The following is a 72089-nucleotide window of genomic DNA, read 5'->3' as shown; positions in this document are numbered from 1 at the left end:
TCCATGCAGTTTGTTTTTGGGTAGCTGTGACTTCCCCTACCCTTTTACTGTAACTCTAATTAGTTTTAGGGAATTTTATTAACTCTGGGAACTTTTTTTTTTAAAAAAAGATTTTTTTTTATGTATGGCTTTTCTGACTCATGTCTGAAATGGGCTTAAAAATGTAACCCTGTAAATCTCACTAGATAAAAAAAAAATGACAGATCATTCAAATATATAAAAAAGATTCAAATCATTTTTTGAATGTGGATGAAAATCCACAAAAATCACATCAAATTTTCTATATACATTTATAGGTAGTATCGATTATGATACATTGGGTTACTTTTTAAGTTTTTTTTAGTTTAAAAAGCAAAAATATTGACAAAAGTGTTCAGGACAAAAAGCTCCTTAATTAGCCACCATCATAAACTTGCTCCACCCATTTTAACATGGTGTAGCTGTTATGATTAAATAATCGACAAATGTAGCATTATTTCAATGCAGCAAGTAGTCATTTAAATATACAAAGAACTATAGATGAATTATTCTCAGCACAAAAATTAACAAAACCTTTTTCCGCCAAAAGTGTTTTTGAGTTTACAGAGAAGCAGCCATTTTCAAATGAGCAGGAAAAAAAACCTTCTACTGCCCCTAGTGGAAGGATGATCCTCTGCATGGCAGAAAACATGGACAAAGTTCTATACAATGTGTTTTATGGGAAGTTTGGATCATGCCAAAAAGGTTAGGTTCTCAGAGATGCCCATATAAAAATGTTTTAGTCTTTCTATACTTGTTGATTTGAACGCAAAGAACCAAGTCCTTGTGATATCAAAACAAGTTGTAAGAAGAAGAAAATATTATAGTTTAGATATTTAAAGTGAAATGAACCAAAATTAATACTCATTAAAAACACAAACATAATTTTGTTTTTACCTGAAATGATCTACATCAGTGACATATTCACCAGTGGAAGTCTAACTGCTATGAACATGATTGCATGTTGCATTGGGGAACACAGTAAAGGTAGGGAGAATGCCACCATTTCTATACATAAATGAACATGTATGTATAGAAAATAATGCGTGTTTTGAGTGCTGCTTTTTTGTGTGCAGTAACTATGCAGCAATACAGCGCCAGACAGCTAAGAGACATGGTGTCCGTAGAATGTCTTAAGTATACCAGAGCAGTGCTGCTCGCATTGCTCTGTGATTACGCCTCAAGAAGAAGACACCAATCTTCTTCATTTGATCTTGGAAGTCAGATTTTCCAAGTTATAGGAAGAAACACCAGCGAAAGTCAAGTTTCCAACATGGAAAGTAGAACAAAAACCACCAGAAGCATTTGAAGAAATCTACAGTAGATTACTGGTGTTTGCAGCAACAGCTGACAAATTGCTGTGATGTTTTTGAAGCTGTTCTCCCTTATTTCTTTTATGTCTGACAAACATAATGATACTGTTGACTTGTTCCCTAGTCTTTGAAGAATGCCAGCATATTCACATTCAATGTGGAAGCAACACAAATGACCCTGGTTGAATTATTACAGTTCTGCCAAAGCAAACCTCAACAAGCACATCGCAGAAAAAAAAATGGAAGTTTTGTCATTTTCAATGTCGTGCATTGTTGCTATTTCAAAGTATGCCTGCCCGTTATTACCAGGAAAAGTGCTGGCATGCACTTAGAGTGTGTTTGTGTTTGTGTTGTAGGAGGGGGGGGGGCAACACAGGTACAGAGTCTGAGGTAAATCTGTCTGCCAGACTTCTGCGGCTAAATACATTAGCCCTGCTATAGTCACAGATGGAGATTCCAATGAGGATGGGGGCTCAGACTCACTGAACATTCCAGGAATAAAACAAGCAACCAATGAGCGAAACTCTTCTGTGTTCAGACCCACCAGCCCTCTGTGGAAATGCAGTATCTTGTGTCTTCAGTCAGTGTTTATGCACTTGTTTGCAATTACAATAGTACTCCCAGTGTCTACGCATGGCTGTACAGGTGTATTCTGAGCGGGGGGCATTGTCGATGCGGGGAGATGATTATATCTGGAATGGGAATTTGGAAATAGTTTGCCATAGATTCGCATGGATTTCAGTGTCGTGCTGTGCATGTTTTTCAAAAAGATGATTAAGGTTTATTTGTTTGGGACTGTACAGGCCTAGTGCATGATTGTTAGATGTTGCAGCGGCTGTTCCATGAAATTCATTGATTTTATAAGGAGGGCGTGCAGGGCTTTGGCCAGCAGGGGGGCACTGACAGCTTTGTAAATGGTCGGTAGATAATAAGCTGCGAGTGTGTACTTGTGTGTCTGTCTGTGCAGAAATCTCCGTCTGGATGAAGCTAAAGAAGTTTTGATAAAGTGGCACTGAGGTGTTTGACCTTGTTTGACAAATTAAGGAGCAAATAAATAAATCGGCTTGGACTGAATCGCCACAGGGGAGCCATGCATAAATGCACAAACACACACACAAACAGCGGAAGACCAACACTCAGACAGGGCTTTTAGGAGCAAGGAACAAAAATATCACAGAACAGAAAATAAGCAATATCAGAAATTTATTATTGGTTCAGATAAACACGTTGGCAAGTACCTGGGTTTGTGAAAGGGCCACGGTATTACCAAGTATTGTGTTTGGTGTCCTGCTGGAATTTTGTCATTTGTCACTCACAAACCAACCGTGTTTTCATCAACCATAACAGTGCTTTGTGTTGAAAGGACAAAAACATCATGATGCAGTAAAACCCATGTTTGTTTTTTTTTGTTGGATTTTATATATTTATTTCTATTCAAAGTGATATTTAGGAACTCCAACTGACAGTACTTTTCCATATTTCTCCCTTATTTTCATTTTTTTAACTTATCCTGTCCAACAGCTGAGCAGACAGATGAGAGCTGAAAGCCTCTTGTGTTTGACATATTTTACTGTTACAGTAGAGGTTATGAATCTTCTGACACACCAGCTGTATATTTGTGTAAACCCCTTTTGTAATTTAGACAAAACTTTATTCACCTTAATTATATTTGTAACATTTTTTTGTTGGACTGGACGGAAAAGTAAAGGAGGGGGATGTTGGGGGGGTTGGAGGGTGATTTTAAAAGGGGGTGTAAAACCATGTAGCACCATAAAGCAACAAGTTGCTGGATGTTTATAATCATTACTGTCAGGTTCAGATGTAATACAAATCTAAAAGGGGCGGAGCCTGTCCACAAACACACTCAAATGTTACAAACATACCAACATGTACAAAATGCAACTAATCTTCACACACGCATACTTATGCATTTAGAACAACACGTGTGAAACATTTAATTCAGTCACGCAAACTGTTAGTGCAAAGGTGAGTATCACCTGTGCTCGAGTGGTTCTTTATGTTCTTGTGAGGTGGAGGATGGAATGTTAAAGGACGGAGGGAGAGTGCCCAGCCATCCCCACAGCGGCCCCCTTATTCTCACTGGATGAACAGCTGGGGAAACTTGCTGACACTCGTGTGCCCGTGAATAGTAGGTATAAAAAAAAATGCATCACTGCTTTTTCTTAAGAACTGACAGTAAAGCTGAGAATCCAATTCCAGGTCATTTAACCTTATTTAGAGTAAAATCGTGAAAGCTTTTTTTTTTTTTTTTTAAACTACTAATAGGAAACAAAGCACCGTCTTCAAAGCAATGTATCATCATAATTTCAGCAGCTAAAGTAGTTCATAACTGTAACAAGAACACCTTTTTTGATTTATCAGCTGGTTGTTGAAAAGTGAAGTATGGCTTTCCAACAGCATTTGTGTTGATGTATTGTTAGACGGATGGAAATTCATAAAGTGAAGGTAATCAGGACCAGCGCTCAAAATCTGAGCACTTTGCAAATGTGCTGTAATAGTTCAGGAAAAGTGTTTTATGTGAGCAATTACAAAATGGAAGCATCAAAATAAATGCAATAGCAACCAAAATGAACTTTACCACTAATTCCTATTTCTTGTTGTGTAACAAAGTATCAGCTAAGAAACAAAATACCAAACTGTTCGACTCTTTCTGCAACATGAATTTGAATCTCTCTTGTAACATTTGGAGCACTACAGTAAATCTCATAAAAGGCGGTGCAAAAGAAAGAAAAATCATTAAATTAACCAAAATACAAATAAACATGGGTGAGGTGGGAGAAGCACTCTAGCATTGGAGATCATAGGGGCAGCATTGGTATTTATTTAACTATTGACTCAAAAGGATGAAGGGAAAACATTCTGGAGTTTATTCACCTTCCCAAATCTGATTATGCAGGTTCTTCTGAATCAACAAGCGGAAGTGTTGGACTGACTAAAACCAGAGTTCTTATCTCCTGTTTGAAGTGTTTGAGCTGTAGCAATGAAAAAAGCGGTGAGGTGTTTTTAAGCTAATGTGGCACTTTGATTTTAACAATATAATATGTGAATAATTTGAATAATTATTTGCCGGACGTATGCATATGGTTTATGTGCAGATGTAGTTGAGTTTTTCTTGTTTATTTCTTTTTACAATTTATTTCCATTTCAGCATTTCAGGGCAGAGTTCGTGTTACTTATTGCTTAGCCACCAGTGGGGGGGGGGGGGGGGGGGGGGGGGGGGGGGCATGAGGCCTGACAGGTTTTTCATGTAACGCTCCCAATGTTACATTATATTATGTTCAAAGTTCCACTTTAATCATCTTTTGATCCAATTTGAAAGTGGTCTTTTGTTATGATAATGCTATTTTGGCCAAAATCAAAGAGTCATTTCCTAGAAGAAAGTTTCTGCAGCGTGGCAGTGGGCAGGACTGTTGGGCGTGGAACAAGCCTGCCCTCATTTCTCATCTTCCCTTTATTTACACTCACTCCCACTAGCTTACAGCCCCTCACACCCTAAACCGAACATTACCGCTGCAATAAAAATGGCGAGCAATATCCAGCCATACAGTTTTGAGCCAGCTTAGATGAAGAAAACAACAACCTACATGGATCTATTTGTCTGCAAGTGGATGATCAGAGTGAAGCTGAACAGGGAGTTTGTGCCCTGCCGACTGCAGCACCTACGTCACTGCTTCAGGATTTTTTTAGTGGCAGTTTTTTGTCTGCTCCTGATTCAGAACCATTTGAACAAAGACATGCTCGGAAATTCAATTGTAAGCTTAATTTTCTTTATATATCCTCTCTATTATGAGATAAGTGTCAAAGGAATTGTCATGGTGCCTCTGTCAGATCTCAGCTGTGGATCCTCAACTCATCAACCTCCAGCTCTTCTTAAGGAGATCCAGTGCCAGCATTCATTGCCAGTTCGTTGCTCCTCTATGGTGCTAAGTCTGGTTGCTCTTGTACTTTGCTTATGAAAGTTTGCCTCATGCTAATCTCATGTTTACGCCTCGCCTGCAGGAATTACCTACCACAAGGATCCACCTGGTTTCCATTATCAGAGCTACTTCCACGCCACGGCTTCATAGTGACCGTTCATCTCGCCAAGTCCTTCAAGCAAGTTCTCTGCCGATACCCTCCAGCCATGCCACAGCCCAACACTTCAATCCTCATCGTACCACACTTCCACGGGACTCCAAATCTAAAGCCATCATCAGATCTACGTCCAGAAAAATAAATCTCTTTGAATTTACCTGCTCATTCTCCTGTGATCCTTCCGGGTTCCAGCGTCTGGGTCTGTCTCGGTTTTCTAAATCCTGACAGGAATGTCTTTAAAAACACAAAAATTGAATTTTCATTGGAGTGGGTCTTAAAGTTGCCTCTAGTTATGGTGGTTCTACCCTCACTTGTGTCTCCACAACAGGCTTTAAGTTAAACACAACAGGTGTGCTCTTCTAATTTGACACTTTTTTTTTCTGGCATTAATGTCTTGTATTTTCTTAAGTTTATAGATGTCTAATACCCCACATACCTTGCAATGCAAAGATAGTCCTCTGTGTGCTGAGCAACAGATCTCCACAAATCCATCCTTGAGTCTCAGTCTGCTCAACAGAAAATCGCCAAGTAAACTTGATACTGACCAAAATGGCCACCCTCCATTTTGTTGGGTTTGCTCAGACTCAGCAAGAGCTCATCAAATTTACTTTCCATTGAGTGAAAGTTGGCTTGAAAGAGTAAAGGAACATCTGATGTGGTGGCGTTCACCTTCAGTTAATTGAGCAGTCTGGCCTGTTTGCATTCCTTCTTCTGCTGTGCGTTCAGTCCTTCTGTCTCTGTGCAGCCACAGCTTGTTTTACCCGTTCTAGACTGCAGGGCTTTACGCCCTCAGAAGCCATAATCTGCTAAGCTTCGCTGAGAGCATCCTTGGCAACCTGTCCTTGGCAAAGCCTTTCTCCAGGGAGATCGTACCCCCTCTTCCAAGTTTCATACCACCAGAACAGACTCCAAAGTGTGGGAGGGGGAATTAAAAGGATGTTATTAACCCGGTTTCCAAGGAGCAAGCTACCAAAATTTTGTTTGAGGCTGAAATTTCATGATTGAATTAGCAGGTTTTTGTTATTTCATTTTTATTCATATGTATTATCATTAGGGGTGTAATGATTTATTTTAACAATTTGAATCCAAATCATAATTTGCGGTTGCCACTACGATTGATAGTGAATGTTGGTTTATTTTGAACTATCCGATTCACTGACCTTAAAATGGATCCAGGACATCTATATCAAAAACTTTAACCAAAGTGACTCAGAGAGAAATAACTGGTACTGACCAGTACAGGTGAAGTTTTCCAGAGTCCTTGTTTTTTTCCCTAAATAATCATGTGTATATAAATATGTGTACAAACAAATATGTACATAAGAATGAATGTCAAATCCATTCACATTTTAGTTTCCTAAAGTTCAGTCCACTGTTGATTTTCCAAATCCAAAGAATCCAAAGGGAACATTATTATAGCATTCTAGCACACTCGATGGTGACATGTCTTTGTTAAATTCAAAGTCTTTCCAGACATTGGGCTGGAATGATGGACTCGTCGTTTTTACGCTGTAGTGCCTCAATCCAAAATGGTATATTCCAATATCAAGTTTAATGGCATTGGTCGATTTGATTTGATTAACAATTTGCCACAGACTGAAGAATTTGATTCGATCATTGTAATCTATATATCGATTAATTGTTACACTAATAGTTTTCTTCTGTAATGTATATTTGTGAAGGATATTTGACTTAAAAAAGTTATGATGTTGTAGTCTTTGTAATAATTAAATTCAGAAAAAAAGGGTTTTAAAGTTACTTAAAGACCTCAAGTCATTAAAAATTGCTCATTTTAGCAGTGATGCTAAGGCATTTCATATGAATGAAAAATAAACTTTTCTGCATTTTATTTTATATGTATTATTGTTTAGAATTTGCTTCTTCTATCCAATGAATAAGCAAATATAAGCTATTTTCCCCCCAGAAGGTTCACAGAACTTTAGAAGGACTGCAACACTTTACTGACCGATGTGAAAGGTTTGGGCTTTTAGCTTTTAGATACATGTACCGCATCAATTATTTTTGAATAATAATAGGATTTGTCAATCTAATGTTCTTTTAAAAACAACTTAAAACAGATTTTGTAAAATGGGATTCTCTTTAGAATGTTTTCTCTTTTAAGTTGAGCTTAATTAAAACCAACCATGCATGTCACTTTATCTGAAGGGTTTTAAGTTAGTACTATGAAATTCTTGCGCGTCGACCTGACTGTGAACCCTTAAGCTTTTTTTCTTTTCCCCAAATAAAAAAAGAAAACCCTCCAGTAATCAGCGTTTTTGAAGTCGCTTTTCTGCCCCACAGTGTTAGCTTGCTTGTTTAACCTTTGACACTCTTTAAAAAACTTTTTTTTTTCTTTCCCAGATCTTTTCAAAAGATATACATTTTCTTCACTCAACTGGGAATACACAAGCAAACAAAGAAAAAGTCCTAAATCTAAATTTCCACTAAAAAAATCAATTGAAACACACATATGTAATTTGAAAACTCAAAAATGATTCTGTTTTGGGATGAAATACAAATAATATGAATCAAAACCACAATTCAACTTAACATGTTTGCTATTAATGATTTTGGTTAGTAATGTTTCCCTTTTTTACAAAGTAAAGTTGTAATTTTCTAGGTAAAGTGGAACTATCCCCACTTCAACCCCATCAGCACTACCTATTACCTTCTAATGCTTAGCTACTACAATCTAAAGATAAATATTCATCTCCAACCCAGATTTAGTGCATTTAAACAACTCTGGGGTCCACTTGCAAAAACATTGTGTACTTACATAAACATGCATCCTTTTTGCCTCACATGAACAGAGAAGGGTCCGAGTCACTCTGACTCATCGTACCTATGGTAATGGCGACAGTAGTTGCCTTAGATACAATGAATCAGAGTGACTCGGATCAATCGCTGTAGAATGGTTTCAACATGGCGGTGCCCGTATCAGGAAGTTATGGGACTTCCTATTTGGGAACACGAGAAGGGAGGGGATGAGCTGTCCATTGTTTTACAGTCTATACAGTCAGCTATAATTTAGCCACTTTGCAAAGCAAAAGTGGAAAACAGCTTGAGTCCTGTGAAAGGAAAGCATCTTCTTACTATTATGTGAACAGCTTTATGCCTTTGACTAAAAGGAAGAACAGATCATGTCAGTTATGCTTTCAGAATCAATAAGATGGGAAGTTTGAATTTGCTTATGTTTTAAAACATACTCTGGAATATTCCACTGGTCAGTGATATTTATTGCATTTGGCTATTTGAAATATTATTTGAGGTCTTTGGAAGGAAAATGCGCAGTAAACTGTGACCACTTCCATTTGTACTTGGGGCATTTGTTTTATTATTTTAGACAGCATATCTGTTTGAATGTTTTTTGTGTAAAATGATTTGAAAAGCTCTTGTGATATTTCAAAGAATATGTTTAAACAAATGCTAAACTAGTCAGTAAGGATATGCTTTATTTACCAAAGTCTTAAATATGTGTAAATTCTTTTTGTTTTTTATCCCTCCACAGAGCAGCCTGAGCCCGGCGGAAGTCGGTTCATGGTGTTCTCTCTCCATGATGATGAGTTCAGAAAGGCATGCTCGTGTGTCAAATGATCAAGTACAGAGAACACTGTACCCACACAGTGCTTTCTTTGTGTCAACTTTTCACCCTGTGACCAGCTCGATTCACAAAAATCTGATGATGAGAAGTTGCACATGATGTTTGACTCTGTCAGGAGTCGATATAAAATTCCATTAAATGCAGTTATTGGAAAATGACATGAGTGCTGTCTGAGTCAAGACAGGATTTTGCGACCAAGCTAAGAACCAGACTTATTTGCAAAGTTAACTAAGCCACGAATAATTTGCTGACATCAAACGGGCGGCTAACTGCCAAATCCGAAAATTAGTTTAAGATTGATTGGATGCTATAATTACCTCAGGTTGAGCACTTTAGAGAGACTTCAGAGGCTCGAGCACAACTGAGAAGAGAAGCACATCAACCATAATTTGGGCCATCTGTGGAAAAGCGGCCTCTTTGAAAACAGTGGTGTCAATTATGCGCCATCTTCTGCTCACCTTTCAAAGTCCGGGAAGAAACGTGCTCACAGAAACACAAACACTCACACATGCAGACCTTCCCAGAGCTTCTTTTCCTTTATCTAATCTGTGTTTTATTGAATATGGTAATTATAATGAAAGGCCTATCTTGCTCTTGGTTTAATTTGTTTTTGTGGCATTCTGTGAGTGTGCATGATGGAGACGCAGCAGAGTGCTAATGGTTGCATGTGTGTTTGCACAGGAGACAGTCCCCCCTGCTCTGACACACTGTGTTACCCTGGGACCTTGGTAACTGGGAAATAAGACATGGCTACTTGTGTCACTCGGGTTTAACTAAAACTCGGGAGAAGACACTGCGCACGCTCGCACACAGATGCAGCACAGACAGCCGAACACATCAACAAAATTCTTCCACCTTTAGGCCTATGGGAGGCAGGGGTGGTGAGAGCATTAGACACTACTTGTAACCTCGTAGACCTGCCTGTGCTGGGCTAAAAAAGCTTCACTGATGGTTCACCCCTGGGCGTATTGGTTGTTTGTGCTCTTGGGTCTTGTTGATGAGGTTTAGAATGTATTAAATATGCCTTAAAAAGGCTGCTCTGTATTGGTCCGGATCTACCATCCAATCCAATTTAACTGTTCCACATTAAATTCACTTTCAATGAATCCAAATGTTATTTACATGTTAAGTCCTTCAGGGTTGAACAAAGCTAAACAAATAGAAGCGAATGCTTCTTTTCTCTAAAAAATTGTATAAAACTGTTAAAACAGAATTAGTCAGTTCCTTACAACTTTAGAAGAAATCAAGAATTCCTTCTTTCTTTGCAATTTTGTTTTTTAATAACATTTTGAAATCATTCATGCACTTCAAAAAAGTCTTGATACCTTCTCGTGACTTTTTTTTCATTTTAAGTGCACTGATACAAAGTTATCGAAGAAGTATAGTATGATTTTTGTAAGTGAAAGCCTAATGATATGCAATTAAGGACCCACTACAATCATCTTTAAGCTATTTTCAAAGTATTCCCAGTGGAGATTTTTCCAAAAATCTCATTTTCTTGAAGACAATTTTTGCAGAGCGACAGTAGTTCATTAAAAGTTTACCTCTGAGTTCTGGGGGGACTGCTGGCGTGGAGCAACCCCGCCCCTTTCCCCTCCCTGTTGCTTAGACCTCAGAGCAGGGAACTTGCATATTTTCTGTATCACAAATAAGCTCTTTTGCAAACACCATCTTTTCATCTGCTCCTGATTCACAACTTGAACGAAGAAATACTGAGAAATGCAACTTTGAGCTTCATTTTTTTTCAATATATGTCCTCCATCATGCAAAAAACGTTCGCCACAAGAACATGTTAAACATATGTTTTTTATTGGAGAGGGTCTTTAAAGAATTCCAGAGATTGTTGAAAAGCATATGTATATTCATATATTGCTGAAATGCATCCATCTTTCTTCTTTCTCTTTCGGCTTTTCCCATCAGGGGTCGCCACAGCGAAACAACCTCTCTTTCGATGATGAGCCGCATGGTTAGCTTGGCAATGTTTTACGCCGGATGCCCTTCCTGATGCAACCTTCTCAATTCATCTGGGCTTAGGACCGGCACAGAAGCAGAGAAGGGAATAGGGAGCAGCCCGGACTCGAACCCTGGTTTTCATGGACGCAAACCAGCAGGAGCTAAACTGGCTCCCAAGAACTGCATCCATCTTTAAAAAAGAAAAAAAGAACTGTGATTCTTCTCGGTGATCACACTTGCTGTCAGCTCCCTCTAAATAGCTGTGAATGTGACAAAGGTGAAATTTGTGACCTTTTGTGAAGAGACAATAAATGGCTTTAATAGTTTTTTTTTTTTTTTTATATTAAAGCCACTGTAAGTGAAATATAGCACCACTTCACTGCATGGTGAGATCAAAGCAGCTGAAGGAGCATTAGCATGTCAATATAAATGCTCACCTTGTCACACTGGATATCACTGCCAGTCTAGGCCTGATGAGACTCGAGAAACATGAAAACTGTTTTGTTTGCTTGAGTTTTTTTCTTTCATATTTGTTTATCAACTTCTTAGTAAAAGACATCTTAAGATTTATATCTGTAAAACAGTAGATATTCTCAGATGCAGAGTTAATGATCAATTGTTTTCTATTTTGAACAATTAAAAAAAAACTACAGCCTACAGTGATGTTCTTACTAAAGCTTTCATTTTCCTAGTCTGAGCTGTGAAAGTTACTCAGATCCTGAAACATATCCCTTTTTCTTGCTTTTAACACATCAGCTTCAAGAATTGACTGTCCTCTTGCTGCCAAATCCATCTCCATCCTTGACAGGTGCCACTGCTGACAATTGGTGTTATTGATGTCCTGTGTTGGTGGTTTTAATTGTGTCTTTGATAAGTGAAGGCTTCAATATACCATGGCCTGCGAACAATGTGTTTGTGTGAATATGTGTGTGTGTGTACTGTTTATGTTTTCTTCAACAATTTGCTTCTGTTGAGCTGTTTGTTTCTGGCGTCCGTTTCTGTTCACACATGCAACATCACTTCAGCTGCCATGCCACACTGTTTGTTCTCAGAGGATGGAAGTGACTTGTTTCCTCTTGCTGTCCCTTGCGATGTGGGAGTGAAGAGCCACTGGGGTGTCACATGTGAGACTTTTCATTTCCTTCCATCACTACTTTTTGGAATCTTTTCATGCAAGAGTGCATGGTCAGAGAGTGCACCAAATGCAAAACTTCTGTACGGTCAAGACTATGTATGTGTTTTTTCTTTTCTTTTTTATATGATAATTGGTAAGTAAACAAAAGCATAAAAAACCCACATTAGACTTTAACAAGAGTTTTACTGAACAAAGTCGTGTTGATCTCCCATCGGCACATGTTAACTTTACAATTCTCTGTGGTAATAAAAGCATAACTGTGCATTTACTCGCTCCACTATTCCACTGCGCTTTTTAATCAAAGGCCTGTTGAAAAACCCTGAAAAGGAAAGAAAGAGCCCTGAGCTAAAAGCCTGGAAGCCCAAGAGGAATTATACATAATTGTGGAAGAAATGTCTCTAGATGATACAATCACATTTCAAGAGCTTTTCAGAAGGTGATGCAAAAACCAGCAAAAATAGGTACTGTCTTCGTAACACAATCAACTATGTATCATAGTAGTAATGATAATAGTAATCTTCTTCTTTCTCTTTCTCTTTCGGCTTCTCCCATCAGGGGTTGCCACAGCGAACAAGTTGCATGGTAAATTTGGCAATGTTTTATGCTTGATGCCCTTCCTGATGCAACCTTCTCAAAGCAACCGGGCTTGGGACCAGCTCAGAGATAGAGAAGGGAACAGGGAGCAGCCCGGATTCGAACCCTGGTTTCACGGACGGAAGGCGCCGCAAACCAGCACGAACTAATGACATGGCCCAATTAATGATAAGAGTAATAATAATCAAGAGTAATAATCAATTTTATTTTAAAGTGCCTTGCAAGAAACTCAAGGACACTGTATATGACCAAAAGTCAAAAAAATCACAAGAAAATAAACAAAAAAATTTTTTTAACGTGATGGTTGGTAGAGAGTCTATGTAACTTAGGTAAGGAGGGAGAGTTTGGGTGTTCATACTTCAACCTATTCCAGACCTTAGACAACTGTTTTTTTTTTATTAAGGTTTCATGGCTCTGAATACACCAAGGGTGCAAGAAAATGTAGGAGTTGTTGTTTTTGAACTGTTTACGACTGATCAGTAGGAATAACTGAAGGAAGAGTTAGACACAAGTCCCTCACCATCACCAACATCACGGGTCAGAAGAATGTTGCATTTGTGGGACAGCCTTTTGATACCATGTCTATTTAAAGCCAAGATGGAAACTTGATGTGACTCTACTAAAAGAAATGACTCAAATTTCAAAATGTTAGACAGCATGCCAATGAAACCAAGAGCCGATACATAAAAGTGAAAAAAGTTGGTTCTTTTCATTCCTTTTATCATAATGTCAATGAAGCAGCTTCACTGATGTTGTATAGCGTGTTTGTGGAGCAAATGAAGACTTTGATCAACAGAGAGGCTTATATCTTAGGCTTTGGGTTATATGAGTTTTGATTGGGCCATGTCATTAGCCGCACAGTTGTGAGTTCTTGATGATGGAGTAACAGATCAGTCTTCTGGCTAATGTACGCATACTCTTAACTTTGAATTCTCAAAGTGTAAAAAGTAGTTTAATGTCAGTTTGACTCTCTTTTGATCTTGTCAGCATGTGTGCTGCGCTGATTTCGAAATGGTCGTAACCACACTGATGAAATTTCTCAATATAAACCTGCTCTATGAAGCTTTTAGCACTAAAATGCAGGTTTTAAATCTCTTCAGCTGCAGAATCAACAATGTAAAAACTTTTGCCTGGTCTACCAAGATCTTCTGTTTTGTGTGTGTTGGTGTTTTTGAGGTACAGTGGTCCCTTGTTTATATCCTGAGAGATATGCTCTAAAAATGATAGATGAAACCCATGATGTAGTCAACTTTATTTTTTACAATTGTTCTAGATATTTTGAGGCTGTAAAACCCCTCACTATACAATGTATTGCCTTTCCTGTGACAGAAATGAAAATTATCACACTTTTCTCTCTTCTTTAAACTCACAAAGTTCGAATGTTTAATTCAGTGTGATGGAATGAAAACAATGATCTGCACACGTTTGAAGAATTTATGTTAATTTAACAAGCTGAATGTATTCTGTGCAACAGACATGGAGAAGATTGATTGACAATGGTCCAGAGCCAATCAGGACGCAGAAAACAGCGTGCTGTAAAACAAACAAAGAAAACATGCAAGACCGCAAAAAGTGAACAACGATACAGCAATGTTTTATTGATGAAGACTTTGTGATCCAGAGATAGATAATTGAATTAAATATCCGTGTTTTTTGCTGCGGTTTTGTAGAAAATTCCAAATCTGGTTGAAAGAAATCAAAATGCAAAATTAGTATTCTATCCCAGAAACAGACTTTCAGCCAGTGAGCTCTTCAGAATGGTTAATCTTTAAGCGTTTATGGAGACTGTATGGGTCAGTGCCTTTTGGTTTCATTTTTTTTTTACCAAGGAAATGCTGAATCTGTAATTTTCATAGCTTGGCTTACTATGTTGAATGTGTGTTTTTCGCCTTTGTATAATTATAGCCGTGTGATGATTTTTCACTGTCATGCATTTAGTCCCTGAGCAGATAAAATCCGACTTTAACCAACAACAAACAATTTGATCAACTGATAAGTTTAATTGCAAAGTGACGGGTATCCAAAAGTGCATTGATCTGTTTACATCTTTAAATATGCACGTCAAAATATGGAGCAGTTACACAACGCAAACTTTTATGCAGGTTGGCAGGTGCAGACATGGTACACACACTTATCTGTGCGTGTGTGTGTGTGTGTGTCTGACAAAGGCTGTGTCTGGAGGCTTCCGTCCTCTCTTTCACATCTCCCAAGGCAGAACACCCCTGTCTTGCCTGCCATTTCTCAGGCTGACAGCCGAGAGTTGGATGGCAGAGTGGAGCGGGGTGGACTGGGGGGGGGTAGGTGCTGAATTACCCTCATGTTCACTTGGCATCTCTACACCTGCGTCTGCAGGGCTGACCGGTGGGGAGGAAGCAGAGACAAGGCATCAGATAAGGTTGGCCTCTGGAGGCTTCTTGCTTTGTTGTTGCACCACCCTACAGCAGACCTCAGTGCCCTCACGAACCCTCTCCCCTCCTACTTGACACATCTCAGAGCAACGAATGCTTAGAGTCAGCAACTCATGCATTTCTCTTTTCCTCAAACTGACCTTTCTGTCTTTTATTTCAAGCGGATCAGGTGTTTTCTGCTGAGCCTGAAGTGTTATAGGTTTTAGCAATTTTATTGGCAGCTGGGAGTCTTTCATTCTCTTCCTGCAGGAAGCCTACATGCATGGCTGCACTATGACATACTAAACCATATTGCATTTATTTACTTCTGTGTCCAGAACAGTTTTTCACATGAACCGTCTTTTGTTAAGTCTGTTGGCGCTCCTTTATTCTTTTTTTGTCTTTGTTTCTGAGGTTTGTTGTTTTTTTTGACCAGGCTACGTTAGGGTGTAAGGGGCGGGGGTCCATACTGAATTACTGTCCCCTTTAGGTCAAGATGTGAGTCACAGGCCTTATTCAGTCACCACAGGTTACCAGCTCAGCAACATACTGTCCAAAATATGGTTTGAGAGGATGGTCGAGGGCTAAAATATATATTTCAAGATCTCAATTCGTCTATTTATATCTAGCTTTTTGTTTTTAAATCATGATGCATCCCAGCCCAGAGGACTGGAACTGTCCAATTACATTTGTTCAAAAGTTAATTGTTTCCATCCCCAGATGTTTTTAAAGATTAAGAATAAAAACAAAAAATCCACTGGGATGTAGTTCAACACCAGCCAGAAACACTGACTTAAGATGACAAATAATACACTTAAACACACACACTAGTTGGTTTAATAATAATAAAAAAAAGCTTTTTTCCCTTGTCAGCCATGCAAGTTGAGAAAATACCAAATTGTACCAAGAAGTGCCAACGCCTGTTGTTTGACATGAAAAGACTGAGATATTGATAAACCTCCTTACATGAGCAACACTATAGAATAATTCCAAAGAGACCTTCTTTTTCTTGGCTGAACTGAAATGGAATTTTCCTCAACATTCATTTAGGAGTGACGGGCCACCGTCCTTAATTCCAAGGCAGTGTTAACTGAAGTGTCGTGCTTTTCATGCATCTGAAATACACCTCGGCTCCATGTCTCCACATTTATAGCAGAGTCCTGCACCACATTGGGAACTCATAATACTGAGGTGAATCTTAAACAACTGTCTTGTTCTGTTGGTGCTTTTTTGGGTGGGGGGTGGAGGGGTTAATGTGACGTTACTTTAGGTGCCATGGAAGTAATGTCAGGCACCAGGTGTTCTCTTGGGAAGTACGGGGTGACTTACTTAACCAGAGAAAAGTTAGATTTAGTTAGACTTGTTAGTTTAAGATAATTACCGTAATTTCCGGATTATAAGCCGCTACTATTGTCACACGCTTTCAACCCTGCGGCTTATTCAAGGATGCTTATGCATTTTTTCTAATGGCCGCTAGGGGCGCTCAAGCAGAAAAGCTAAGCGTGAGACAGGGGGAATACGGAATATTTGTCGAGGAAGATCCAAATTTCATGTACATTGACGCTTTGAGAATGAATAGCAGGAACAGAAACTTATGGAACATGCAAAATGAAAAGCAGATGGTTTGAGCTGTCATTCATCTGAGTTGTCAATCAAAAAACTGGCTGTAATGGAAAACTATCTGTGATCCATACATCTGTTGACTCTGAACAGCCCCAGAAGGAGGCTATGAGATCCGGCACTAAGTCCATTTGACACACCCAAAAGCAGCCAAACAGCAAGGAGGTCACTTCTGCTCTTAGACCCCTCAGTCATGGTGCAACAAAAAGAAACACCCATGCTCAGCCCTATTTTGGCCACATCCCACAATCCCTTGCTGCCTTTAGACCCAAGGTGAACGTGACCACCACTACAATATGACGCAGCTTTCAAGTTAAAAGAAATTGTAAAAAGCAGTGGAAAAAAATCCACCATCACCAACGGGTTTTGAAAAGCTGGTCTGCTACGTGACGGAGAGGACAGCGTGACACTGACAACGACAATGAAGGAGAGACAGAGAGAGAGTGTGGCGAAGAATATCTGACGCTATTCCAATCCGACATCAAGGAGTGTGTTCAAATAGACTATAATGCTGGAAAGCAGAATATGCAATCTGTGTTTGTGCTTGCTTCTCCATCTCTAAGACTGTTTGGAGACGGGGCAGGGACAGCTCAACCGCGGCTAATAAACGGGTGTGGCTTATGTGTGTATAAAATGGTTTATTCTTTAAAATTGTAATGGGTCCGGCTTCTAATCAGGTGCGTTCTATAGCCCGGAATTTACGGTAATCACAGACTTGACAAATTGTAGCACAATTGTTTTGTGGGATGAAAGGAAAACAGGTAAAAGATTTAAGCTGTTGCTCATTTATTTTCTACGACCAGATATTTCAGCCTGGTGTCTCACACACGGTCATTACCAATCCCACCTGAGGGGAATAGACTAAAATGAGCAGTTGCATGATAGAATGATAGTAAGCACTTTGTTAAATGAGTACAGAATCTGCCCAGGTCAACAGGGCAGACAGGCGTCACCTAAGGGGTAAATAGATGTTGGTTTGCACTTTGTAACACCTGTCTGTCTGAGAAATTAATTGGAGAAAAAGAATGTTTGGATGTTACTGTGTGTTGATTTGACTGAGAAGAAGAGGTAGGGAGCAAAGAGGGGACAGCGTGTGAATGAACTGGGAGTTTTGACCACTGAAGAATATGTCTTAAAAATGAGAGGGGAGTGCCAGCACTAAAAACCCAGAACAGGAATAATTTAAAAAACTTGCGTTTGTTGCCTCCTATAAAAAAATAAAATAAAATGCATAGTGCAAAGAAAGTTGTCATTTAAGCATTTCATTACAAATGGAGCTTTGCAGGCTAACCAAGCAACCCTGGTCTTCTACAAACAAGATTCCGTCTGTTCACTTCAGTCTACAGCTCAAAATATATTTTGTCAAATCTACTATCAATAATAATTCTACACATTTGTCACTGCGAAACAATACATTTGGTAGTACAATAGTTTATTTTTTATTTTATTTAATGTGCTGTGTAAAACTGTTTAAATTGAAAAAGCACATGGTTTCTTGTTAATTATTTTTGTGTGACTTTTGAATAGTTCTTTTTACCTCATCTTTTAGCTTTTTATATCAGATTCTGTGGATATTTTAAATCTGTTGTACAGATCGATTTGGAGATGATTGACTCTGTCATCCTTGATCTGTTGCGCTTTTACACTCTGTACATTATTTTTTCTATATTCTTGTTTTAATGCTGCATTTTAATTGCGATTTTTTGTATATGGACTGAGCAAAGCTTGGAGGCACAATTGACTACATTTTCCTTTACTGGTTAAAAATCTCTTTCATTACCAAACAGGGGATTGGTTTCTAATTGACATGAGACCACCTTATCCTCAGCTCTATAACATTTTCACTGGGTGTGCTTGGATTGCCATTAGGCTCATCATGCCCATATTTTGGCATCTTTGGAAAGGCTAGGTTTCACTGTCATTATATCTAGCCACACAGCTAAAAAAAATGGATTCAAAGTGGCCCTGCAGAAACCAATGAGTCATTTGATCACATCATCATCCAACCCCACATAAAGGCATGATAAATAGGACAACCTATCAGGCGTGGTTGCTTTTTCTGTTTATCATCTGCATGGCCTTGTGATGAAGTAACAGCTGCTTCAGTATGAAAAATAAGCAATGGATGGATGAATGATTAGATGGATAGATTAGTTTTCAAGCTCATAATTAGAACATTTCCATCAAGACTTGAAGTTTGCTCACCAGTGATTCCACACTGCAGCTCTACCTCCAGAAAAAGTTAATAACAAGCTAAACTAGTTATTCCTCTCTCTTGCTTTTTCTAAGTTTAGTTATTTCATCTGGGAATGAACTCTGGACCGTTTCCGCTTTAGGTTTCAATCAGAACCCCAAAGAGCCCTTATTCATGAAGGAAAGCAGCAGATCAGTCAGATGTGCTGCTCTTTAAGAAGAGCTATCATGCGGTAAACTCAAGCTAAATCCTGTTTTTAGGACATTCAGTGTGGGATTGCTGTGTCTCCCTCATGACCCCAAACTTGATTTGCAGCATCTCCAGTACTTATACTCCTCTGTTTTATCTGTGTGAGCTTGTGCCAGGCCATGTGAAGATCACACTGGAATGAAGGAGTGGAACTGGGTTTTTTTTTCCCCTTTTTTTCTTTGAGGAGTTATTGAGGTCAGAGAAAGTAGAGCAAAACCATGGTGATTGCATCTTAAAAGTCCACAACATTCTTCAGGGATGAGAGAATCTCTCATCATAAAAATTCATGTAGTAAAATTCAGAAGAAACCCACAGAAAATGGCTGCAGTGCTTTCAAGTATGGTGGAGCTTATGTTGCCTTGCTTAAACAAAACTTCAGCCTCTTTTGATGCAAGCTTTTGTTGAACATGTTTTATCCGACCCCGCCATCACCCATCAGTAGCAGGGATAGGCTCTGGCAACTCCAAAAGGGACATAGCGGGTTAAGAAAATGGCTGGATGTATGCTCCATCACTGCACCCAAGGAAACATTTTAATGTTTCCAACGGGATTTGTAAAAAAAAAAAATAAATAAAAAAAATCTGCATTCAGGACTTACATCCAAACTGAATTATAGCAAAACGAGTATTAAACTGGTGTGCAATGAAATCACTCTTCCTTATGGTTTTCAAATGTTCTCAATAAATGTCTATGCAATAAATAAGCTGAATTTGGTGGTATTTGTGCCATATTGCACTTCAAAAGTGTCTGGCTTTTTGGTTGTCCCCTAACCTTTGGTGTCAAACACCATATTTGCAGTGAATGTTTTAACACTGAAGGCGGATTTCCGCTGGTCTGTCCGTGGTGCGCCTCCGTTGCGTTAACTCAAAAGAAAAGAAGGTTTCTCTAATCCATCAGAATGTTTGCATTGCCTTTGCCATGTCTGTGTTCAATGTCCGTCCCTCCACACCACAATGCAAGCTTTAGGCAGGAGTTCCCTTTACAGACCGTTGAAGTGTCAATTTTGCTACAAAGAGAAGGGAAACTGGAAACAGGTCCTGGTTTCAAAAGAAAAACGTGTGTTGTAATTTTAAAACAACACCTTAGACATAATGTCATATTTACAGTGACTTGTTTACGTTAAAACCCCAATAACATCACAATGGATGTCGAAAGTTTCATTGTTGAGATTCAAAACCCATAACATCATATATGACCCAAAGCATGAATTTTACAAGAACTCAGTTAGGAAGGAGAGGGCATGGGGTCTGATCGTTTAAGTGCTATCCTATGACCCCATCCTTGCATTGACGTGTTCTCCCTACCATGACAAAGGTGGATAAAGGTGGAAAGATTTCATGTAATCCATGGACACCAGTGAATATCACAAATCATTGAAGAAAAAAGGTTCAGCGCACTGTCAAGTGGGTCTAGATGACCCCTCTCCCAATAGTAAAGTGCCTAGGATAGCACAAGGGTTACGTGTTGGATAAGCGAATAGAGCAGGACAAGCTACTTGACACAGTGGTGACAGGACAAAGCGCTTCTCTGAGATTCAGCGGGGAGGGGGGACGTTCCGGAGACGCAACAAAGTCCATGTGAAGTACCTCACGGTTGTGAGACGGACTCCCCACACAACGCAACGAAGATCCACCGCAGATGGACCAGTGTAAACTCAGGGTTCGATTTCTCTTTTTAGAGAGTGAAATTCCCATCAGTCTCAAAAAACAATTGCTCATAGATTAAATAGAAAACAAGGAGAAATCGAGTTGTACACATCCCTGGTGAGCACATGGACTCTATCTGAGAACTGGACTGAGTTGATGTGACATCACCTATAGAATACGATTTACTTCTGGCTCCGACCAAATAAAGCCAATTCCGTCGCAATTTTTTGTGTGACACACATGCTGCCATGTGGGAGCCAGTCCACGTCAGTAAGCAGTGATTGGTTGAGTAAATGTTACCGTGGCAATCACTCTAGCCAATCAGGAGTGAGCTTGTTGAAAGTCCACACCCTTTCCACAGAAAGCACAAATGTTTTGAACATGGGACGTTAGGGCCAGCAGGCACCACAAACCTTCATCAAGCCTTTTGATTATTTTCTTTATTTATCTTTTGGATAAATTACAGTAAAGAAAAAAAAAATGTTAAAAAAATACAATTTTAACAATTGTTTAAAAAAAATAGAAGGAATAACAGCTGTTTATTTCTCTATAGAAGTCTACGGAATTCCAGCTTGGAGCCAGTGGGAAACCCAAGGGGGAGGAGTCACTCAGTCCAGTTCTCATATACCGTCAATGAGTGAGCACAACAAAACACACAACAAAAAAGAACTTCATTGACACTATTTATTCACCACCACTGTGTGTATGCACGTGTGTCTGTGTGTGCGTTTGTGTGTGTGTTTGTGTGTGTCAAACCCTCTCCATGTTATGCCTTTTTATAACATTATGCAACACATCTGTGTATGCCTTTCTGGTATGATTGCAAAACCATTATTATTCTGCTGGATTATTATAGTCCCCTGTGCTGTACATGATCATATATTCTGCTAGTAAAAACACACAACAGGCCAAAAAAAGTGGTCTCTTTGCTGCATACAACAAGCCGCAGTGTTTGTAAACGGTGAAACTTAACAATCAAATAAGAACATTGTTGCTTGGTGTGAACAATTTTTGAGGCTGAAGCACTCCCCTCGTCCTCCTTCAGAAGAATACTTGGTTTTAGAGCACTTGGTATTATGAGACTGAATGATATGAGATGTAAAAACTAGCCAATGGCTACACAGTTTCCAGAAAAGTATATTGTGTATATATTTATATATATATATATATATAGTTATATATAAATTTATTAGCGTTTGAAATAGCACAGTAAACACATCGCACAGATGAGAGAAACCACTGAGTGTGTCTGATTGTTTATGTATAGGCCAATGGCATTCAAGGGAAGTACGTCCTGAACACTTCCTGTGCAGTCAGCTCACAAAGGATCTTAACAACTATTAGTTAGTACATTAAAAAAGTAAACAATCACTTCTGGCATTTCATTTATAACCTACACATGAGGTCCATGACTTCTTTCTTCTGCTTGTAATCTCATTGTTTACTAAAGAGGCAAGAAATCCCTGCTTTTGGCCACATGTTCCTGTCTGTTAATGTGAGCTGGAAAAGTTTCGATCTGCACACTTGAACCACACGGAAGAACAGAAACAAAAAGGAAAAAAAATGAAAGAAAAGAGAAGTTATATTAAGACAGTAAAGTTTAAAACCAGAGATACAGAATTTATAGTACTGCACATAATCACTGCTTGTCCTTGTTTCCTTACAACCTCATGTTTTCCATATTTTGTAACACCTGTACATCACCTGCTCTCACTTTTTCATCAATTGCCTAATTGTCTCTCGCTCAGTCCCCGCCCACCCCCCCAACAGTCTCTGTACAGCTGGCGTAGTGATGAGCTTACAAATAGCTAAAGGGCTCCGTGTGACGTTGGTTGTCGTTTGTACAGAAACATCAGATCTTCTTTTTCTTTATGTAAACAGGCACACACAGATTTGTAGAGGCTAACTCTTCCGTTAGGAGAAATCCTCCCTTCTCGTCAGAACCACATTAACTCCTGCTTTCTTCTCTGTTTTTCAGCTCATTTCTTCTGCTCCTGGATATCATCTTTGACAATTAGTTTCAGCCCTGGTCTCAGTCCTGCTGAGAGATATAAGGCCTTGGATTGCTCCTTGGATATCTAGAAGTTTACAGCTACACAGTATTCATTTCTTCTTTCCCGGGTCCACAGTCACTGCCGAGGCTTTGTCACAGTCTGCCACTCGAGAAAATGAAGTTTAATCAAGATTGCTGTTGTCCAGGTTGCATTTAGCTCAGTTTTATTTCACAGTTTCCAGCCTCGCTGCTGGTGGCCTAACATTGGAATTCATGCTGTCTCTGACAGGTCCACATGGAATGAACTAGCAAATCCTTTTGCGGGCTGAAAAGACAGAAAACAAAAAAACAAAACACTTGTTAAGATAAATGACTCATTCCCCCTGTGGTTTTTTAGTGACACAATTATTTTGAATGATCATCTTTTGAAGGATGTGTGCCACAAAGGACTCTGTGGGAAGTTATTTACACCATAAATGCTGGCTATCAGGCTCACCTAGAAAAAAAAAACATGTCAACCTATGAGAATAAATTGTAACATTTGGTGTCTACTTAATATGTGCACGGCAAATACAGAGCGCTGTAATAGCTTCATCAATTATCTATAAAAGGCTCATTTAACATTTATAAATCATTTTTCAAAGCAAAGCTGATGAACTGAGCTTTTCCACTGCAAAGTTTTAACTTACACTAGCCCTTATGGGTAATAAAGCTTTTATTTTTACAAAAGTAAGAGCACCAAAATATTAACCAAAACATTGCGATATCATTTTAGCTCATAACTCAATTTGAAAAGACGAAGAAACTGAAAATGAAAAAGCATGAACCTATGAGTTTTGGTTGAGCAAACAGGGTGAGAATTAATTCTGACCCTACGATTCAGACCCACAGACAGCTATATATGGAGCCAGACATGCTGTAGCACCTAAGGACTAAATAGCAATTATTTTTCACACAGAACGGGTGTGCAGGAGGGAGATTGGTTGACTCACTTAAGTAACAAACATGAAAGAAAGCAGGTTATTGTGCTCATCATTTACCTGAAGGACAGCCCGCAGGCCAGCATGCAGGATCATGGAGGATGGTGGTTAACATGGGGGTGACTTGACTGGAAATGACTTCTCTACTGAATATGAATATCATATCCATTCTCTGCTCTAAGAGCTCATGGAATATTCATGTGATGGTAGAGCTTGGAAAGCAATTTAAAGAAGCAAGAAATGTCCTCTTCTTAATTCACTTTTTTTTTTCAAAAGTCCTTTCAGCTTCTTTAGTCACGCAGATCACAATTTCTATTACATTGGGTATCAATATGTTTTATTCAACCAAGATCAATCAATTTGGCTCTGCAAAATGTTTAATGCATTTTCATGCACCTTTCACAAATCTTGTGTGCATGACTTTTTCAAGCCCTACTGTCTGACAGACCCCCCCCCCCCCATCATTATCTATATGCTATTGATCCACAAGAAAGCAAAAATACATTTTCAAGTTCTTGTTGCTGCCAAATGGACTTCAATCTTGATGCATATGAAGGACATTGAGAATAAGGAGCAGGAAAGAGGCCTCACGCTTGCCTTTAACAACCAGAAGACTGGGAAATTTTTTATCCTGAAACCATTTTCAGTTTTTCTCAAAAGCTTTGTAACACTTTTTTTTATTGTCCTACCATTTCTAGACCAAATTGCAGCAGAGAAGTCACTTTTGTTTTGGCAAATGAAATAATGTATGTGCCAGTTATGTTTTCTGAAGTGTGCAGTTGCTGGTACAAAATACATACTTTTGTTAATGCTCTTTCTGTAATGATGGCTTAAAGGCCGTGTCACACAGCCACTACGTCCATTTTACGCATTTTCCACGTATGAAATGTCGGTCTTTTGTGATAAATACAGTACAGACCAAAAGTTTGGACACACCTTCTCATTCAAATGAATGGGAAGGTGTGTCCAAACATTTGGTCTGTACTGTACGTCTGTACTGCGTTCATCATTCGTTGATGTGCGCAGATGTCTGTCCATGGTTTCAGCTGACGGGTCTATACAAGAATTTAGTCTTGAGCTGTAAAAAATTTTAGGTCGGTTGAGAATTACGCAGTTTATACGTATTTTACGCAGTTTATAGATAATTATTTCGTAAATCTTACGCAATTGTGCGTAATTTTTGCGAGGTGCATTTGCAAAATTGTAGCTTTCCATGACTGTTCCATGTATGTCTAATGGACTTTTCACGCATGAACCACCAATGTATAAATTTTATTGCACTCATATCACATTCAAATTACGTAATTGAAACACAAATCATTAATGACTTGCAGACAAACAACGCAAAATTCCCCCATGTTTCATGTTCTACATTCATTTACGTGATTTTTGCGTGGTTTATTTGTCCTTATACCATGGTCCAGGTGAATTCTCAATTCTGATTGGCTGCTGGGTTTACATTAGAAGTAATAATGTACAGTGATAATGTTCTGAATCACTGCGCGGGCTTCTTTAAAACAAACTTTTGCATCATCGTCTGGACAAAAACAAGCAGTAAGAGGTGGACTTTCTCTCTAAACTGATGCTTTATTTAACCCATCAGGACGATCAGCACAGATATATCGCTTTACTTTGCGGCCGCAGCCGAGATCAGAGGTCGGAGCGACGTACCTTAGAATAAATAGTCCGCTTCTTGTGAAAAATGATTTTGATTCAAACCGAAAAAATAACAAGAATAAAGGACTAAAAAGTGATTAAAGATTTCTTTCTTTTGTAAGTGACCGTGGTATAAGCGGGTAAATGGCCTTCAAAGTGTGCATTATCAGAATTAATGCACTTTGTGTGTTAATTTCTGATAATGCACACTTCGTTGGCAATTAACCCTTACTTTTTCCATGGTTCGTTTATGATGATCAGAAAGTTAACATAAAACCACAAGGTTTCTCACGTATATTCAGGTCTGACCAAATTTTATCTGTTTGAATATGCGCCAAATGTGGCTGTGCGACACGGCCTTAAGATAGACAATTTTTAAGGGAAAAATTGTGAGGAAGAAAAAAAGGAAAGTAAATGAAGGGGGCCACAGCAAATTGACATTAGTCCAGTGATTTATGTTTATTTTAGAACATTTGACATAATTACAAGCAGCATTTGGGGTAATGGTGGGGTCAGGAATTTGGAATGGGGGATTTTGAGGTTAGGAGGTCAGCAAAATAATGCAGTTTACATTTAATAACAAACATAAAATTTAACAAAAGAACAAAAACAAAAAAGGATTAAATATAACAAAAACGTAAAGCTTTTTTTAAACAAATGTAAATAATCAATATGAAAAGTCCAAATTGAAAATTAAGAGGCAAAGTCCCGCCCCCGCCTTTAGTATCTATACTGGACCAGCCCAAAATCGTACGGTCCAAGTGAAGTTTCATACTGATACTCACAGAGAAAGGTGGGTTTGTACGGTAGGGTCCCCCTATCATACTCTTTCCTCTCTAGCGTGCTGGAGCTGTACTGCTGCTGCTGCTGCTGCTGATGAAGGTGATGGGGAAGGCTGTGGTGTGACTGTGATCTTTGGCCGTCCTTGCCAAAGGTCGAAAATGACCTATCGTTGGACGAGGCGGTGGAGGAGGTCATGGTGAGTTGGTCGGAGAGATCGACGGAGGAAGATACCTCAGTGTTTGGCAGTGTGGCATCCATGCCAGGGACATGGAGGTTGCTGCGGTAGTCTGGACCCTGACGTCCATCTGATGGCACAAAGGATGGCATCCAGCAGCGGTCAGAGTGACCCAGCGCCTTGCACTCCTCTGTGCAGTTGGAGAACAGATCTGCAGCTTTCAGAGAGAGGGCAGGAAGGCAGGAAGAGATGGAGGCGGCAAACAGTCATGGAAGATTACAGAGATGAGAGAGGAAATAAGTGAAAGGGAAGGCAGAAAATGGTATTGGAAGAGGAAAGGGGGAATGGAGGAAGAGATAACAGCGAGAGGGAACACAAGTTAGCAATCATTTGTTGGTGTCACAGGCAGAAAAAGTGCAGTAAAAGCTATTCATCAAAGAGACAGTGCCAAAGCTGATGAAGAGGATTGTTTGTTTTCCTCCTCATCCCATTCATCCTCCAAGAAATGTTCAGTCAAAGTGTTATGTTCTCACAAAAACATGGACACCCCCACAGACACCCACATCCCACATCAGCATTCTCACACTCTGCATTGATTTTCTTTTTTTTTAAATGCCAGGAGCTGAATGTGAATCCATATCCCATCATCTTTACACAAAAAAATGACAATCATCTTCAGAGATGCACCTCAAAAACCAACACCAGCGTTCACTTGCCGCCGCTTCTCACTTTGGTGTCAATCATCAACATGCAAGCTGGCTGTGTGTGTAACTGAGACTCAGACAGTCCAAGGAACATTAACTCCTTCAAAAAAGATCAATTACCATCAGGAATTATATATTAGAATATGAAAGGCAAAGACACTACACAATCCTAAAAGAAAGGCTTTTGGATCGTGTAAAAAAAGAAAAATGACTGTGACAGAAATAAACTCAGTCATCATATAATGATAATGAGACCCTGCAGCTATTATCTGCATGTGCCAGCTGCATTTGTAGCTTGAAGGTTTTCAGTGGAGTTACATGAAGGTTGATTAACACATATAGAAATAATCTCAGCAAGAAGAAGAAGGGTTAACAAAAACAGCGGGCAAAGGCACATTCTTGTGACAACAGTTTCCACTTAGCATAACTAGCAGAACTCTGCGGCCATCTGGATATGAATCTGGCAGTGGAAATATACAGCGGTTCACCTTTTGCAGTCTTGTTGTTTCACAGATTTTTTTCAATGCAAGTTTGCATGTTTTTTTGATTCTGTTTTTTAACAGCGATGTTCTGTGCCCTGATTGGCTGTTGAGCTTGTTAATCAACCTCCCCCCCTTGCCATGTCTACTGTACAGAGACGCGGCTTGTGTAGTTTGCCACATTTCCATAAATCTTCAATCACAATGGGATCTTTGTTTCTATAATACTGGACTCTTTTTTTCTATGAACTCTGAGAGATTAGACAAAATAGAAAAGTGTAAAAATGTTAATTTATGTCTGAAAAAAATGTATGAAGTGTGTAGTGAGGGGTTTCTACATCCTACTTTGCAGATGTCACCTTATGTAAGTTATTTATAGTATGTTACCTCTGCAATAAGCCTGGGACAACTATATTCTAGAATAAATATTTAATTTTCTTTTCAAGTAAACCTCACACTAAAGAACTAAATATTATTTTACTACAATATGTTTTTCTAATCTTTCAACATCCAGCATAGAGTAAAGGCCCGTACACACCGGGACGAATATTCGCCAGGCGTTATTCGCCAGCGTTTTTCGCCACGTTTTTTGTGTTCACACCCAGGCGATTTTCGCTGACGATGAGTGGAGTGAACATGCAATTTCATTCCCTGACATTAGATGGCGCTTAATGTAAACGGAAATACTCCTGTACACAAGGTGGCGCTGCGCAACTTTACGCTTCTTAAAGTCGCTTTTCGCTCAGAAGAAGAGAGCAAGTATTTACGCGCTTGTCAGAATCAAACAAAGAAAACATGAATATTTCAAGCACCAGTTACTCCAACTGGTGCTTGGTTCGGGGATATTTTAGAATGTCCGTCATTATTTCTCCGCGGCAGTGTAGACGCTACTTGGCGTCTATCTTCTTCGCTGGTATGTGTGCTCAGCAAGGCAGTTTTGTGTTTGAGCGCCCCAAAGTTGTGTTTTACTTTAACTTCAGAAGCTCCAGTCACTTGTGCAAAAGCGCCATTCTCATTGGTCGAATAGATTTCGACGCGAGGCGTCAAAAAAAAAAAAACGAACCCGAGGCGTATTTTTTTTTTGACGCTTTGACGCGTGGCGTTTTTTTGCGTCGGTGTGCACACTCTCATTGGTGCCCTTTGTTTAGTCACGAGGTGTTAAACGTCGGCGAAATTCGTCCCGGTGTGAACGGGCCTTAAGAGTCAAAAGCTTATTTTGCATGCATGCAAATTCTTAAAAGTAACTTTACTAAATTGCATTCATCTTTTTCTGTTATGTCCCTCCTGGGTCACAGGGCTGCTGGAGCCTATCTCGGCCACTTATGGCCGTTCGCCAGTCTGTCGCAGGGTCACATATCAGACACCAATGCACACTAGGTCCCCTATTGATGTTTTGCTTCAGGTCCTCCCGCCAGGGCTTAAGCTGGTGGCTTTCTGGCTGTAAGGCAAGACTGCTAACCACTGTGCCACCATGCAGCCCCTTTACTGAAATACCCCTTTTTTTTCATGGTTTCACAAATATTGCTATAAAAATGTTGACACATCCAGGAAGTCTCATTTTAGAGAGACGATTCTGAAACTATTTCCTGCATCCCATGGAAGGTCAGTGGGCACTCCTGCAACAATTCAAGACGCTTATGAAAGTCTTCATCTTGTTTTTTTGTTACCAACAGTCAAAGATCAGAGACGCAACTCTGAGCATGCACACCTCAGAATAAAGACAGAAGTGAGCAGGAAAAAGTATGCACTTTTAAGACAAAAATAATTCTAATTAAAATCGGTTTCACAAAGCAATAATACATATACAACTTTGGCTTAACTCTGCTTCAAAACAAGCGCATTATCAAGTGCATGAGAGATGTAATCTAGCCTACCTTCAAATTCCACATGGAAAAGTGTCATCACTTTTTCAAGAGCTACCACTGGGGCTGCTTCTTCTGTATTTGTGTGCCTTGAACAGATCTAATGTTGCTGTTAATTGAGGCCCCACAGAGAGTGAGACAGGCAACACGCCTGCACATTGGCCAGAGAGCCAGAAGAGACACAAGGCTCGCAGACAGAGCGAGGTCCAGACAGGCCGGGGGAGTCGCCGATTTCACAGACAGAGACAGCAGGTGGGAGAAGACTCCAGGAACCGTACGGAAGGAGAGCGGAGACCTGGACAGTCGCAGATGGAAAAAGCAGTGGCCAGAAAGAAAAACAGAGGGAGGTTCAAGCCTCACAGATGGAAACCAGAGAGGGGTTGACAGTAGCGGGGCAGTTCGGGGGAGGAATTTAATTTGGATGAAGAAAAGTTCAAAATATCCAATTAGACATTCGCTTTTGGAAACTCCAAACCTATCCGACAGACATTTTCTCCACATCCCTCCAGCTGTCCCCTCTCTCAGTTTCTAAGGAACACCAAGAAGAGTACAGAAAGCAAGACATGCAGTCGTATCGTTTTAATACGTAATCAAGTACTCATTGAAAAGTCACAGGGGCAGCTGAAAAAAAGGCAAACAGCCATGCACTAAAGTCTGACATCTGCCTCAACATTCACGGTATGATTCAACAAACTGCAAAGACCTTGGATTCCTGTTAAGTTTGTTTAACTATCAGGACTGAGCCTCACAGAAGGATAGCAAACCAGTGCTTTTTGCTGCCAAATTTAGCAGTTTTGCATTCCCTTTTTATAAAAAAAAAAACCTGTAATCTGTGCAAATAAGTGGTTTGAATTCCCTACTGTGGCACCTCTACAATACATCTGGTTATTTCTAGTTATGTTCATTTTGTATTTACCCTTTAGCCTTTCAATGGACTTTCCAAGAATTAATTTCGTCTTCTGACTTTAAGAGCGTTGACCTCAGGCCTTCCAATCATCTCAGGTGTTATGTTTTTTTTTCTTTGAGGAAAAAAGGTTTTTTAATGTTCAGGTTTCCAGCCTGATCAAGCACCAAAGGCTTGTGCTTCTCAGAAGACGGCACACTGGGAAGATGCAAAGTGAGCATTTTAATGTCAAGCAGCCACATTATCATGCTGCTGAGATGACGTGTGAGTATAGCGTGAAATTGTCTCTGTTTACCTTAGATCGGGCTTGAGGAGAGTCACAACTCATTTCCGCTGCTGGTTTGCTCTCTAAAAATGTGAAGTGTAAAGACATGTTTGCTAACAGGAGAAAAACATCTCACTTAACGTGAGGGTATGTAAATGTAGTCAAGAAAAACAGACAGAAAGGCCGTGCACACATGACACCCAGTCACTGTTGATCCCCAAGATGCACCTTTTCCATCCTCAGGCAGGAAGCACAACAATGCAAACGGTGACTGGCAGTGACAGCGCCTGCTCGCAGCTCTGTCACTGTGACCTCAACATGCAGGAACACACAGATCCATGCTGCTCCTCTACATGCACACACAAACACACGGAGGCAGACCACGTTTCACCGTGCAAACCCAGCATACATGCTACTGAGCAATCAGTGTTCCTGTTCCCTTCTCCACTTCCTTTTTCCCATTGAAGCTCTGCATGTTGCCGACATCCCATGTCGGTGTGATTAGTCTAATTGTGCAGCCTGACAAACTTCCAGCAAAATGAGCGGAACGGATTCTGGGAACATGAGATCATTCTTTGGAGACTCTTTCAACTACAAATGCTGTGCTGTGCTCAGACTTGCAGGATCTTCATGCACCCGTTCACCTCTTTGTCCCTCTTTCTCAACTGGTCCGTCTCTTTCTCTTTCCTTCTTGCTTTTATTATTTTGTCACCTTTAATCCTCCCTGCTCATCTTTCTCTCATTTCATTCTTTTTTTCCTGTCCTCCGAAAACAGAACAGTCCTGCTCCCCCAGGTGAGAGTGTCTTCTGTCCAAGCCTCTGTTTTTCATCTTGTCCTCCACAGCTCCAGAGAGAGCCCCGACATAAAACATCAATATTTGGACAGCAGTGCAGGACGACAGGGAGAGCCTTAGCCTTCTTACACGGCCGAGGATGAAACAAGGCAACCACAGACCCCCCAAGACCGGAGCAGCAGAAGGGTTTGCGCTATGTTCCATTAAGAAAAATATGCTGACTTTTGTTTTTCATACTAAATTTTTAAACAAGCTCAGCAAAATACTTGTACACTGAAGAAGAGTCAATGATGTCCACTTGATAAATATCACCCCTTCTTTTATGTTAAGGCAAACCCATTGCATTGAGTGTAATTATTTGTCTGCAATTTTTCTGCAAATCCAGTTAGTTATAGCACATACAAAACAATTTGTCATCACAAAACCTTATTTAAGGGGAATTACTTTTATTGCTTGAGGTTATAAGTAACTTTGTGGTTTTTTTAATTGTGGCTGTCAAGAGTTACACTGATTAAATGATGATAAAGTCAATAGCATTGATGCATATGAGACACTGTTGTTATGATATGACAGTGGTATTTGTTTGTCTTTAAAAACTTAGGCATATACATGTTTTCTTCCAAAGGTGAGATCATATCGCTCCATTTGAACATTTTGACTTGTTTGACCAACACCAGCTGGTTTCTGCAGATATTTTGCATTGTTTGGATGATATAAAAAATATAAAATATGGTACTGATCAAAAAAATTAACTCTGCTTGGCTTAAGAACACAGGTCTTGTTTTAACCCTCCTATTATCCTTGGGGTCAATTTGACCCCAATTCAGTGTTCGTCATTAAAAAATAATAGTTTCATGACTTTTCCTAATTTGATGGGGACAAATGATTAAGCATTAAAATATCATGATGATAGTTTTTCAATGTGCTAAACACACATTGCATACATTGGTGTTCCTCGGGGGTCAATTTGACCCCAGGCTGATTTAGCCGTGTAAAACTTGTCTTCCTGTGTGTGTGACCTAACATCCCCACACCTGCAGGTGCAGAGTTGATACACAACAGGGGGGTGGGGAAAACAACTATTCCCACGAGAACTTTGATATTTCTCGTGGTGTGGTGTGAAATCCTGCCAAAATGAGGAAGCCAATGTAGGCTTGTGAAATGATCACATCCAAGTCTTTCCACCAACACATGCCTCCCTTCTAAAGTTATCATCTCAAGTATTTATGTCAATTTTCAATTGATGGTTATATATTTTATGTTTTATATATATATATATATATATATATATATATATATATATATATATATATATATATATATATATATATATATATATATATATATATATATATATATATATTATAGTGTTGAACTGTAACACTTGAAGGTCACTTTACTTTGCTGAACGTCACTTTGCTGCTGCCGCAGACAACAGAATTTCCCCATCGTGGGATAAAGTTTTATGTCATCTCATCTCTCAAATGAAGAGCTCAAATAATGACTTTGTCTTCAACATGGCTGACTGTGTCTCTGGTGGGTTACACTCTTAGCAAGAAATATGTCTGCAAGGAGTATGCACAAACTCTCTGCACATCCTGTGTACAGTAGTGCAGACTAAAAGCTCGACTCTTGGCCATAAAGAACTGTTCCATGTTCTGACTATCTGACTTATGTTCTCATTGTGATTCTCTTTTTCACACAAAAAAACATTAAAAAAGGACAAAAAAAATAAAAAGTCCCTAAGTCTACCACTGCCACTCTGTCCCAAGCCCAGATAACAAAAGAGGAGGGGCAAGTGAGACTTTATGGGGACCAACCACAAACATGTCACAAAAAAGGAGATAAAAATAAGTACCGTAAATTCCGGACTACAAAGCGCTCCCGATTATTAGCCGCACCCACCCATTTTCACGTGTTTAACTAATTTTATACATACACAAGCCGCGTCGGGGTACAAGCCGCATGAAATAGGCAACATTGTCATCCTGACGGATCACTTCCTGACTCAGAGTGTAAGTGTGATTTATTAGCACACAGTGGGTGGAGTCATTTTTGCCTCAGGCTCATGTCTTTGAGTCTATCTGCATCTGCCAAACAGTATGCAACTCTATTCTGTTCACAAGTTCCTCAGTTATGGTTTTTATTTTTATTATTTTTTTTTAACTTATTGACAATCTAGGTATCATACATAAAATTACAAACAGTAACCATATAATCAACATTACATCCCTCAGTTATGATGAGGAAATTTACATCCCCGATCCCCCATTTCCCATGAGTCTTAGGGGCTAAAGGCGGGGCCAACGCCCGGCTCGCCATTCTGTTGTACGTGTTTAAGAATGAGTATCAGCAGTGCATGGAGGGGTGAACGGGTAAAGCTCTCCTTCCGCTTGTGTCGCGGCAGCGTTATGGGAGTAACAGGGTTGTTTAAAAAACACGCTAGTAAAATAAAGCAGCGACGACTGAAAAGCGCGCGCCTCAGCGCGATACGCGCGCCTCCTCGCGGCGCGTGGGTCAGAAGTTTCCTTCCACAACAAACACTTGCTCCGCGGACGCCTCGAGTAAGCCCTGGCTGCAGCCTGCAGAATGGCTCGACGCCTCCGCGCTCCCGCGCGCTCCTTGTCTCCCCTTCCTATCTACTCCGACAGCTCTGGCCAGCGCGGCTACAGGGAGGAGCGCTTCGTCCCCATTGCGCCGGTGGACGGAGCAAATCGTGTCTGTGCAGAGCAATCGGGCTTAATACTGTACGTTTTGTGTATGAGGGGCGGATGCGTTGTTACGTGTGGGAGCCTTCAGACTGCCATCGGCCCCGCAGCTCACACGACACGCAGTCTCCAGCTCACACGGAGGCTGTGAGCGTTTCAATGCAAATCTCTGCTCAGTCCTTAGAAACCGTTAACACGACCACGTCAATTTGTGTTTCCAGTCGTGTCCCGACAAAATAAAGGCTGATATTATTGCCACATATTTACGTGCAGCCAGCCGAGTCACTATGACTCAGAGGTAAATGCACTCCTGAGCATGCGCTGTTCTCTCCGTCACGCAGCTGACCGGCTTTTCCAAACCCGTTGGTGATTTTTTCACGCTGCTTTTAACGATTGCTTTTAACTTGAAAGCTTCATCATATTGTAGCGGCGATCACGTGCACGTTGGGTCTAATGGCACCAAAGGATTCTGGGATGCGGCTGGACATGCGTGTTTCGTTTTGTTGAACCATGACTGAAGTGTCTAAGACCTGAAGTCAGGTCCATGCTGTTTGGCTGCTTAGAGGTGTGTTGAAAAACAAATGACTTGTGATTGATGTTAGAGAATTCAAACCATTCACTGTGTCCAAAAATACGTACACGGCGGCCGCCAATAAAATCCAATAATTAGCCGCGTCACTGAATAAGCCGCAGGACTGTAAGCGCAGGAAAAAAGTAGCGGCTTGTAGTCCGGAAATTACGGTAAATGAATATGTTCATAAAAGGAAAGGGGGTCACTAACATCTGCCAATATGTTTTATTCTGTGAGAGTCATGAATGTGCACCCCATAATTAGAAAAGATTTGGATGAAACTTTTTCAGCATCCACTAACTCTAAGACTGAAAGTTTAACCTGATGGTGGCGCTACAGCAAAGGTCATGAAATCACCAAAACCAATAGGGTTCATGCTCTTGTGGTCATTAATGTATTCAGTACATTTGAAAAGATTTGTATGAAAACTTTTCAGATACATTCATTCTAATTTAAACGTTTGGCCTGATGGTGGCGCTAGAGAACAGGTCAACCCACTGATCTGTTTCATTACCAAGGGGTTATTTATGTATTCAACAAATAAACAACGTGCCTGACACAAAAAAAAGTGTGTTAACAATTTTATGTAAATCGTTTTCTGAAAGCAAATATCCCTGGGGTCAAATTGACCCCAAGGGTGAAATGTGTGAGTAATATTTGAGGATAATACGAGGGTTAAAGGGCGTAAGAGTGGAAGCAAACAATGGCGGTTAGATTAAAATGTTCAGGATGAGTTAGGGGGAGGTTTAGTTTAGATAGATATAAATAACTTCCAGATAAATCTGGAAATAAATGTGGTTGTGGTCGTGACAAATGAGATTTCACATGGAGACATCCTTCCTGGGATCAGTGTTTTGCTGGAATCTTTCGGGCAGACTGCAGCAGATGTTTGCCAACTTTAATCCAGGACAAGAGTTATGACGTGTATTTCTTTTGAGCAAAGCATGTTCATGACCGCTGCACGCACCCAGGCAGTCATGGCAGGGATTTGTGTCTGTGGAGCTGACTTACATACACTCCCATTTTCAGGAACCTCTTTTTTTTGACAAAACTGGGAATACATCTTTTTTTCTTTTTTTTTTTAAGCTAGTGTTTTCATCAAACTCAATCCATACGTGGGTAAATCTGAAGAACACTCGTGTCCCTTTTTTCTTCCATTTCGTGGTTGGGGTAATATTCCGTCCATTGAAAAAAGCACTCTCTATTGTATTCCGGAGAACGTTCATCAGGACGCTCAACAATACATTACACAGTATTGGTAATTACAACAGTGAAGCTTATTGTGGCTGCCGTTTATTCCCACACTAAAAAACCTGAACTAAAGAGCTCATGTGGAACATTTTGTGAATTTGTTTGCATCCATGAGAAATTTGTCAGAAAAACATGCTATTTAAGGCTGCTGTCGGAGCGTTTTTAGCTTTAATCATCATGTGATTTGTATCAAACAGCTCACATATGAAGGACATCTATTAGTGCAGTTTTATATATTTCTGTGTTCTGTTGAGACACACTCAGCTCTTTAAACATTACTATCTGCTAGTAGTTTATGGAGGCTTGAGTAACATCTGTTACATAATATTTGGTTTTATTCTGAAATATTTCATTACTCCTGGTTAATGCTTTCAAAAGATTTTTCCCCACATTTCTATTTGCTGATTTGTTTATGTCCCTCGATGTTAAACGAAATATTCTGAGTTTCTTCTAATTTAATATTAAATCATAACAAAGCGAATCGTCGGAAAATTAGTCAAACATCTGTGAGCATATTGCCAATCGTTGCGTCTTTTAAAATGTGGACTTTGTTCTAGGTGTTAAAAAATAGTCACAGCATTCAATAATATGCCTCAAATTTCAGCATTTTAATAAATAAACTGCTCTTGCAACACATTCCTTCTCCCATCATCCCTTTGGAGCTTTTTTGAAATCAACAAAATAAACAAATGCAGAAACTGTTGAAAAAAATGAAACACCTGTTGACAGCAACAGCGGGATCCTGACAGATCCCAATAAATGTGACCGGTTGCTTCCAATACTGTAAAAAGGTCACAGCCGTAAATTATGTTTTACTTTTTTACAGAAAAAAGGATGAATATTTACAATATTTATGACTTTCGGACGTCTTTCAAATGTTCTTTTTCATGTGGAATGTCCAGCAATACTCATAAATCTGTGTCTCTGCACCGACCAGCTCTCCGTTTTCCTGGTTTCCATGGCACCAAAGGAGAGTCTATCAAAAGCTTTCCCACTAAATTCCTCTGACAGCTCTCTGACATGGAAAAAACCGCAACAAAGTGTACGCCACTAATTCATAATCAGCCGTCTTATACACAGTTACCACGGTTATTTAATTGTCCCATTTGTCATGGCTGTTGTTCTCCCCAAAACAAACGCCATGATAATGATCGTTTCTAGTTTCCTAGCCGTCATGCGGCCTTCCACAGCTGACTGAATGTATCTGATGGGCCATTTTCTCCACCCGGAGAACACTTTATCTGCTTATATCTGTCACCTCCATTTTCTTTGCTTGCTCAGTGCTGCTACTTAACTTTGCCTGTGCAATGAGGGAAAAAATGTGGAATTTGAAGATGGGGGAGTTAAGGTGTGGCACTCACTTAGGGAAGCTTTGGCTGCTCACTTCAGACAGGAATGCTTTCAGGAAAACCATTTGCCTGCTTTATTTCAAAGCATCCCAGACTCTTTGATTTAAAACATCGGCGGTAGAGATATTTACGAAAGTGTCAGCTGAGCGGCCAAGCGGGAAGGCACGGCAGGTGTAGTTGATGACATGCCAACTAGAAATGCTTTCCCCCTGATTTGAAATATTCCCAAGTGGAGCTAAAGGGAAAATATGCCACGAGTTCTCGTGTGGAAACCTCGTCTCTGACCCTCCTTTGATAATTGCTATGCAAAGAATCAGAAAATGAATTACTGATCAGCCGAGTGTGTGCAGAGCCAACGTGAGGGAGAGACAGAATGAAGGATGAAACCCTAACACAACCCTGGGAGGAGAGGGTGTCAGACAGACTTGGGCACTTCTGCATAGAAAGTGCAAGCATGCATATATTCATATCAGATATACGTGAGGATGTGCATGTACACACCCTGCTGGCTTTTCCAGACTCAACTAAAAATGGCCCCAGTTTTGCATTTTGGCTTCTTGCTTCTTACTTCAGAACACGCTGTTCTTCAGAACAATACAAAGCTCACCTCAGCAACTGCAACAGCAGATAACCACTGGGCAAAAACTAACAACAATGCAATCTCTATTAACAAGTCACACAGAGACACAAATGAGCAGTGAGGATGGTTGTTCAGAGGAAATACTGTATATAGCTGGCAGAGCTCCAAGCTTTTGTTACCTCTCTCCCCTCTTACGTTGAATCTCATTTAAGCTTCTCTGAGCACCGTCTCAGAGGGGAGTGCTTCCTCAACACAGACATCACCGCTTAGCCCTTTTTTTTTCTTGTAGACACAACACACACACTATAAAGTCCCATATTTGTGTCATGAGTAACCCTTGTGCTGTCCTAGGCACTTTAACATTGGGAGTTGTGTCATCTAGACCCACTAGACAGTGCGCTGAGCCGTTTTCCTTCAATGATTTGTGATCTTCACTGGTGTCCATGGATTACATGAAATCTTTCCACCTTTATCCACCTTTGTCATGGTAGGGAGAACACGTCAATGTAAGGGTGGGGTCATCTAAGATAGCACAAGGGGTAAACCTACATACTAGATCAGACAGTGGTACACCGTTACACCCACACACAAACACACACACACATTGCCTCTGATTACTGTGAAACTTAAGGGTCCTTCTTTCCAAAATACCAGTCGTGTGTTATTACCTCCCATGGAGCACTAAGCTGTTACCTTCTGAATCCAAGATGACGAACAAATGTTGGTTTTTCCCATATGAAACACGCAGTACGGCACTAACTGTGCACTCTCCCAGGCCAGTGCCAGAAAAGCAAACTCTGAGCCAAAAACAACAGAAAATGAGAAGAAGAAACCTGCCAGAAGACAGAGAAAGTCACACTGTCTCTATTTTTTTCTTTTTTAGAAAAAAACCAGCAGAATTCAAGTCAGAACCGTTTTGAATCTAAAATAAGTGTTGAAGTAAAGTCTCAGAAGATCATGTCAAGACGGATTCCACTCTAAACCCTGTGGTTACCTGCTAGTTGAATAAGTAAGGATGCACATAACACATTTTCTTTTTTTTCCCCCCTTTGTCTTTTCTTTTAGCCTGCAGCAGGAAAGCTTGAAAAAGAGCCAAAATCCGGCTGGGGATGCTCCTCCACAGATTCATAAATCCTGTCATGATGGACAGCTTCCAACACCAAAAGCACGCTTAACCGTTTGTCCTAATATTTATTCCACTGAACAATGAAGCTCTGAAAAAGTAAATAATGGGGGCTTGGAAACTCTCCAGTGCTGCATTCTAGTCTCGCACAGTTTGACCTTCCCAGCCTATTTCACGAGTGAGGGCAGGGAGTGACACCACTGCTGCATACTGCCTTGCTATTCTGGCTCAGTTCATTAATAATGTCAAACGCTGCAGAGCCTAATGAGGGCCCCCCTCACTATCCTACACCTATCTGATCTCCTCTATTTGTATTCCCAGCACTGATATGATATTTGGCCAGCTGCGGTCTAGACAAGGGTCTTACATGCGCTGTGCAGAACAATTCTTCGGAAGGAAAGGGCAGTTCAATATGAAATTAGATTTTGTATTGCTCCACTTTTGCCCGACTCCACTTTGATCGATAAACAGGTACTAACTAAATAGAATTTCAGAGAGAACAAGGAGGGGCTTGTGATAAGATCTACTAAACCCTTTTCCGATGAAATCCTGCTGTGCTGCAGAGTGCAAAAAAAGCAATGCGGGTCTGTAAATATACCCCGGGCTGAGAGGGAGGACGGAGAAACGTTGGCCAATTCCAACATTTCTGACTCTGCTTTAACTGGCGCCGAACTGTAAAAAAGAGAAATCGAATGCCATAAAGAGGGTTTGTCCAGCTGCAAAACACTTTTACATTGAGGGACTTTAATGTCCTTAGTTTCATCAACTAGTAATGAGGAACAAATCTTTAATTTAGTGCTCATTAACGTCACTTAATGCTAAAGCTCTGGCCAAATGGTGCTGGACAGAGAATGATGAGTTAACGATCAGTTATTTAAATCAGACTGGAGTTAATCACCTACTAATTACGTCTCAGTCCTTGATAAAGCTCTTGTCAATAGATAATCAATTGTAAATAATTAACTAACTGTCAGTAATATTCTAACTGCATTAATGCCTAATAGGGTGTTTGTATCAATATTTAGTTATCAATCTAATAAAAATACAATAACCTATATTGACCAAAAAGTGTTTTCGTTTATTTTTTTTTCTAAGGAATTTTGTGTGGAATTTGTATGTCTGTCACATAATTTCACATCTGTCTTGTTTTTCTATTTTTTTTTGTTTTTATTGTGGGCAGTTGAGAGAGAGAGTTATGTGGTATACCCTCCAAAGACTGAATGATGAAGCCTAAAAACACAATTCCAAGTGTTGTGACCAGACAATTTCAAAAACACAGTCAATGACCCGTTTCCTCTGTGCATGTTCCACATCTGAAATGATCCCATACAAAGGACTGAATGAAAAAGGAAGCAGCCAGCCATTTCTAATGATGAACTTCACTTCACATAGCCAGATCTATTGGTTTGGAACACTTGAAAAGATGTGAAAACATCCACACACAGAGTACAGGTTGATTCCATTCTTAGTATCTGGGTTAATTTCTTATGAATTATTTCTTTGTTTTGTGTCCTCTCAAGGAAAGCAGAGCAGAACAGGAGTAATATATTATTTCTCCTCACCTATAGGTACCTGGAATTTCTTAATAATGAGGTACCTTCACACTAACACGCTGTTACCAATCCATTAGACAAAGATTGCTTGTTGACAATGATCTGATCTGATGTCCACCAGGAAACTAGTTTGTTAGGGAGATGTTCTGATTCATTGCCTTTACAATTGGTAACATTTGATCCAGTCATCATGAACTAATCAGTATTTAGTCGATGGGGTTTGGCCAGGGCGTCGTGGTGAGGTTTAAGTCTGTGACTGTTTCTCATCTCTAAAGGTTGTGTTCTTCTCAAAGTGTTACCATAAGCAACAACAGACAGCACAATGCATTGACTGCAAGGCTGACTCAAACGCTACTCGTTACGGCAATTTAGCTTTCATGGCGTTTACTCTCACTTGACTGGACCTATTGATCCGAGCGGTGAAGCTGCGCGCGCCCCACACTGCCTCACCGCCAGGAGCTGTCCTTTCAGCACCACTCCGTGCTGAAGCTGCAGCGGCGCGCGGGGGGGAACACCGCGGACAATACATGAACAAGGGACTTTCGCCAAATATTACCCCCCCCCCCCCCCCCACACACACACACACACACACCCACCCACCCACACATACTCACACACCCCACCTCCACCCGGCCGTGAAATACAATCAACACCTCTGAGGCCCGTTCACCCCAACCAGCAACCTCCGAGCTCGTGCGCTATCAAATTAAGGAAATGAAAAGTCAGCGGTGCGCACCAGCAGCTCCGCATTACCCCATTCACAAACCCACTCTGGTTAACCGGAACGGGGGCGGTGGGGGGGGGGGGGGCATTCATGTGCGTGTAATTACGGGGGATGCGCAGGAGCTCACCAGCTGAGTGACCCCTGTTCGTGGCGTCGTGGTCACTGTCCCCCTGCTCGCTGTCGCCGTGACCGCTGTCTTTGGAGCTGACGATGTCTGCTTCTTGAAAGGCAGAGCTGGAGAACGAGAGGGGCGGTGCGAATGGGGAGCAGGAGGAGGTGAGAGAGAGAGAGAGAGGAGAAAGCGGAGCACAATCAGAATAGTCCAATGATGTTGACGGAGGCCGTTAGGAGTCTAAACTGGATGTGAAAACCTGCTGACACTTTTCCTCGTCACCTATGGGACTACATGAACGATTCAGACACGTTTAGGGTCTAAAACTTAAAAAAATTATCGAAATATGCTCATAGTGAACGTGTTCGTGATGGTGTTTTTCTGTACCTGTTGACACGCCTGGGTCTGTCCACCAGATAGCTGAGCTCTGCTCGTTGATGTTTTGTCTAAAACAGAAAAAAAAAAAAGCAGAACCGTGTATTTGGTCAAACTTACGCCGACAGGAGGCATGCTTGAAGTAACCTGATCCACGCGTGTGTGTGTTTGTGGAGGTGCGCGTCAGATGGGGGGGGGGGGGGTGCTGTGCTAGTCAAACTTGCTGGAGTGAAAGAGAGGAGATGATAGTGGGGGAGAGGGAGGAGGGGGGGGGGTGGAGGAGGCAATTGAATCCGTTAATGATTGAGCAGCCCGATGCCGAAACTGAACAACCTTTGTTCACGCTGCTGCCGTGCTGGGTCGTGCGTGGAATACTTAACACCCCAAAAAAGCGAGGCCGCGACTCGCAGGCTGGCTCCACTCCAGGCTCAATCAACAGAAACCTCCACAGCGCCACGAGCGGAACGCGCAGGCCGACCGCGCGAGCGCAGCTCGTTTACCTGTGTCCTCTGCTCCGCTGCTCATATTCACCAGCTGAAGTTGAAGTACGTTGCGCAACAACCCTTTTAAGTCAGTCTTACTGTCACTCATCTTATTTCACCAGATGAAACTGATTTGATCTTAATGGGTTGATTTCAATCTGAGTGCCATGAACCTACAGCCTGTAAATCATGACAGGCACAAACACTTAACTTTATTTTGGATTCTGAAACGTCACTTAAGATTTAACTATCTGCGTTTCCAATCGCCATCACGCTTGACGGTGATTAACCCAGAAGCAGCAATCAGGGCCTGATTCCTCTCTGACTTGGCTGCTGCGCGTGACCTAAATGGACAGCAGACTTTGACATCACACAGATGATGAATCCCAGAGATATCTCGGTACACTTCTAACATGAACTGGGGGTTTTACGTGGGGTCCGGGGGGGAGGGAACCTGATTCCGTCCTCTCTTACCTCACTGGAGAGGATGCTGCCGTTGGAAATGATGTCCGGCTGCTGGTCGCTGTAGCCGGTGATGATGGCCCCACAGGGGTTGCTGCGGTCCGTCTCTGCGCTGCGGGAGGGGCTGCACGGCTTCAAGAACATCAGGTCCGTTTTTGCGGACTCGGGTGTCAGACACACCTGGTAGCAGTAGGAGTTCTGGTTCTGGTGGTGCGAGCCGAACCCCCCACCCACTCCCCCGACTCCAGATTCTTCCACGGGCACCTGTCCCACGGGGCCCACACCTGTCGTCACGTTGGTGCTCTGAACCAACATGATGTCGGATTTGCTCAGCTTCTTCTGCTTCCTGCCGCGAGCGTGTCTGCTGCAGCACGAGCAGCAGCACAGGCAGCAGTCGCCGGCCAGCAGGCACGTGTACAGGTTCAGCTTCTTGTCCTTTTGACAGCGCACGGCCAGCACGATCATTGCCAGGAGGAAAATGAAGGAAACGGAGCCCAGGGCAATGATGAGAATAAGAGTGAGGTTAAGTGAGATGTCCTTCGACCTGGAGGCCGAGCTTCGGTCTCCGCTGCGGCCCTCCACAGCACCATCCACAAGTATTACACTCACGCTGGCAGAGGAGGACAGAGGGGGCTGCCCGTGGTCCCTAACTTCTATTAGAAGGTCATAGAAGCCCTGGGGGTCCCTTTTGGGGGAGATCCTGCGCGCTGTCCGCAGCTCCCCGGTCCTCCAGTCCATGCGGAACATCCCCATCTCGTTGCCCCGGAGGATGCTGTAGGACAGACGTGCGTTCTCGCCGTCGTCTGCGTCCATGGCAGCGATGCGCGTCACCAGATAGCCAGGCTCTGCAGAGCGCGGCAAATGCTCCTTGGCTGTGCCGTTTTTGCCCACGGGGCCCGTGACGGTGGGGGCGTTATCGTTTTGGTCAACTATGATGACATTTACTGTGGCATTGGAGAAGAGCTCAGCAGCACCCGAGTCCTTCGCCTGGACCATGAAACTGAACTCCTTCAGCTGCTCGTAATCGAAGGAGCGCAGCGCGTATAGATACCCGGTGTCCTGGTTTATAGACACATACGTGTCCACAGACATGCCCTGGATGTCACACCCCAATATGGAGTAGGTAATGAGAGCATTTTGTCCCACATCAAGGTCCACTGCGCTCACGGCGTGGATAAACGCGCCGGGCACGTTATTCTCAGTCACATACACATCATAAACCGCCTGCGTAAAGCGCGGCGCGTTATCGTTCTCATCAGAGACGTGCACTTTTATAGACTTGCTGGTGGCCAGTGAGGGCTGACCTTTATCTTTGGCCACCACCGTTATGGTGTAGGAATCTGTGCTCTCTCTGTCCAGCGGCCCGTCTGTAACAATAGTGTAGTAGTTTTTAAAAGAGGACTTCAGCTTGAAAGGGACGTCTCCCAGTATCTCGCAGCTCATCTGCTCGTTGTCACCCGAGTCTCGGTCCGAGACGCTGAAAAGTGCGATAACGGTGCCGAGCGCGTCCTGCTCGCTCACTGAATCCGTCACGGTGCTGAAGCCGATCTCTGGCGTGTTGTCGTTCACGTCCTGAAGTTTGACCAGCACTTTGCAGTGCGCAGGAACGGCGTTAGCGCCCAGATCTTTAGCCTGGACAAAGATCTGGTGCGTATTGCTCTCTTCATAGTCCACCTCACCCGCCACCTCTATCCTGCCCGTCCTGGCATCAATATTGAACAGGTCTCTTATTGGCGGGCTGTTGTGACTGCTGAAAGAATAAACTACTTCCCCGTTCTGTCCTTCGTCAACATCCGTGGCGCTGAGCTGAATGACCAGAGTGCCCACGGGGGAGTTTTCCCGCAGGTTAACCGTGTACACCGACTGGTTAAAGGTTGGCGCGTTGTCATTTGAGTCCAGAACTTTAACGACCAGCAGCGCCGTTCCGGTCCTCTGTGGATTGCCCCCGTCCACAGCAGTGAGCACATAGCGGTGCACCGCCTGCTGCTCTCTGTCCAGAGGCTTCTCCAGAACCAGCTCAGCGAACTTGTTCCCGTCGGTCTGAGTCTGCACATCAAGGTAAAAATAGTTATTTTTCGTTATGGCATACGTGCTGAGCGCGTTCGTGCCAACGTCGGGGTCGAACGCGTTTTCTATGGGGAAGCGAGTCCCTGGGATGGCGCTCTCTGATATTTCCACGGTAATGTCCGTCTCTGGGAAGCTGGGTGGGTTATCATTGATATCCATTACTTCGATCTCCACGCGAAACAGCTCCAGTGGGTTGTCCAGAAACATTTCCAAGTGCAGCTGGCACGGGGTGGTCTGCTTACAGATTTCTTCCCGGTCAATTTTCTCCTTCACCACGAGCGCACCGTTCTCCAAGTTCACCTTCAGGTAATTTGTCCGCGAGTTGGGCACCGTCTGGAAGCGGCGAGCGGAAAGTTTGGTAATGTCCAGCCCCAAATCCTCAGCAATATTCCCAACCACGGTGCCAGGCTCCTGCTCCTCTGGCACAGAGTAGCGCAGCTGACAGACAGCTCCATTCAAAATGGAGAGCAGGAGTATTGACCAAATCATCTCCTCTGCCTCTGTCCAAGTGCACTTTAAGACAAAAGTAAAACGTTATTCCTTTTTCTCAGAGGACATGGACAGCTCCTGTGCTTTCTGTCCGTAAGAAGACGGGGAAGTAAACAGCAGAGAGGCTGCCCAACTTTAAAAATTCTCTCCTGTGCCTCAGGTCAGTGGAACATTGCGTCGTTTCAGCTGTGACAAGCACAGCCATTTGATCCAACCCTCTCTGTTAATCAATTCGGCACCGGTCTTTGAGTTTTGGCGTATGCGCATACATTGCCGGCTGGAGCCAGGACGCACAGCCAAGACTCCGTGTGCACAGAAACACACTCTCTTCTTTTTTTTCTTTCTGGAAAAGTCACAAATAGAAGAAAAAAATTCCACTCGGGCCAAAAAATTCGGGAAACTCCTTTTTATGCACTCAATAAATCAATAACAGCTCCCTTCCAGCACGACAAGACTTTCCCTCTATCTTTTCCTCTGTGGATGTAATCACTGCGCTTAAGCGCTCAAAGCGGATGATGTTCTCAGCTCGGCTTCTGTAAGGCGAGTGTGAGCGGTGGGGTTGCTTTTGCGCACAGCTCTTTTCCCCAGCAGCCAATGATATTCTGAAACATCGGGTGTGATGGCACCTGATTGGGGCTCCGAGACGCCAGCCAGGGCGCACATCGGACCCTCATAACAAAACCAGTTACGCGCGGGTTCACTCCCCCTTTTCCCTTCTCTCTTCTCTGCCACTCGCTCCTCCAGGCTCAGTCAAAGTTGCAGCACACAGATTAAATGTTACACATTCCGTGAGTTTAATAGAATATCAATGGTTGGCGGCGTGGTGCTGGCGCTGCGTCAACCTCTCATAATGGTATGCTTTTTTTTTAAATATTGCCAGTTATCACAAGGATTTTGAACTCGTAATGAAAGGTTTTTCATCAGAAGTTGTTTTCCTTTGACGCACATTTGAACTATTTGGAATCTGCACCTCTGATATGAAAACATACGTCAGAAAGTACTGAGGATGCCCACGGCGAAAGAGCACCATGCAAAATGCCTGCGCAACACAAGACAGGTTGTGACGAAACACCCTACGGTGCCTTGGTCAGCCCCCCCCCTCCCCCTCTGAGTTGTGCACATTTGGCACAAACGCATAAAAAAAAAAGACATCACCGACGCGTCTCATCTCTTGATCAGCACGAAAAAGGATCTCATCTCTGCAGGATCACGAGAGTTCCTTCAACTCAGTGAAGTGGAGCGTTTATACTTTAGTCCCACCGTGTTTCTAATAGCCTGAAGCCCATTAGTTCCTCTATTTTCACAGTCTTATCATTAACCCCCCTCAAAAACGCCTCCCTCAACTTTATGATTACACAGTTGCATCATGTACGCACTAATTTAATTCATAAAGAATACATTAAATATGCTAATGGAATAGTTATGAGGGAGACAACAATGGCGGGGGTCTAACTTCATGTTCACCAATTGGAAGAGAGAGAGAGAGAGAGGAGGAAAGGAGAGAACTGTAATTGCGCGTAATTAGCATAAGTCTCCAATTCCAAATGTATGAGACCAAGCGCAACAATATATGCAGCGTAATGCAAAGCGACGTGTCCATTGTGAGCTGGATTAAACAGCAAGTGATACGCGATTCTGTGTTTCTCCATACAAGTCAGGAAAAACAAAGAGGATACGTTGAAAGAATTTACATCCGTGTCTGAGCCGGAGCTGTGTGACTGAATCGAGCTGACACAGGAGCAGGACGGCGGAACGGCGCGCACCGCGGCTCCTCTGAGTTGAGGCGCGCTCGGTCTCCCTCTCGCGCGCTCTGTCTTTGGGGTTCCTTCAGATTGATATGGAGACCAACGTCGCCCCCTGGCGTCAGCCCGGGATCCCTAGAAAATACCAGTGAAAACTGGGCTTGACCTCGTTGTTTTTGCTCATTTCAATCACAAATCACGTGTTTTATTTTAAAACAAGCAGCAACGACAAAGAAGGAAGAAGGATGAAGCTATGTAGAGTGGATTACTTTCCCACAAGCAATCTGTAGGGATAATCATGATGCTTCATACCCACAGACATGATAAAAAAATTACAGAATTATGCAAAAAAAAGTCAGCCTCCAAACCTTTTTGTTTCTCATGAGGAAGATATTAGACTAATATCTAAAATAACATAAAGCACACGTTTTTCACATTTCTATAAAGGTCTTTCAAAGTTTCTTTCTGATTCCCATTTTCATTCTTTTTTTTCTGGCCATTCTCAAAAGTTATTACTGTTAAACGAAATGAAACACAGGAAATTACCAATTTTTAATCCCCTAAAGGCATTTAGGTAAAATGACTGGAGTAAAAAAGAGTAAAAATCATTTAATGTCATAAGAAAACTTTAGAAAGCCCAGAGAAAGCCTGGAAAACTATTAAGACTATTCACAAAAAACGTGATAATCTTATTAAACTATAAATGTAACAAATGATTATCCTCATATTTATACATTTAACTGAAACAATGCATAGTGTTGTAATTGTCAGAGAAATGCTGTCATCAACTAGAGGAAAAACAATATTTAGTCCATAAAATGAGAGAGATAACAGTGCTCCAGGAAAGAGCAAAACAAAATCCAGTTTAAAAATGTACCTTTTCTTTTTTAAGATGACCATAGACAACCTTAAAATGTATTCTTGTTATAATTTAATTTTTATCGCAAACCAGCATCCAAACAAACATTTTTGTTTTATTTTTCCCAATGAGAACAATCTCTTACCTGTATACCCTAACAGGTTCCACTTGGCATGCCAAAGGGAAACAAATATCGGAGAAATCATTTGAGGGGTCAGTCCTGCAGGTTCAGTTGGCTGGCTGTGGGACTGGCGTGCAGGAAACCTGGGTTTGCTGCATCCAGTGTGGGTCTTTAGGCACTGCTGCCTATCTGGATCTCCCCGTGCCTTGAAAATACAGGGTTGTGTCAGGAAAATGTAAAAACTCTCCACCTAACCACCTGTGGCAACCCCTAACAGAATAAGCCAAAGGGTGAACAACTAGTAATGGAGGTTCAGTACATAGTTGTCTATGAAATTGAACTCAGAAGAAGTCATCCCTTGACAGGACTTAGACTGACTCTAAACTGAATGGTATTGTGTTTTATTTCCATAGATACAATAGATAAAAGTTCCTCTCATTTTAATTGTTTCCTCTTGGACTAATGCGAGACAGCAAGTTGGTAACCCTTGTGCGATCCTAGATGACCCCACCCTTACATTGACGTGTTATCCCTACCATGACAAAGGTGGAAAGATTTCATGTAATCCATGAGTGAGGTTCACAAATCATTGAAGAAAAAAGGTTCAGCACACTGTCTAGTGGGTCTAGATGACCCAACTCCCAATGGTAAAGTGGTAAAGCCTAGGATAGCACTTTAAACTGGGTCACAGAGAGACAGAAGTTCCGCAGAAAGCAGCCATCATTAAGACACTGCTGCTGCTGCTGCAGTAGTAAAACTCACCGTATGGGAGAGTTTCTGAATGATCGCATGAACCCAGACATGGAGACGTGATTACCGACGCTTTAACATACATAAACCCGATCTCTAAACATCATCCATGTCTTCCATTCACTGTAAATGAGATGTACACAGACACCGCTCCGTGTAGCGATCAGACTAAAAATATTTGATGCTAGCCCCTCCAGCACGCGCCTGGGGCGTCAAACTTATGAACACATTTTTAGACAGGCGTCGAGCAGCGAATTTGCTGCGCGTCCCAACAGAGGCGTCTGACACAAATTTGATGCTCAAATTTCATTTGGTGTGAACACAGCAGAAGGAAAAGAAAGCCCCTTCTGATGTGTTGAAGGTTTCACCCCATTTCCAGCACTCTGAGACTGGAACAGGGAGCTGAAGACAAAAATGCATCGTAGCTACCATCCAAGTGAAACACCCGAGAACGTGGAATCTTTTTGGTCTTCCAGGACAGGTGTCCTGCTGATCAAATGCTGCTGATCACCTGTATCAGATGTGTTTGCCAGGAAGAAGCCGCAGCGGCAGCTTTCTGAAAATGGAGGAGAGAAGTCTGGAGTTAGAAACTCCATCAGATGGCTCACGCATTAGAGAAGTAGTGAGTTCAAGCTTCTGGCACCAGCAATCCAATGAGGAAGGCTGGCTCAATGTCTGTTGGAGGCAAGATATGTGTTCCCCGAAAACACAGAGACAAAAATGTCCCCCAGCATCAAAGTTTTCATAGTTTGTTCTGAACACATTGTGGGAGAACCTGTGTGAGATTTGTCAACATGTGAAGTGAGTGTGGTTCAACAAAACCTCGGTGTTGGAGGGGGTGCATGCTAAACACAGAGGGGGTTGAACAGCGGGGCATTTGCTGGCGCTGATAAAAGTAGAGAGTTTGTTTTTTCTTGCTTGCAGCTTGTACTTCTCTTTAGTCCACTTCAAAACAGTCTTTCTGTTGTTAAGTTGTTGGGGTCCTGTTGTTTTTTACGTGGCGATGGCTGAGTTGTGCATTGGGAAAGCTCTTTGAGGTCTTCACAGAAGCTGCGTGGTTAATCTTCTGAAGGAGTGTGAAACGTCCAGAAAGATGCTTGAGGTGCAAATGAGTTTGCTGTGACAACACAATCCTGAAGGACTGTCAAAGTGGTAACTGTCAGAAAGAGAGGGATGAAAAGTCTGTCGCTTTTTTCATTGCATATATCAAATCCCAGCTGTTTTAAAAATGAGATTAGTCTTTCCTATCGTCACTGATGTGTGTCTGTTTCCTTCTGCTCGTGGGACATTCATGGTAGAGCAATTGACCTCCTATCTAATTTCTCAAAATGTCAAAGTATTACTGAGATGTGTCATGTTTGTGACGTCTCATTTTATGTTGATTCTGTTAAACCAAACAACAAACAGTCTTTGATAACTACAACCTGCATCCAACACAACAACCTTCTTAACCTGCACATTGACTCCACTTTATTCTCGTTTGATCCCTCGTGAGCCAGAGGAAAAGCAATGATCATGCTGCTTGTAATCTTGGTGCATTTATAATTCAGTAGCTCTAAAATGACAAATGGGACATAATCTTTGACAAATGATGTCATAACCAGGCATGATGAAAAGGGCCGAGAAACTAAGCCTTGTCTGTAGGCAAAAGCTCGGCTGGCCATTAACATTTCATAATACGGACAAAAAGCCAATTAAGATAATATTATGGAGCAAGCACCCAAAGGATATTCCTCAAGCCTTGCACTGCACCCTTTGGCAGGACTGTAGTATACACGTTAAAACTTGAACTTCTGTTTATGATAGAAATGAGTTGCAGCCCAATTACAGCCAGAAAACGGAACAATCCTTTCATGATTTGTTTTATTTTGGAAAAAAAAAGCCTGGACCGGGTTTTAGCGGTGTGCTCCTAATAATCTGTGGTGACTGCGAAGAGGCCTGATAACATTTCTCACAACGTGTTGGCACAGTTAGGTTCCAGGCTTGTGAAGCCTGGAGAAACATTAAAAAAGAAACAAATAACTAAATATAGAAAGAATGTGAATGTTTACGCATGGGTTTGTCCTTCTAGTTCTTGAGGTAATTAAATTGGAGATGCAAACTGGAAAAACAAATGTGCAGAATCATCAGTTTTCCAAATTTAACAGAGTATTTAGGTATTTCATCATTTTACTAAATGTAAATAAAAGAAGAAAAAAAAATGAAACTACAACATTTTTTAATGCTTGGGAACCCCAAAAAGTTTGACCAGCCCCATTTGTTCCAATTTAGTCATTTTTTTTTTATTCCAAAGAGCCACACACTTGAAGAGTTCTTGTAAACGGCTGAGTAAGCACAATACACAACACGTCTTTTATTGTGTGTGTGAGTTGGATCACGCTGTAACGAGCAGTGTGTGTCCTGATGGTGATTACCCAGACTGATGGATGGAAGGAAGGGAAGGCAGAAGAAGCAAAGCAGAAGACAGATTGGAATGAAGGCTGAAAGCAGTGAATGGACAGTACATTAGAGCAGAATCAGCGAGGGAGCATGAGGGAAGAGAGGCTTGGAAGAGCAGGGGCCTTAGGAGGTTGAGGTGTTAAAGTGAGATGAAGTGAGTTGGAGGGAAAAGAGAGGAGGTGGAGAAGGTGATTTGGGATATATCTGTACATGACAGCGCTAAGTGCTGCTGATAAGACATGGTAAAGTAGGATGCAACTGCAGGCAACTGGTTTATTTATTCATTACATATGGAAACTTTGCAGCATTGCCACCTGCACATGCCATGTTTTCTGTTCCAACATACAAAACCAACATGCTAAAAATGTGGGTTACAAGGCTACACAATAAGGGCTTCATTATATTAGCATTTGTAAAATTCTGGTAATATTTCACACATCAAAGAACTAATATTTGCCTGAAAGCTACAAAGACACATATCTACATTGAGCTGGTTTATAGCTAGCTTTCTCTATGTATCTGTTTATCTTCAGTGAATAGAGTTTCCTTCTCGTGTTAGGATTTTTAAAAACCCACTTGGATAAACATCATGTTTTTGGTGATGTGGCATTTTTCTGATAATGGAGGACATAGATAAAGAAAATTAAGCTTCAAATAACATTTCTGAGTATTTCTCTACACAAATTGAGGTGAATCAGCAGCAGATGATAATGTACCTTCTTTAAAAGTTATTTGTGTGATGTAAAAAATACCAACAATAATCCTCCCCCTTCGAGCTCTTACCAAGGGGAGGGGGGCACAATCATAATTAAAAGACCAATGGGAACACTTTGAAAATGGATCAAAAGGTGATCAGTGTGGGGCTTTAAGGATGAACTTTGGACATTCAAAAATAATTTGACAGAAATTTCTTTAAACAACAGACTTTTTTCATTCTTTTAGCAGAATGTTTTTCAAAAATGAATTTTTGATGATTTTTATGCTTTGTCATATTGACAGAAGCGATCGATGCATCTAATAAAACATGTAACACTGACACTGATGATTAGATGGCTCTATCACATTAACTTCTAATCCATCAACCATGTTAAGCCTTGTCACACAGCTTTGTGTACTATAGAAAAACAAAAAAAAAATGCTGCTTTTGTTAGATACAAGTCTCTATATAGGGGCATTTCCAATGAGGCATCATTTTACATTTAAATAACAGTTTGGTGACTTTGTAGATGCTGCATTGGCAACATGCATAGATTTAAGTTAAACAGATCTACTGCTGTCTTGGTAACTAGGAGGGATTTGGGCTGAAGTAAGTTGGATGAAGATCAAGTACACTGGGACTTCAGTTTATGAAAAGGATATGAAAAGTAGCACTGATTGACAGAAAGTTAAAATTTGGCCTGCTGCTGCACTAATAAGGTTTATACACTTGCTCTGATTTCCTCCTTGTTTCATTTCTGTTACTTAGATATGTCATTTGTAGTTTTCTGAAAGGTTCAAAGACAGCCCCTCCATGCTGCTCTTGTAGGAGCTATTTTGTTACTGTTTGACTATGCTTGGGTATCTTCATGGATAGCAAATTTCCATTTTCCTGGAAATGTTAAAGTTCTTGAAACTAGAGGTCTATCCAGTCTTGGACCAATTTGCCGAGAATTTACTGAAAGGTGACAATGTTGTTGTTCTATTACAAAACACTCATTTTAAGAATTGAATGAAAAGAAAGACTGATTTGTTTTATTTGCTATAAAAGTGGAATATCTCGTAAATATTTTTTCGAATGGTTTGCTTTCCGACAACTTTTCATAATTTTACAAATTTCAGCTACTTGTTGATTATTTATACTATACTAACAATCATCTCAATAATAGATATGTATGGAAAAGAAGACATTTATAAATGAACACACTATATGGCTTACATTTCTGATGTACTAGTAACTACGGCAAAACAGAGGGCATGTCATTAATCAAATCAATTATTCTTTACTCTAAAAACAAGAGAAGCTGTCATGAATAGTCATTATTTAGCAACACCGTGCCCTTCTCTAAAGCTTCATAGAGAGGGAAATTTCATACTCATGCGATTTTTACACACTACATATGTTCTGTCACATTGAAGCTGTCACTCCCCAGTTTAACAAGCCATTAGCATCTGTACACGCATGGCCTTTTGCTCATATGGACCTTGCTGTGACCATTTGCTTGTGCAGTGTTTGCCCCCTTTTTATCACTCACTTCCTTTAGGCTTTCAAACTTTAGAGTTCATAAAAGTACATTTCTGATCCTCCCCAGATAGTACCCACTTACATTCATCTTTGTTGCAACTGATTTGTTGTCTGTCTAATGCACTGGCCTTTCCCTGGAGGTTAGGTGAACCTGCCCATCATATTCTTCCCACTTTCTCTCCATGCCTCCCTTCTTTTGTCTTTCAGTGAAAATGAAAGATTGATTACAGCAAAGGGGCACTTTACCATACACAATGGTCTGTTTTACTGTAGATGCACATGGTATGTGCATGTGGTGGCCCTTAGGGCTCAAAGGGATGAGAGAGCTGAGACCAACGGACAGCATAATGAGGGAGGTTCCCCTTATAGTCAGACTCAAGGGAAATGGCTTGGAAATTCGCAAAGGGTGACTGCTTTCTATCAAATATCGTTTAAAAATTGATGAATCCTTTAAATTACTCAAGCAGTTGCCTGCCCCACCCCGAATCCCAGAGTCAGAAAGTGGCTGTTTATGTTCAATATCCTCCATCTCATCCCTCCATACAGCCTCATTCATTTCTAAAATTGTTTTGTTATGTGGTCGGAGTAATGAGTTCTAATCGATTACTTTGCCTGTGTTTTTGTAAGAGGGTCGGACTAGTTGGGGGCTATCAAGTCTACTGCATGGACTGAATGTGTAATATTAGCTAAGCAGTCCATCTCAGCTAGAAACGAGCAGATGAAACAACAAATGTAATGTGATACTCTTTCAGCTGAGGTAATTGAAGGATTTATAGTTTAATGGATGTGCCAACCACAGCTGTGAGAGGGCATTTAAGGTGGCAAAAGGTTAGTGTGTGTATGTGTGTGATAGTGTTTATATTAGAACCTCTGGCAAAATACGAATGCCTTTAGCGTCAAACTACAACGGTAAATGTTTCCTTTGGGCTTAAATGAATGTTTGAGTGCATCTTTGTTTATTCAAGGAGTGTCACGTACAAACTTTGTGACATTGGATTGGTTCTGCAAGAGTGTGCTGTATGTAATGCAATATATCCCCAATCCCCATAATCACCAAGGTACAGCTTGCTTCTTTGCTGTATTAAAGCCTCAAAACTCCTGGCAGTCAATTAGAGGCCGGTTGTGTGTGTCAACCAAGTGAGGCGAGTTTGCTTGCTGATATTATGGCTAATTAGCTCAACTCAGTTCCCTAAAGACACGAAAGGAGACAACGAGGTATTGTTGTGGTTGCACTGAAGTTCTGAGCAGAATTTCTTTAGTCTTCATGGAATAATCCTCTCTTCAGCATTTCAAAAAATGATTCATGTTTTTGCTCTGATCTATTGTAAAGATTGAGGAAGACTGACTGGGAAAAATGTTGAATGACATTAAATGACCTTGTTGACCTCCTTAATGAAAAAAATATGCATATCTTTCATTTGAGTAATTTTTTCCCTGTGTTTTTTTAGTCTTTTGGTATTTAGCCCAGAGACACAGATTTCTCCCCATAATTGCATGAAAATAAATCTTTAAGTTTGCAAAACATGTTCTTTGTGCATTCAAAATTCTTGTCAGCTGAAAAGTAAGACACTTGAAATCATTGCTGTTTTACAGTGGAGCACTAGCTTTGCTGCAACATGAGACATTATAGTCTCTAATAACGGAAGCGTTGTGATGTCACAGTAATAAATCACTAACATTTCACATTTATTTGATCACATTTATGTTATTGAAAGTCACATTGATAAACATATGATCAAGTGAGGACAATTAGGTGGAATAATATTAAGTGGAATGACTTTTACCTTTCTTAGCCGGTGATAAATTCTCTTTTTGTTTTTTCCCAAAAAAGCTTCACCAAAAGGTATAAGTAATTCCACCAAGGCAATCTTGTCATTTTGGTAGCGCTAATTTTGCGCCTTTGGGTTTAAGGGAATTTAAGGAAAGCAAATCTTTACCTATATGGAAGCAGGCTTTGCGTAACATCGAGGCTAAGACAATGAGACAGTTTCTGTTAAGTGGCACTACCATGAATATATGCTTTTAACATCTTTTTTTTTTAACTACACATTCACGTGTGATTTTCCTTTTGTTGGGAATTTGAAAAAAAGTCAGAAAACTGAAAATGAATGATCCCTCAAGAAACCTTTTTAGATGCGTGCGTATTGTTCATTCCTGCTTCAAATTGTTCAGAAGGACACTAAAACTGATATAATACACTGATAGTGTTTTGCAACTCAATGTATGGCAACTGTTTATGCCCAATAATTAATAAGCCTACACGTATAACCACAGAATCAGCAACGTTGCTAGATAACATATTCACAAATAGAACTGATAAAGAAATTTTGGGAGGCCTTTTGTTTTGTGATATTACTGATCACTTGCCTGTGTTTGCAGTGTTGAAAAATGTGTCTTCAAAGAAAATGTATACACAGACCCAGGGAAAATGGATAAGGTGTTGCAGTTCTGATAACATTGATTCATTTAGGAGGGCTCTATGTAATCAAACATGGAATGAAATCTATGCTTCTACCAATGTGAATGAAGCTTATGATGCCTTTCTGCATCGATACATAGAGCTTTATAATTTAAACTGTCCAAAAATTAAAATTAGTCATAAAAAAAATAACGAAAAGCCTTGGATAACCAAAGGTATTGAAAAGGCTTGTAAAAAGAAAAATGCACTATACAGACAGTTTGTAAAAGAAAAAAGTAAAGAAGCAGAAAATACATATAAAAATTATAAAAATAAATTGGTGAATATAATAAGAAATTCTAAAAAACAGTATTATCATAAGTTAATTGAGCAACACAAATTACACATGCAAGAGACTTGGAAAATAATAAACAAATTAACCAAAAAAAACAATAAGAAACAAGAGTATCCAAGTTATTTTAAAAAAAATGATATTCAGATCAGAAACCCAATGCTTATTGCAAATGAATTAAATGAATACTTTGCAAATGTTGGAAATAAACTTGCAATGGAAATAAAAGAGCCAATAAAGAAGTTGAAAGAACTTAGTATCCAATCAAACAAGTTCTCAATGTTTCTGTCTGAGGTTAGTTCAAATGAAATACTAGAAATTGTAAGAACATTTCAAAATAAAAGATCCAAAGATTGGAATGACATTGATATGTCGTTAATTAAAAACACAATTGAGTTCATTGTTGAACCATTAACTCATATATTTAACATGTCTTTTAGGGAGGGCATTTTTCCAAATAACATGAAAATAGCAAAAATTATTCCCATTTTTAAAAATGGAGATCGCCATATATTTACAAATTACAGACCAATTTCATTATTATCCCAATTCTCCAAGATATTAGAAAAACCTTTTGTTAAAAGAATGAACAATTTTATTGGAAAGTTTAATTTATTGCATGAGGATCAATATGGTTTTAGGGCTCGTAGATCTACTTCAATGGCGATAATGCATCTAGTTGATCATATTTCTTCCTCGATAGAGAAGAAGAAATTTACTGTAGGCGTTTTTGTTGATCTTCAAAAAGCATTTGATACATTAAATCACACTATGTTACTTAGTAGGTTACAGAAATATGGTTTTAGAGGAATAGCATATTCCTGGTTAGAAAGTTATCTTATTAACAGATGTCAGTATGTTTATTTCAATAACGAAAAATCTGATATGTGTCCTGTTACATGTGGAGTACCCCAGGGGTCCCTATTGGGTCCTATATTATTTATTTTATACATAAACGACCTTTGTAAAGTTTCTGATTTGTTAAATTGTGTTTTATATGCTGACGACACTACTTTGTATTTATCTGGAGATAACCTGGAAAAGCTTCTTTCAGACATAACAAAAGAATTATCCATAATCAAACAATGGTTTGATTCAAACAAACTGTCTTTAAATCAAAATAAAACCAAGTACATTATATTAGGCTATAGAAAACGGGAAAACATCTTTGAGTTAAAAATTGAGGATGTTGTTCTTGAAAGAGTAAATGAAATAAAATTTCTGGGAGTAATCTTGAATCATACATTATCATGGAAACCACACATAACTTATATTCTCTCTAAATTGTCCAAATCATTAGCCATCTTACATAAAGTCAAATATTTTTTAAACACAGTTACATTGTATATTCTATATTGTTCCTTCATGATTCCTTATTTGACCTATTGTTTAGAAATATGGGGGCATAGTTACAAGTCAAATACAAAACCTATTTTTATTCTGCAAAAAAAAGCAATTAGAATTGTAAACCACTCTTCATACAATCAATCCACAAAACAAATATTTCCTAAATTAAGGGCAATAAAATTTTATGATTTAGTTTATCTTAGTACTGGAATTTTTATGTTTAAAGTTAAAAAACAATGTGTACCTGCTAAAATACTGAGTTTGTTCGAAATAAAAGTTGATAATTATGATTTTCGAAGTAAAGATATGTTTAAAAAGAAAGTGGTCAGAACTAACGCATTAAGAAATAGTGTTTTTGTTCAGGGGGTCAACATGTGGAATTTATTATCAGACGAACTGAAAAATGCAAAATCCATACTGCACTTTAAGAAAATGTATAAAGTTAAAATGTTTCAAAATACCTTCTGGACTGAGAGACTTTGGTGGTTGTGAGGTCATTTTGAGAAGTGTTTGTTTTGTTTTTGGTTTTTGTTTTTTTCATCTTTTTTCTTTTCTGATTTAAGGTTCTAACAGTTTGTAGGTAGATGTAATGTTTGTATTCAGGGTTGGGGAAATAAGCCTTGGCTTCACCCAACACCTTTTTCGGTTAATTTTGTTCAATGTTTATGTTATGTTTTTTTATTTATTATTATTATTATTATTTTCAATGTTTATGTTGACATTGATCAGTGTCAATGTTTATGTTGATGTTTTTAAGTTTGTTTGTTTAACATAACCGAAATAAAGTTTCTCACATTCTTGTGCATAAAATTGCAATACAGTCCCCCCCCCATTGACACAGCTGAAGAAATAATTGACTTATTATGTTTCAAAATTATACTATTTTCCTTAGTCTTGCTCAGGCCTTCCTACCTGTGTTAAAATCCAAGCAGCAGTTCCCCATGGAGGCATCCAGGACATGTTTGAAATATATTTCCAAGCCTCTGTCAGTGTGGAAGAGCTGCAGCTCTATTTAGAGATCCTATTAGGTGACAGAATTCCTCACCCATTCTCTAAGAAAGCCCCCAGCCACCCCTTTGGGGGAAACTCCTTTCATGACCTAAAGCTCATGACCATGAGCTTTCCTTTTTGTCTCAGATTCCTTTTCAGCACAACAAATTAATCAAGCCAATCCATTAGCTGAGCCACCTCACTTATCTGCCTGTCAATCTCATGTTCCATCCTTCCATTACCTGTAAACAAGATCCCATGATACTTTAACGTATCCACATGGGGCAGCAGCTCTCCCCCTACCAAGAGACTGGAAACCACCCTTTTTGGATAGAGAACCATTGCCCCGAGTTGGAAATGCCAATTCCCTCTCCAGTCCAGATTGGGCCACTTTCTGCAAAACCATAGTGCATGTGGATGAACTAGGTTAGCTGCACAAACCCTTAAGCACTCTGCTTTAAGTGTTAAGCGGACCAACTATTCTATGACCAGGATGAAAACTGCAATGTTCCTTCTGAAACAGAGGTTTGACCATCAGTCAAAATCTCCTTTCCACATAAAGAAGACTTATCTAGGTAGGTGGAGAAGTGTGATCACCCTGCAGTTGGAGTAAACCCCCAGGTCCTCCTTCTTGAAAAGAGAGTACCAACCCAGTCTGCCGGTCCAGAAATACTGTCCCTAACTGTCATGCATGTCACAAAGAGACTGTCATGATATGACGTAAGTTCAGAGTGACCCAAATGCTGGAACCCGGAAGGAGACTCGGAGAGTGAGGTAAGTTTAGAGGGTTTAATATTACAGAAGGTGAGTAATGGTTTCTTCCAGGAGGAGGCGCGGCGGCTGGCTGGAGGAGGACGGCAGAGGAAATCCAGGAGCGAGACTTGGGAGACAAGAGGACAGCGACCAGGTGAGATTCTTCCTGTGACAGAGCGAGAAGCACAATAAGTAAAACGAAGCTTGGCAACATACAGGAGCATGAGCAGGCCAGACTATGCACCGTGGGAGGAACAACGAACTGGCGTCCAATGATGATCCATGCGCTCCTTAAGAAGGCGGCGGCGATGATGAGGTAAGTGAGGCCAGCTGGTCGCGTCCAAAACAGAGCAGGCGGGGGAGGGGGAGAGCAACTGACAGAGGCACTATGACAGAGACAGCCCTACAACATCCAGACATCCCAGAGACTTGAGCTACTCATAGGCCAGACCTCATTTCCCCCCGATGCTTTGCCACAAAGGAACTTTTTGACTAGAGAGGTTGGAAGAATTCATCTTGGTTGATGGGCTGACTCACTCCTCGCTCTTGGCCTCTGCTTCCTCAGCAGAGGACTGTCGACACATGATAATGGGGTGTTAAATAAGTTTTACAGTCCTGTATATTTCCTTACATTATGGGCATGGCTTATTTAAAAGCGGCTTCTTGGCCTTGGTGATAATTTTGTCAATGTGCATATTCTTTAAGGTCTTCAGCTGTCGTACAATAGTTTTCAAGTTCATCCAAAGCTAACTTACCAACTTATTTAGTGTTCAGTTTTCATGCTTTTACCCTAACGCTGTGGAAAATCACTGTCATTAAAATACACAAAAGGCTGAACTTTATCTAGATCTACACAAACGGTCAAAATGTATTACTGCAGTGGCAAATTCTAAACTATTAAAAAAAAAGAGAATTAACACTGACCATGGTCTTTTTCGTAGTCTCTCTGTTCACATCCGAATTAAAAACACTCAATTAATATAGATTGCAGGCAGTGATTAAACGTTGATTAAGAATAAAGCCAGGAGACAGCTTTTAGATTTATTCTGTTTGCCACAAGATACTTTTCCTTTAGATCTTTTTATCCTCTCCTCTTATCAAAGCTGCACAGTTTGAGAAAGTACGATTGCAGGGAACTCCACTCTTCCCATGTGGCACACGTGATAAAGAGAGATGAGGAGAACAGGAAAATACAGCGTTCGCAAACTGAAATGCATATTTTCACAGAAGCAGCTGAAGCTCTTGACTGCTAAAGACTAATGTTAAATGTAGTATGTGCTACAGTAATCTATGGGCTCCTATTTTCTTCAGGCAATATCAAATCAGTGCTTGAGCAAGTGGCTTCAGTCTAAGCTGCAGAGGGGAACATGAAAGAAAAAAAAAGCATCTGGCTTTGAAAAAAGAGAAGACAAAGTGATGAAATGAGGTTGACACACTGTAGTTTTGGTTGGCTGAGTGAGATGAAAGCCGGGTGAGGCCTGCAGTACAGAGATCCAAGTAGACAGAGGTCTGTTCTGTGAGGGTAACATACGGAAGTGAATGTATGTAAAGTGACATGAGGACAAGTCCAACACACAAGCATGTTTTTAAGCGCAATACATCCTATCCTGTTCAAACCACATCTACAGTATATTTACCGGTAGTTTTCCCCCCTTACTACTATTCAACATGGTGGTAACAAACACACCTTACTGTGCCTTCTTGTTGCTGTGCATGTGCATGATTACCTCCGCAGCAGCAATCAACAAGAGGGTGATCCATCAACTGTCAGTCCTGCTGTGAAGTTTTAATTAATTACGTGGAGGGAGACAAGGTCAACACCGCCCAGCGCAGTGGACTGCATGTCTCACTCCTCCACAGGGGATCGATAGGCTTTTACACTCGCCTGCAGACTTCTATACACAGAGTTATTAAGGAAGTGGGACAGTGTCTATTGTGTCTGCGGTAGCCTTGTCAGAGGAAACAGGCGTTAAGGATGTCGACTTGGTTTAAGTTCACTGTGGGGTAGGTAGTGAATGGGACTTAATGGAGCTAATGGATCTCAAAAGATGGGAGTGTTGAAGAAGAGACAGATGAGGGAGGGAGAGGCACAATAGTTGGGTTAATGCAGAGCATGAAAAGGATTTCACTTAAGTAAAAGAGTCTGGTTGGTGCACGTGCACTGTCCTCTCCTGCAAGATCTACAAGACACTTTCTGGAATATAAATCATAAATAGCTGCTCAGTTTCGGAGGGCTCATCAGTTACACCTTCGTTGCATAACCCCACTGTCCTTAACAGTCGCTTTGGAAGCACGATTAAGAGAAAATGAAGTAGCACTCCATGTGAGGTATTGGGACCCTGCCTTTAATATATTTGTGCAAAGGTATGAAAACACTGGAGACACTATACAGTGATGAGCATAGCAAACACTGCAGAGTAAGGGAGGGAGAGGAGGGGGGGAGGCAGGCTTTAAAGGGAGATGCATTATTCATTACAGTAAAGCACACAGCTCATTGATTTAATGGAAATACGATTCTTATCTTTAGATCTCAAAAGACAAAGGCCTTATTTCTCACCATATGTCACTGTCTGATTGGATAATGCTTTGATTGACAGGCAGAAAGGGTGAATGTCTTCCTTCTGCAATGCCCTTCTGACCTGGAACATGACACCTATCTTTTTCCAGGTTATTTAATGAAATCGGCTTTAAGAACTTTCTACTTCAGTAGTATACTCAGTATAGTGAAATGTCGGTCGAAGCTGTGGAGCAGAAATAAAAACGTACTGAGCTTCCAGGTCCGCCTGATGATTGATTTGTGCAGCACCAAAGGCCACAAACAACATATTTTGGCAACAAGGTGTGACTCCAGTGTCTGCTGATACGGCGAGTGCTGGTGACTGACGAACGTCCACGCTGTGAGCTAACGGCTTATGAGCTAGGTGCGAGTGGAGCCACTGCACGTGTCACTGCACGTGGAAGACTGACGCATCATGGCTGGAATGATTGGACACATGGATCCATTTGAAGATTCCGGGGAGCAATGGATGACATTCATATATTGAGAGGTTTGAACATTTTGTTCTTGCAAACGGCATTGAGGACGACACGAAAGTCCCAGTGTTGCTGAGTGTGGTGGGGTATGGGACGTGTGGATGACTGCGCAGTTAATTGCTCCAGTGAAGCCTGAGATGAATTGGAAAGACATAACAGGTGTTTTGCAGAACCATTTTGCTCCAAAACTGCTGGTCATCGCAGAGAGGTTCAGGTTCCACAAGCGAAATCGGGAGGAAGGAGAAACGGCATCGCAGTACGTGGCTGTTTTGAAGAGACTTTTTCGAACAATGTGAGTTTGACGCATATTTGGAAGATGCACTGCGGGAGAGATTGGTGTGCGGTCTAAAAGGGGAGACTGTGCAGAAGCGCCTGCTGACTGAAGAAAACCTCACTTTCCAGAAGGCAGTCAACTTGGCGGTGGCAGCTGAGACAGGGGCACGGGATGCCCAGCAGTTAAGCGGGTTGCTGAAAGTGAATGCTGTAATTTCCCAGAAACCCACCATGAAGTGCAGAAGATGTGGTAAAACAAACCATACAGAGGATGACTGTTGGTACAAGGATCGTGACTGTCACCAGTATGAAAATAAGGGTCATATCAGTAGGATGTGTAAGAGTAAAGGGTTCTCAGAAGTTGTGAAGAAACAACGAGAGAGTAAACAAGTCTTTAGAAGTAAATCAACCAAATACAAAGTTCGAGATTAGAAGAGGGTGTACTGATGAAGAATTGGCACTGAGAAAAACAGTCGGATCACAGTGTTGCCAACAGTAAATGGGCAAAGAAAGGGAGATGGAGCTGGAAACAGGGGCTGCAGTTTCTTTGATCCCTGTGGGACTGTATGAAACCAAACTGAAACAAGTGCCACTACAGTCCACTGATGTAGTCCTGAAAACTTACACGGGAGAGCCGCTTGCACCAGAGGGTGTCATTAAAGTGAAAGCAAGGCTAAATAATCAAGATTCAAGATTCAAAGGGTTTATTATCATATGCACAGTAAAGAAACGGGTTTCCCTGCACAATGCAATTCTTTCTTTGCTGTCTGCTCCAAATGCCAAACGTATAGAGGAAACAAAACAATTCACTCACATCATACACACAAAAACACAAGATGTTGAGTGGCAGTTGTAAAAGTGCAAATGTGCAAAAGTGACAATGACAATAGCAACAATTAGGATAAGCAAAGGTGCAGTTTGTTTTTTCCAGACTCCAGTCAGCTGTTAAGGAGTCTGATGGCAGAGGGAAAGAAAGAGTTCCTAAATCTGGTGGTCCTGCACTTCACACTCCTGTACCTCCGTCCTGAGGGGAGGAGAGTGAACAGTCCTCGTTGCGGGTGGGTGGGGTCCTTGATGATGGAGGCAGCTCTCCTGCAGACCCTGTCTGCAACCCTGCCGTTGTATGTTGTGAAGGTTGATGCTCCACCACTGTTTGGTAGAGAGTGGCTCAGAGCCATTAGACTGAATTGGAAAGACTGAAATTCAGTGTTGATGGTAGAACAAGGTGAGAAAGACAGCTTACAAAGTGTATTAAAGAGACATGCTGCGGTTTCCTCTACCAATTTGGCTACGTTAAAAGGAATTAAGGCTAGAGTGACTCTGAAGGATTACTGTGTGTCCAGATTTCACCCCAACGTAAGGTGCCACATGCTCTGCAACCAAAGGTGGAAGCTGAACTTACACGCTTAGTCTGGGTGTCAATTCCCCTGTCGATCACAGTAACTGGGCCACACCAGTGGTTCCAGTAAGTAAGAATCAAGGCACTGTGAGACTGTGTGGGGACTTTAAAGTAACCATCAACTCAGTTCTCTGCGTGGACAAATACCCAATTCCACGCATTGAGGATTTGTTTGCATCTTTGGCTGGAGGCCAACGCTTCAGCAAATTGGATTTATCAAATGCGTACCTGCAGATGAGAGTTGAGGAGGATTCAAAGAAACTACTGACCATCTCAATAGAAAAGGGGTTGTTCTGTTTCAATCGTTTTCCATTTGGGATCGCTTCTGCACCCACGTTATTTCAGAAAGCGATGGATCAGGTGCTCTTGGGGTTACCATTTACCCACTGTTACTTAAATTACATTTTGGTCAGTGGACCAGATGAAGCGACTCATCTGAAAGCATTGGATACAGTGTTTAGAAGGTTAGGAGAGTATGGTTTGCATGTAAAGCAGGACAAGTGTTTGTTTTTCCAGGACTCAGTGGAGTACCGGGCCACATTATTGATGCTGCAGGGCTTCGGAAATCACCTGAAAAAGTGGGTGCTATTGTGGAGACACCATCAACCAGCAATTTGGGGCAGCTTCGTTCTTTCTTGGGAGTAATTAATTATTATGGATGTTTCATTCCTGACCACGCCACAGTTCTAAAACCCTTGAATGTTTTGGTTCAGAAGGGTCAAAAATGGACTTGGTCAAAAGCTTTTGAGTCAGCATTTGGTAAAGCAAAGGCATTGCTGGTGTCACAGGATGTGTTGACACACTACAATGCTGAACTGCTGCATCGTTTAGCTTGTGATGCTTTCCCTTATGGGGTGGGGGCGGCACTCTCACATGTGATGTCGAATGGTGAGGAAAAATCTAGAGCTTTTGCTTCCAGAACTCAGAGCAAAATTATGCACAGCTTGAGAGAGAGGCTCTGGGGATAGTTTTGGGGGTACGTAAGTTCCATCAGTATCTGTATGGTAACATGTTCACTCTGCTTACCAATCACCGGCCTCTGACTTCCATTCTGAGCCCTCTAAAAAGTATTCCATCAGTGGTTGCTGCCAGAATGCAACGTTGGGCTTTGTTGTCTGCTCATGATTACACCATCGAGTACCGCAAAGGAAAGGCTCATGCTAATGCAGATGGTCTCTCAAGGTTGCCACTCCCACATTCAAAGGAGACAAAGACAGGCACGGTGTAGGTGTTCTATGCGTCGCAGTTAGAAACTTTGCCAAATAGCAGCGCTGACATCAGACAAGAGACTTTGTCTGACCCTAATCCGTCAAGAGTGATGAAGATGGTCGCGACTGGATGTTTTCCTGCTGCCAAAGATCCTGAGGAGTTGGCACCTTTTCTGCTGTGCAGAGATGAGCTCACAATACAACAGGGATGCCTGATGTGGAGTAGTCGTGTTGTGGTATAGCACAATTTTTTCCTGTGTGTGTTAACCTGGGTGTGGTAAAAATCAAAGATTTGGCACAAAGTTATGTGTGGTGGCCTAACATAGACTCCCATATTGAGTTTCAGATGGCATCGTGTCATTCCTGCCAGCAGATACAAAGAGAACCAAGCTTAGCCCCTCTCCATCCTTGGGTTTGGCCGTCAAGTCTGTGGGAAAGGATTAATGTGGACTTTGCTTGTCCATTTGAAGGACACATGTATCTGGTTGTGGTGGATGCTCATTCCAAATGGCCAGAAGTACTAATAAGGGACATCACCACTGCTGGAAAAACCATTCAAGTTCTGAGGAGTCATTTTAGCCGCCATGGCATTACCCAAATCCTGGTCAGTGACAACGGACCACAGTTCAGATGCTGTCACGTTCAGAACCAATGAATCAGGATGGGCAATTCTGCTGTGAAATCATCGTCTAGTGAGCTGGAGCAACCCTCAGGTAACACTGTTGGTACTCCCAATCACATGGTTGTAACTGATCAGGGACATGAAAAAAATCAAGTATCCACAAAGACAGGGCTGGTTGATGCACCTGAGTTTCCTCAGGCTGAAGTCACTCGTTTGAAATAGCATGTAAGACGTTAAAACTAAACCACCATCCATCCATCTTCCATCGCTTATCCGGGACCGGGTCGCGGGGACAGCAGTCTAGGCAGAGATGCCCAGACTTCCCTCGCCCCAGCCACTAACTCCAGCTCCTCTGGGGGAACCCCGAGGCATTCCCAGGCCAGCCGAGAGACATAGTCTCTCCAGCATGTCCGGGGTCTTCCCTGGGGCCTCCGCCCAGTGGGACATGTCTGGAACACCTCTTCAGGGAGGCGTCCAGGAGGCATCCGGACTAGATGCCCGAGCCACCTCAACTGGCTCCTTTCGATGTGGAGGAGAAGCGTTTCTACTCCGAGCTCTCCGCTGATGACTGAGCTTCTCTAAGGGAGCGCCCAGCCACCCTATGGAGGAAGCTCATTTCAACCGCTTATATTGAGGCCCAGGTCTGGGGCTTGCAGCTGAGCATTTGATGGGTTAGTCTTCTCCCATCAGGCTTAGCCAGACTCAGCTAGAAGAAAGGTTAAGAGGGACCGTCTTACCCAAGCCCAGGACCCTCAAGAAGGACCACAAGTGGTTGGTCCTGTGGGATTTCAGCTGCAGTCAAGTCAGATGTCTTAACAGCCCAACCCAAGAAGATGAAATCTAATCATCAGCTCCTTTAATGTTACCTCACTGTGTTGGCAAAAGTCTGAACTTCCGAGGGTAGATGAGCAGTACCAGAAAAAAAAATGGCTGAACTTCCATGCACAATTTTGGCTCTAAAACTTATCTCCCATTGAAGAGTCTGACTTAGTTCCACTCTGGAGTTGCCCATGGTGACAGGTGATGGGTTGCTATGGGATTGCTCACATGCACTCGTTCAGTTGCCATGTGTTAAGGTTCTCCACCAGAGTGGCAGAAGCAAAAAGTTAGCTCAATGATAAGTTTGACAAGACCATTGAGAAGGAATATTGCTTGGCCTCAAAGAAATTCTGATAAACCATTGAATACGTCAGGAAGGGAACATAGTTCTCTGCCAACACTATTTGTGGTGCAGGTATTAAGTTGATGATTTTGACTAAGGACAATGTCAAGAGGTGGTAAGCATATTTTGAGGGTCACCTTAATCCAACTGGCATGCCTTCCACTAAGAACCCAGATGTGAGTCAGTTCATCATCCAAGATGATGTCACTGTGGTAGTCAAAAAGGCAAATCCCACAGGATACCTCAAATCTCTGGAAATTTTGGGGTTGTCTTAGGTGACACACCTTGGCAATATTGTTTAGCAACTGGTGAAAGTGCCTCTAGAATGGTTCCCCATCATAGTGGTTTCTCTTAACAAGAAGTGGGATGGAAACTTCACCTAACATGAAGTGCTTCAGGGTTCATGGAAGCTCATCATTCAAGTACTTTCTGGGTTAGGAGAAAGTATTCAACCTTTCTCTTATCCATTATCTGTGTTCTGAGGCAAGTAATACCAAGAAACCTGTTGTGTTAATGGCACAAAACAGAAAATAAACTTAAAAAACATTAAAAGACATGTACAAACAAATAATGAAAAAAAAACAAGGCAGAAAAAAATCAAACCAATTCTTTCAGTTTTCAGCGTTTCAGATGTTTTCCTCTTCAAAAATCTGAATGCAGTAAAGCAAATAAACATACTTTTATAGAGGTTTGTGGAAGTATTCATGATCAGTCCATTAAGTACACTAGAACAGCCCCATCTGATTGCAGATGTGGTTTGCTTTCACAAACCACATCTGGCACCATGTGATGGTTGGCTTGTGCCTTTCTTTAGGCTTTATTAATAAACAGTTAGCACTTCCTGCTTTTTGTGTCTCCCCCTTGGGATTATCTTCGGAAAAGATGTTGGATTAGTAAAACTGCAATAAGGCCTTAGTAAACAGACTGCAAACATAAGATGGCACAATTTAATTTATTTTGACTTTCATTATCAAAATTGAATATTTTGGAGAGAAGCATTTTTGTTGGCTGTTTCCTATCAAGATTCAAGAAGATTTCAAGAGCTCGTATCAAGATCAGCTTGTATTTCAGAAGTTGTAAAATAAGTAGGACCTCCATTCCATATGTCTAAGGGGTTAGTTTGCATTAATCCATTCTGTGAAACAGAACTACAAAATTAAGGTCATCTACAAAAAAGGAATGCATATTTCTGCCCTTGTGCCCACACACTTGTAGTCACCAAACCTACTCAGTTTTATTAATCTCATCCTATATTTTTTGATTAAGATATATTTTATTGATTTATTTGCAAAATATACTTATGCAGTTTTTTTTGTTTGTTTTTTTCTCCAAGAAGTGCATGTTTGCTTAACTTCTATGACCCTCATAAAAAAAAAAGCTATGAATGAGCTGGTAACTCCGGTATAGCAGCATTCAGAATGAAGAAAAAAGAAAAACATTGTAATGGTTAAACCATCTCAGTTCCCTTTTGCAACTGACGCAGATCACTTTGGACAGTTCTAGGTTCTCCTGTTTTAGTACCTCACAAGCGTGTACCGAGACACAGGAGAGGGGTTGAGAAATGTTCTGCTCTTTTACAGTGGTGCAATTCACCCAAAATAGGCTGTGAGTTGGGCTTATGCTTTCATGTTCCAAAAAGTTGACAGCAGCCAACATCATAGCAAGGCTTAATGTCTCTTTGCTGTCTTTGTTTTGCCTCATATTACATCATGTCACTTCATCTCCCCTGGTTTGGACTGTCTGCTGTGCTGCTTTTAGCTCTTTGTGTAAGTTTTGAATTAAAAACAGTCTCATGCTTTATTTCTCTTTATGGGTACATCTGTAGTGACTAATAGTGGTTTTAAATCAGTTTTTTGATACAACTTGATGAATTGATGACCGATGTATCCAATCAGATCGATCTGTCTGAGGCAGGTGTTAATCGAATTGACCTATACTATTATAAAATTGTTTTAAAAGGAAATAAAGTGATTACAATCAATATTGGAAAATGTTAGTTCACATATTTAATTTACACTTAATACAAGGAATCTGGAAAACTTCACTTGCACTGCTCAGAACCCATGTGTTTATCTCTGAGTCACACTGTTGTAGTTTTGGCACAAGATGTCCTGGATCGACTTTAGGTCAGCCAATCGGCTCGTTCAAAATCAACCAATATCAACTATGAATCATATCGTCTACCACAAATTATGATATTAATGGACTTGTTGTTAAAATGAATTGCTACACCCCTAGAGTAGGGAGAAAAACCTTTCTTTGTTCAATTTTTAAGGTTCTTGCAAGCATGAGATACATAGCGTACAATTGGTACTCAATAAGTGCATTTCTGCCCAGGCATATTTCAGAACCGCAGCATCTAAGCCTCCCACTTAGCAGGACTTGTAGAGTCAAAAGCTTAATCAAAGCAACACGCAAAGTCCTCACGCTGTCACTTTTTCTTTTGAATGTCAACTGGATTGCTTGACAAAGATAGAATCTACATATTCATGTACTGTATATTCCAGTGTGCAGCTCAGCATGGTTGAGTATCAACCTAAACATAAAACAAACCTCTTGTTTGTTCTGTTTCTAATTTGCAAGAAAATGCAGTGTTGCTTTTTGGGCTCATGGTCATATGTGTTTGCTGGGAAAACACAAAATAATGTGACCGAGTCGAATTCCCGGCTGCTTACGCTTGAATGAACACCCGGCTTGGTGTAAACAAGCTTTTAGAAATCAGATGATGTACTTCATGTTGGTGCATACTGACAATGTTACTTAATGTGTTGGGCTGATTTTCCACGTGTGCTTGATCTTAGGTAACCCCAAGAATGCTGTGATATTTTCTCAACTTTTTTTCTTTTCTTTTTGTAGTCAATAATCTTAAAACTAGTGGTGGTGCCATCCAGAAAGTTTGACTCAGAACACTATGGATTTGTGTGAATGTTATAGATGGAAGTCTGAGGACATATTTTCCTCACAGCTTCTGTCCCAACAACCTCAGGTTAACATTGTATTTAAGCTTTTAAAGCAAGACATTTTCTCTTGAGAAGTTAAATCATCAAAGAACTCACTGTCCCTTTATGGCCACGTAGTTCTTTAACCTTTTTTTTGCTTTTAAGCTTTAGTTGATCTATATTTCTTCATGTGGCTATGCTTTTCACTGAGTTCAAAATGATCTTGCTTTCAAAGTGCTTCACATACAGTGTTTCATGTGAAAATAAAGTGTTTCCTTCATTTGGTGGGTCAGACCACTCTGACTGATGTATTTGGCACGTTTGAATGTTGGCTAAGTGGAGTGTGCTGCTGAGAGACATCAGTCTGACTCAGTGTATGTGACACTGATGCTCTAAATCAGCAAAGACTTAAATGCAGGATGAAAGGCTACACATGAGAATATTCATCACACAGTTGAAACACATAAGAATCCCCAAAATAAACAGACAATAAGATCAAGACAAAAAAAGCCAGTCCTCCATATGAAACTGTTTTCCTCAGTTCTGAATAAAAATCAAGTGTTATCTGACATCAATGATAGAGACCAAACAAGCTTCAGAATAGTCTGTCCTTTGCTTTTTTAACATTAAAAGAAAAGCAATACTTGATCATTTGCGATCAAAAATCTGTCAACTAACTTGTTCATATATTAAGCCTTTTCTATTCCTATCCTATCCAAGGGATAAGTCTTTGGTTCTTTTCAAGTGTAAGTAAAGATGTGATAAGCTAATCCTTTATTTATCCAGCAACTGGGAAATTTCAATGTTTCAGCATTACAGGTAGAAATAAAAGAGGATAATAAGTATATACAGTTTAATAAAACTGTATCACAAATTAAACAATTTTAAAGGGAGAGCGTTGAAGGAATGAATATATCTATATTATCATTCTAACTGCTGAATAAAAGTACGATTCAACGACGTTTGACCTGCACATCGAGTTTGACCTAATGTGCTTGACTAATGTAGAAGTTATAGTTTGTGTGCAGAAAAAAAAGTCCATTCATCATTCTAAGGAACATCACCGCCAGAAAAAAAAAGGGCGGTGACGTCATGCTATAACAGAGTTATCACTACTTTTAAGAATTTTAAATGAAGATATGAATCACATTTAGTTAAATATGTTCAAAAGTACTGAGGAAATTAAAGCTAAAGTCACCAAACTTTCTCATGTGAGTAATTATCACCTATATTTACTAGATAATAGTATTTTTTTCCCCTTGGTATTAGTTGCACTATTTTTATTTGATTGTTCAAGTTACTTAACTGAAGTGCTCTGTTTAAATGTTCCATGATAAAAGAAGGTAAATGAAATAAAAATGTCGGAAAAGCTGAATCTGTTTATTATATTTGTTATTTTTTTTAAATAAATAAAGAAGTATCAGATTGGGACTTGATATTAGCAGATACTCAAAATGAATGACTCAGAATTAGATGGGGCCCAAAAAACCTGATCGGGACATCCCTACCATTATCCTCCTTTATGGAGTGCTCTGCACCAGCATACAACTCCAGAAAAGATGGCTAATGTCATCACAGGGTCAGATGCCTTAAAGATGTCTTTATATGAAAAACCCTTTAATTTCTCATTATTTTGTTTTGAAAAAAACAGAGACAACTTTTACACATGCCTAATAGTTTCTCTTGGACACCAGGTTGGATCAAGTCCTCATTTTTCAAGAGGTGGTGAGTCAACATTCCAGCCAACTAGGGTTGTTTAGATCCAATCTTGCTTATCAAAGCAATAAAATTGTCTCTGGTCCATAACGTAGCTGTCTTATGTTGCTAAATTATTTAAACCATCTATTATTTTGGGTTTCCCATGGTTGTTTTGACAGGAAACACATGTTGACTGCGTTTCAGGCAAGGTCTTGCGGTGGATTTCCTTTTGTTTATTAAAATTATTTATTGGCTTCTACAGTACATGTCATGATTCTGTTCTGCACCTTCACCGTCACCCTCTATTTCCCCCCACACTGACATCACACACCTGTGCTGAGTGATTATCCATTTGCTCCAGCTGTGTCCCACACTATTTAAGACTTTCTTTCACTGCCAGTTCGTTGACTCTGTTCACAGTCATTTATGAACCTGTTTCTGGTTCAAGTTCAGAGTCTTGCCTGCCCCATTTGGAAGTTTCTTGCAGTTTTCATCCTCTGCTCCAGCCTGGGAGATTGAGATGGGTTTGGGTTATTT

The 72089-nt window shown here is 40.9% G+C and overlaps 1 protein-coding gene across 4 annotated transcripts; it reads right to left on the bottom strand.

Moving 5' to 3' along the window:
• Window positions 1-21475: 21475 nt before the first annotated feature.
• pcdh10a (protocadherin 10a) lies at window positions 21476-50709 on the bottom strand. Of its 4 annotated transcripts, none has more exons than XM_011480446.4 (5): window positions 42703-50709; window positions 41759-41817; window positions 41387-41493; window positions 26220-26609; window positions 21476-23123 (listed from the first exon to the last, which is right to left on the bottom strand). In XM_011480446.4, exons 1-5 carry the CDS (start codon window positions 45244-45246, stop codon window positions 23104-23106), a joined length of 3120 nt encoding a protein of 1039 aa, XP_011478748.1. In that variant the 5' UTR covers window positions 45247-50709; the 3' UTR covers window positions 21476-23103. The 4 variants fall into 4 exon arrangements, with proteins under 4 accessions (XP_011478748.1, XP_011478751.1, XP_011478746.2 ...); XM_011480449.4 differs by having other exon boundaries at window positions 26449-26609; XM_011480444.4 differs by having other exon boundaries at window positions 26220-26603.
• Between the last annotated feature and the right edge of the window lie 21380 nt (window positions 50710-72089).

The sequence above is a fragment of the Oryzias latipes genome, chromosome 1 (assembly GCF_053564925.1).
Source record: "Oryzias latipes strain Hd-rR chromosome 1, Olatipes_Hd-rR_3.1".
Lineage (NCBI taxonomy): Eukaryota > Metazoa > Chordata > Actinopteri > Beloniformes > Adrianichthyidae > Oryzias > Oryzias latipes.
The sequence above is the reverse complement of the archived record's forward strand: the minus strand, read 5'-3'. Positions and strand labels throughout refer to the sequence as shown.

Coding starts and splice junctions, on each gene's coding strand:
- pcdh10a (XM_011480446.4), bottom strand. CDS start 45,246: ATGATTTGGTCAATACTCCTGCTCTCCATTTTGAATGGAGCTGTCTGT. Junction 41,818..42,702: donor GCAGCATCCTCTCCAGTGAG/GTAAGAGAGGAC, acceptor TTTCTGTTTTAG/ACAAAACATCAACGAGCAGA. Junction 26,610..41,386: donor GAACAGGGGTCACTCAGCTG/GTGAGCTCCTGC, acceptor TCTCTCTGAAAG/CTGCAGATCTGTTCTCCAAC.